Consider the following 72,089-nt stretch of genomic DNA (forward strand, 5'->3'; position numbering starts at 1 on the left):
TAGAAACTCTCAAAGATGGCTCAACGCAGGACTTTCTCCCGACGAACCAACACCTCCACCTCCCGATAGTGCAAAATGAAATAAATTAGTCTGCTCCTGCACCTCCAGCGATGGCGAAAATTCCTGCACCAGTACAGCAACTCACGGCAGTGACTGTGGAGCAATTCAATCTATTTTTTCAGCAGATACAATAACTCACGGCTGTCATTCAGACAGCGATCCAACCTCCACCGGCACCACAGCCGGCGAATCAAACCCAAATCCCTCCACCCCAACAACTGACGGCAGATCAGACCCAAGAACCCGAGAGACGATGGTCTCCGAGTCCTCAGTTGGGGCATGATTCAACCCCCGATCGACGATCTCCTCCACGCTCTGAAGCGCATACCAACTGAGATGTGGAAGTCGAGCAAAGACTTCCAGAAATGGATCAGAAGATCCAATAGATCTGCAATAATCCGTCAGCACCATCCGACGGGCTCAATTCTGAACCACCTTTTGTGGCGAGCATCTTCCAGGAACCTATCTCACCAAACTTCAAGATTTCTCAGCTGGAGAGCTAGACGGGATCACAGATCCCACCGATCGTATCAACAGCTTTCGAGCAGTCATGCTCCTTCAAGAAGCCTTTGATGCTATCCTATGCCGAGCCTTCCCCTCCACTTTGAAGGGAGCAGCTCGACATTGATATTCCAATCTGAAATCAGCTTCTATTCACTCTTTTCGACAGCTAAGTCAAACCTTTGCTGCTCATTTCATTACCAGCCAGCGACAACAGAAGCACTCGGACTACCTCTAGACCATCAAGCAGAAGGAGGGTGAGTCTATTCGATCTTATGTAGCTCAGTTCAACAGAGCTATGTTGGAAGTCCGCGATCTAGATCACTCGATCGCAATATCCATCCTGAAGGGTGAATTGTTGATGGACGACTTCAAAAAGTCATTGTTGAAGACCTTTCCCCAAGATTTTTCGAAAATGTTAGCTCGGGGAAAGAAATACACCTGATTGAAAGATTCTTTAGCAGAAGAAACCGTCCGAATAACCCCAACTACAAGGAATCAAGAGCAGAGCGGGGCTTGCTCGCCCAAATGAAATGGTGAAAATCACCGTCGTTCAAGATCTCCATCGAGAAGAAGGAATATTTCACCGAGGAATCATTCACCTTCGAGGTGGCTCGACGATCTCACTTCTTTGAATACTTCTAGGAGAGAGATTTTGATGGAGGTGCAAACCAAGCTGCCTCCGCCTCCTAAGATGCGAACAAAATTGAGGCACTATGATCCAGACAAGTATTGCCTCTATCATCGTGATCACAGTCACGATACTGAAGATTGTTACCAACTCAAAGAAGAAATTGAGCATTTGATCTGAGAAAGGAGGCTGGATCGGTTTATCCGACGATAAGACCCTCCACGCCAATACCCTCCAAAGACCGAGCAGCAGCAGCAGAGATGTCCTACACTTCAACAGCGATAGTGCCAGCCCCCTCAGTCTCAACCTCAATTGGCACCAGTGCAACCGTAAGCGGAGGGGCAAATAGTAGTAGAAGATCGATCCCTGCAGGATGAAATTCATATGATAACCGAGGGGTCATCTGGATCGATGGAGCCGCATGCGGTGAAGAGGCCTCGGCTTGAGGAGCTAATGATCTTCACCAAACAAGATGCTGAAGGTGTACAAACCCCGCACAATGATGTGGTGGTTATTACTGCTAATATCACTGACTATAATGTACACCGCATTTTCATTGATAATGAAAGTTCTGTTGATATTTTATACTTTACTGCTTTCACTACAATGGGCTTTGATCTAGAACAGTTACATAAATTCAGTACTCCGATCCAAAGTTTCTCTGGGAGCTCAGTAATTTCAGAGGGGACTATCAGACTATCCCTTATAGTGGGAATCAAACCTAGACAGATGACCATCCACGTTGATTTTCTTATGCTAAATCTACCATCAGCCTATAATGTAATACTTGGTCGATCAAGTCTGGGGGTGCTGAAGGCGGTGGTGTCAAGCTATCACTTGATGATGAAGTTTTCGACGGAAGTTGGAATAGGATAAGTCTGAGGCAATCAAGCCATGGCTCGACAGTGTTTCGCTACTAAGCTACGAACGGAGGAACCGCCGACGATGCCCCAATCTAAACTTCCAATAAGTTTGGACGCCCATGATGATCTGGTTGGAGAGCATGCTCAGCCATCTGAGGATCCAGTGGAGGTCCCTCTGAGGAAGAAAAATCTCCATCAAACTGTAAAAATTGGATCATCCATAGTCAGATAACCAAAGCTCGGCTAACTGCTCTTTTGCAGAAAAATATGGATCTGTTTGCTTGGACGACAACAGATATGCCTAGCATAGATCCGAAGGTGATAACCCATCACTTAGGAGTGGATCCGACCTTTCATCCTATAAAATAGAAGAAGAGAAGCTTTATCCCAGAGTGCCAGAAAGCAATTGCTGAGGAGGTGGACAAGCTGATCAAGATCGGCTTCATCCGAGAAGCAATGTATCCTGACTGGCTCGCTAACATGGTGCTAGTCAAGAAGGTGAACGAAAAATGGTGTATGTGCATCGACTTCGCTGATCTGAATAAAGTCTGTCCTAAAGACAGCTATCTTCTCCCTCAAATAGATCAATTGGTGGATGCCACTTTTGGGCATGAGCTCCTCACCTTCATGGATGCCTTCTCTGGTTATAATCAAATCCAAATAGTACCTGAGGATGAGGAGAAAATGGCTTTTATTACTGATTCTGGGCTCTACTGTTACAGGATGATGTCCTTTGGGCTAAAAAATGCTAGGGCAATGTACCAGTGACTAGTGAATAAGATATTCAAAGATCAAATTGATCACAACACGAAAGTTTATATGGATGATATATTGGTAAAAAGTCGAGTGAGTCACCCCAAATCACATAGCCGATCTCAAAAAAACCTTCAGCACCTTTGCTGATTCCAGATGCAGCTGAATCCCACAAAATATGTCTTCGGAGTTAGCTCTGGAAAGTTTCTTGGATTTGTGATCTTTCGATAAGAAAATGAGGTGAATCTAGAGAAGATTAAGGTGACTCTAGAGATGTCCCCATCAAGAAATGTAAAGTCTAACGCCTCATCAAAAGGATCGCCTCACTCAATCGTTTCGTCCCAGATCGACTGAGAGATGTTTGCCTTTCTTCCAAACCCTCAAGTAGTCGAGAGACTTCCAATGGATGATTAACTATAAAAAAATATTTGAGAAGTTAAAACAGTACCTTAGCTCGGCACCCTTGCTTACAAAGCCCCAACCTGGAGAAGAATTATTACTGTATCTTACCGTATCTAGGGCAGCAATTAGTTCAGTTCTAATCCAAAAAAAAGGATGAATCCAAAAATCTGTATATTACTCAAATAAGGTCCTTCAAGATGCAGAGATCAGGTACAAAAAGTTAAAAAAACTAATATTCGCTCTGATCGTCATGGCAAAGAAGCTCCAATCCTATTTTCAGACTCATACAATAGTGTTGCTCACAGATCAGCCGATCAAAGCAGTTCTCTACCATCCGGATACATCAGGACGGGTTGCAAAATGAGCCTTACAGCTCTCCAAGTTCGATATTAAGTTCCGCTTAAGGCCTTCAATTAAAGCTCAGATCTTGATGGACTTCATCCTTGAGTGTACCATCCCTGATGAGGAGGGCTCGGAGGCTATAGAGACTAGCTCAATGGTGCTAGAGGAATAAATAAATATGAACCCTGATCCTGAAGACTAATAGATTCTTCATGTAGATGGATCTTCCAATTCATTAGGATCAAGAACTAAGATCATCTTAATCGGATCAGAAAGTGATGTGGCAGAGTACGCTCTGTGGTTTGAATTGTCAGCCACCAACAACGAAGCAGAGTATGAGGCTTTAATTGTCGGGCTTAGACTTGCAAAGGATGTAAGAGCCAAACATTTGAAGATTTTCAGTGACTCTCAATTGGTAACAGGACAAGTCAAAGATGAATATGAAGCTCGAGAGAAAAACATGAAGAGTTACCTCGAAAAGGTAAGAGAACTGACCATATCTTTTCTAAGCTTTAATATCCAACAGGTACCTCGGACACAAAATGTGCGGGCAGATGCGCTGTCAAAGCTAGCAGCCTCTCTACCGTCCGAATTCTAAAAAGAAACTTGTATCGAGATATTAAAAAACTCAAGCCTGGAAGAATCTCTTGCTGTTCAGCAGATTGAAGAAGAGCCTTACAAGATTGACCCCTTGCTGAAGTACCTCAAGTCGGGCGAATTATCACCTGACAGTCGAGAAGCTCGAAAAATCCACAAGCAGGCTACCCGCTATGTGCTTTATGACGACAAGCTATATAAGCGATCCTTCTCTCTCCCGCTTCTAAGGTGTCTGCAACCATCCGAAGTAGATTATGCGCTAAGAGAGCTCCACGAGGGGATTTGTGGAAATTATTTGGGTGCAAAAATTCTTTCTTACAAAATCCTCCGATAGGGCTTTGTTGACCTTCGATGCAATAGGATACCTTCGATTTTGTCAGAAGGTGTGATCACTGTCAGAGGATTTTCAATGTTCAGAATCAACCAGCGATGCCTCTTGCTTCTATCGCCGCTCCATGGCCTTTCGCTCAGTGAAGAATGGATATTTTGGATCCCTTTTCTCAGACCTTAGGTCAGTGCAAATTCCTCCTGGTGGTGATTGATTACTTCACAAAGTGGGTGAAGGCCGAGTTTCTAGCTTGTAAGATAGAGGCTAAGGTTAAAGATTTCATCTGAAAATCCATTATTTGCCGCTATGGTCTCTCGAGAGCACTAGTAACTGACAACGATTGGCAGTTGAGCAGCTTCCGACTTTGAGAATTCTGTGAAGATCTTGGAATTGAATAATGCTTCACTTTAGTTGGACACCAACAAGCAAATGAGAAGGCTAAAATAACGAACAGGACTCTATTACAAGGCCTGAAGGCTAGACTTAATTTGACTGAGGGATCCAGGACGGACGAGCTGTATCATATGCTGTGAGCATACCGAACAACTTAAAGAATTTCGATCGGAGAAACTCCATTCAACCTTGCATTTGGAACCGAAGTAGTTATACCGATTGAGATTGAACTTCTTTCCCTAAGGATCGAGGAGTACAATGAGGACACAAACTCTGAATGATTGCAAACCAATCTTGATCTGGTTGAGGAGAGTAGGGAACGAGCTGCTGTGCGAATGGCCTCCTACCGACAAAGGGTGGCCAAATACTATAATTTTTTAGTCAAGTCTAAGAAATTTCGAGTTGGTGATCTGGTGCTGTGGCGTGCCGAAGTCTCACAACCTACGGAGCGAAAAAAGCTATCACCAATTGAGAAGGTCCTTATCAAGTGGATGAGATGGTACGTTCCGAAACTTATAAACTGAGACAGCTTGATGGAACTCCACTTTAAAGACCGTGGAACTCAACCAACCTCCGTATGTATTACCAATGATATTATAATTTTACTGAAGTATATGCATGAATGAATGCTCCAATTTATCAGTGTCGGTCTTTCCACATATAAGTGAGAATAATGCCAATGAGGGATTTATATTTAAACTCGGCCTTTGATCGGCCTCGAGATGTTAAAGACTTTTGATCGGCAGATATTTAAACTCGATCTTTAATCGACCTTGAGATATTAAAAATCATTGATCGGCTTATATTTAAAATCGATCTTTGATCGGCCTTAAGATATTAAAAGCCTTTGATCGGCTTATATTTAAACTCGACCTTTGATTGGCCTCGAGATGTTAAAAGCTTTTGATCGGTTTATATTGAAACTCGACTTTTGATCGATCTTGAGATATTAAAAATCTTTGATCGGCTTATATTGAAACTCGATTTTTAATCGATCTTGAGATGTTAAAAGTCTTTGATCGGCTTATATTGAAACAAGTCATATTTAATGCATCTCAGCAGAGAAGAGTAGTGTTTACGCATATTTCAAAAATTTTATCATTAATTCAATAATTTTTTCATCTGAAAAATAGTGCATAGACTTTTGATTTAAAAAGAGCTCTTCACATATTCGGCCATTCAAAATGTCAAGATAAATACTCCTATAGTCCGATTAGAGCTCGAACTAGAGAGTAGGTGGATATCTGTTAGGGATAATTTGGAATGGACCGTGAAGATTCAAGCCCATTATGATCCATCGGATCCATATCAGTGCCTCTCAAACGATCGGTCGGAGGTTATTCTGTCCGATCTCTCGTCGGCATATTTTTGATCTGACTTCTGATCTAAAAGAGCTAGTCGGATTGTACATCTTAAGTAGTGCAGTCGCATGATTGATTATGACTCGTCTGACCTTTAGACGGCGTTTGCTTTGATCCATGGTCGGTCAGTCTTTGATTCGACCCCTAGTTGGATAGTTCTTTATTCGAATCTTGGACGAAAAAAATTTGCTCCGATCTTTGGTCAGAGAATTTGTTGGTCGATCTCCAATCGCATTCGATCCCTACATGATTTGTATATCGAAACAATCTCTGATCAGCATAACAACTTCAAGTCTATTAATCTTTCGAATCAATTCATCTAACCGAGCTTAGGTCGGAAAATTATCAATTTCAACTCCTAGTCGATACACCACACTCTTTGATCTCTTCTCGAAAGCAGATTGATCAAGCTTAGATTCAAAAGGCAGACGCCAGCTGACCATAGCTATCAATACTATCAGGATGTAACCGTCTGATCCTGAAAATCACAATCAAATAACCATATCAATACTATCTGGATATCCTGAAAATCACAATCAAATAACCATATCAGATTCGGCTAGCCTGTCTTCTAAAAATGATTACACAGCTGTTTCTTTTATAAATACTCAAACCCCGAGGACCTAAATAAGTAATCCATCTCAGAGACCTAAAACTTTGCTTCTCTGTTTGTGCATTCTGAGATTGCTTCAGCGCTGCGCTTCCTTGTTTTCGAGCGTGAACCAAAAATAAGCCGCAACATTATTCATAACAAATATTTGGAAATTGGAAAATTAGATTACAAAGATGAGCTGCACATGACAGACCATTTCATAAACTTGAGACGGTCAACCAAACCAGATGCCATTTCACTGCTCTCTCTCTTGCTCCTACAAATTTGAACCTAACTCCCTCTAAACTATCAAAGCCCTTCCAGTACCAATATTTCATAAGGTATTACTTTCACAATCTTTTTTATGTTGTTTTGACCCAATAAATAAAATGTAGCTGAAAAGTGATCGCAAATCAGGCAACCTGTTAAGTACAGAAAAATGTTGCAGAGGAAACCATAATTGTATCCTATTCCAACTTCCCTCAACGGATTGACATGCTAAGCCCAAGCAGAACCACTGAGCTCTGGTGATATTTCAATTCAGATACCAAGTGAAAGAAATATTTAACTGAGTCCACAAAATAAGCTGAGATATGTCTAGTAGTTATGCAGTCCCAATGCAGAACATACACGGTAAGATTATGACCAGGAAGCATCATCCATTATTAGTGACGAAGGAAATGTGGCTTGTACATCATTGCATGATTCAAACTTCAAACTAGATAACCACTGGTCTAGATGATAACACAGGAGAGCAAGCAGCAATCCTTTCCTCGAGCAGCATCAGAGACTAGTTCAGGAAGCAGCAGCAGCTTCTTCCTGCAACTGTTTCACCTTGGTGATGTAGTCACTCATCGCGTCCTCCTTTGATTTCCCTGTAGATGTCATTGACACTAATAAGCAATTATATACACAACTAAGATGTACCAAAACTTGCAACAAAGACTGTCATGTCTGTCAGGTGGTTTCCAGAACCTTCAGCAGCCTTCCAAGCATCCCACTTGGCTCTGTCCTTTATATTGAACATGCCAGGTCGGCCTGTAAAAAGAACAAGATTCATGTAAAATATTGAGCATGAATCAGTTCATGCTAATGATAAAATGTAACAGAGTGACAGATTTTCTTTAAAGCAGAGAGAAAAGATAGGAGGATAAAGGTCACATCACCAAAATAAAAAAACACAAAAATACAAGCGAAATTTTAAAGAAACGTACCTATGGAAATGTGCTCTTACTGATGCTAAAAAATAATGCAAAAGTGATTATTTACATTATCTCAGACCTAAAACACCAACATGGTGATTTTATGAATAATGACAGATCTAATGGAGTTAGGGAATAGATAAAACAGATAACACTAAGTTTTATAAAGTTTTGACATCTTGGTAAATATTTTAAATTTATTAAGTAGAATTGTAGCAAACCGCTCCATCACCCAACCAATAACCCCCACCCCCACACCCACCCTGTGAGGGGGAAAAAGAAAGATCAAAAGAACATTGAAAGAAACATACTGGGTGAAGAGAGCTGGGAGTAGGCATGATGATTATGGTTGTGGGTGTTGGTGAAGCTGACAATGCACACAGCAGTTATTTACTAGACCAATATGAGCAATATTGGCTACTTGGTACTATAATTGAGAGCCAAGAGCTACGAAAATCATTAGTCTCATCATTCTGGAATATCTTTAGGTTGAAAGGGAGAACAAAACAACCCAATGCTCAAAGGATTTCTCTTTTAATTGAGTTCCGGGATTAAACTCTAAAACGAGCAACAGATAAGTGCTTCCAGCAGAAGATGCACGACAAACTTAAGGTCTGTTCAGAGTTAATTCAACAGACTTACTGCCTCTGCTCAAACGGATCAAAACAGCTGGAGAGAGAGAGAGTCTGAATCCTCTTGGTCTAATATTTATCGAAGTCTTGGATGACCCTCAGCTTTAGTTTCTCCGATTGCTTCAAGTTATGACAATGGTTCTTCTGGATTAAACTACTTGATCAGTGATCTTTTTCTTTTCTTTTTTGTTATTACTAAATTCACTTTCTTAGGTGGGACCTATGCCTACAGTTTTCAATTTACTCCACCGACACAGCTGCTTTATTTACAAAATATCTAGTGGTTAAGTCAGCCTTCAATCAATTAAATAAATAAATGAATAAGTACATGAATGAATGATGAAATGAATGAATACAGTAAAACAAACTTCATTGCAAAGGAAAATTTGTAAACCATGATTAAAATTAGTAGTTGGGCTTAACTAAATTTTTAAAATTTAATATTTCAAGCAGCTAAGTTTCAACAGAGAATCAATGGAACTTACTCCGTAAATGTGTCCCAATTATTAGATGGATCTTAAGATATCACCATCACTATATCCTTTAAAGATAGGTTCATTGATGAGACAGGAAAGATATTTGGTTTGTCCTAGACAAACAGAAAATGTGCGATACGGTTCCATTTTTTTCTTGGAATTTTTTTTGATAGGATGGTTGCTCTCTCTCTCTCTCTCTCTCTATATATATATATATATATATATATATATATCTCCCCTCCCCCCATCTCCCTGGAGAAGCACTGATACGTTAAAATCAGAGAATGGAAGACACAAACTAAACAGATGAAATGTATGTGCTGCTCAATAAAATAGTTAGGCTGCATTTGGTTGTGCTGGTAGTCCAGAACTAATGGTTTAACTTACTTCTGACCATTTTCACAGAAATAAACTACTCCATCATGCAGATTTGGAGAAATTTACATGATGCAGTCGTGCATTCCAGTGAAAAAAGCAACTCTACTTCTCAAAATACCCACTTTGCTAATGGAATCAATAGGCCACCCTTTTAGTGTTTGGTGGGTTAAAGCAGAATAAATGAAGGGGCTTTATTCCTTTTTATTGCCTTATTCTAGGTAGCCGATTCATAGCTGCTTGGCTGAACATGTGAACGCGTTCAAGGATGCTCAGGGATGCATCTCTTGTGCAAATTCTTGTACGAGTTGGTTGTTCTTGGTTCTGATTACTTCTTATCTGTAAATAAGTGACACCTAAACGGTCACTTATTAACTTTTATCTGTAAGGTAAACAGGGTAGCCCCGAGCGTACCAAGGGCTGGATTGAATCCTTTTTTCCCTTGCAACCAAATACAGTCCTAGGTGGTAAAGGAACACAGCATCTGGAAGAGAGGATTGCCATGACCACAAAGTTAAGCAAACACATTAATATAACTTTACCAGGAGCAAATATTTGGAGTGTGAACGAGAATCAGTAAGTAAAGCAGATCAACAATGATAAGGGTCATTTAACAATCAGAACACTTTCATGGGCCTGAATTCCAAGTGAGGCGACCAATCTATAAGTAATTTGTTGTCACTAAAAGGATGAGAAGAAAATCTTACAGTAGATAGCTCAAGCAAATGTCTTACAAACAGACCAGAATGGAGGCAACTTATCATGAAGGTTAACAATGCAAAAGGCAATTAGGAAGTTCAGATGGAGGCAGTGGAAAGGTAAAGTTAGTTGCAAGTCTGAATCCTATCACAAAGTACAGTTTCATGGTTTCTCTACCATATACAAACATGTAGCAGAAATTTTCAGAAGGACAAGAAACAGTGTCAAGTATGCTAAACAAGTCAAAATGGATCAACATGAATGATGTTACAAGGGAGAGAATAATTTATGTCGAATTATATGCATATAAATTTTTCTTCTGAATAACTAATGTAATGGAAATGAAGCCATACTGGTATTCACTGGTCCAACAGTCGCTTGCTTGTAAAGTGCATAGAGGGTCAGTTTGTTCTCGTTGGTAGTATTTTCAGGTAGAGTTTTAGCTTTCTCAGCATATTCTTCAAACTCCTCCTGTAATGAAATTTCAAAAGAAGATCTGTTAAGGCATTCAATCAATTAATTGTTTGCACATATACAGAAAGCAGAATTCTTGGTGTGACTAATGGAAGTCTAATCTGATACATAACTAAATCATCAAGCATAATCATATGATGTCAGATCCTGTGCAAGATGCATATTAACTAATATATTATATATCTTGAAATCCATGACCTGGGGAGAGGGGGGGAACTCATAGATTGGTAAGTATCAAGTTTATGCATAAAAATTGTACCTGGTTTTGGAGGAGAATTGTAGGATGTATTGAGGAAACTAGCACATAGAGTTGACGAAAGGAAGCAAACTCATGTACAGCATTTAGCATTCATGTTTGAGGTGTTTATATTATTATAAGAAAAGGATGCTATTCCCAACAAGGAGAAGAATAGGAAAAATTGAGGTTGTAGAAGATGGATCACTCATATTGGAACTGTAGTATTGGAAATACCCATGTGGTTGAGAGAACTGGCGATTGAGGGAGAGAGATCTTGAGAAATCAGAAGAGGAAAGGAGAAAGGTCAGAGAGAATAGGGAGAGAATGGAGAAAAAATAGATGAGAGAGTGCGAGAAATGATAAAGGGGGAAAGGGAAAGTTTCTACCCTCTTGATCATTAGAAGCAATAATCTATAGAACTACTCGATAATCAAGAATTATTTACATTCGTACAAATATATTACCTTTCTCCAAACTCACATGCAAAATAAAATATTCTCATCACACCCAACCTAGTTGGATAGAAGGGGTTGAAGAATGCACTCGCGATATATGCCAAAATTCAATGACAACAAAGGACCTAAAGAATGAGCATGGAACTCTTCTTGCAATAAAGGTTCAAAAGAAGATCCATTAGAGCATTCAATCAACTAAATGTTTCAACATGAAGAAAGCAGAAACTCTTGGCGTGTATAAAGAATCTGATCTGATGCGTAACCAACAACATCAAGCATGACTATATTATATCAGATGCTGTGAAAATATATCTCAACTACCATATATTGGGTATATCAGATGCCATGAATTGGACAGAAAACTCTTATATAACATGGGGCAAGTATTGAACATATTCATAATATTGCCATGTGGTTTTGGAAGAAAATTTTAGGATGAACTCAGAAAATTGATGAGTAGATTTCAAGAAAGGAAGGAAAGAAGGAAGAAGGAAAAGAAAGAAGAAGAAAAGGAAAGGAAGGAAGGAAAGAAGAAAGAAAGGGAAAAAAAAGAAGAAAAAGAAAAGAAAGACAGGAAAGAAGACAAAAAAGGAAAAAAAAAAGAAAAGGAAAGAAAGCAAAAAGAAATACACAAAAGAAGACAAAAAAGGGGGAAAAAAAAGAAAGGAAGAAAAGAAAGCAAAAAAGAAATACGCAGAGAAAGAAAAAAGAGCAAAGAAAGAAAGAAAGGGCAAAAAAGAGAAGAGAGACAGAGATTACCTACGAGGATGCTCGATTGGACAGCCGCTAGGACGGGGCATGGCAGAGAAACTTGGACACCCCATCCCACAAGATTTAAAATATTTCACTGAAATTTCATTTTTCTACAGAGAAAATGTGTTATCCTAGCATGGGGAGATAAAGGAGAATCTATGGTTGAAAGAAAATGATGGCTCTTTGTGGAATTATATTGCTGAAATGGCTGAGAAAAGTCTCAAGTTAAGAGAGGGATCTTGAGAAAGCAGGAAAGATAAAAAAGTTAAGAGTGGGATAGAGAAAAGGCAGGGGGGTTGGTCTGTGGTAGACTCTTCACCATTGGAAGCTCTACCCATAAAGTCCTCAACAGGAAGAGTAACATGTATGATTGTAAATATATTATTTATCTTCAGCCACCCATATATCTCACTTCACAACCTTCCTAGTTGGCTAGGACATGTTTGATGAATACATTCATGCTTTGTACCAAGATCCCATGAGAAGGAGCGAAAGAACGAGCATGACACATCATCAACACAACATCAATGCCAGGTTTAAAGCATGCTTTACACATATCTATCATTGTTCTGTACTATAAAAATTTGGAGGCTATTCATCATCAGTCAAGTTTGAAATTGAGACCTCTCCTATGAAGAGATTGTGAAGATCCATTGTAATCCCACTTTGGGTTCCGCATAAAATTTCAAAAATATCATGCATCTCTCATGCTTCACCATTTTCATTATTTTAGCCCCAAGCTTAAATATAATATATTTTTCTTTATGGTGTCAATCACCAAATTCTTTGATGCAGAAAACACCATTAAGTATGTCAACGAGTTCTTTCATTAACAAATTATAGAATCATGTTGACAAAAAATGTATTTAGTTTACACACATCTTATGAATATCTCAATCATGATGATGGTTTAATATTTCTTATAGAACTGACAATGAAAGGCATAGGCTTGCGCTAGAAAGATTTGGGTTGCTTTGAAGCTTAAATTAGAACAATTTAAATTTCTATGGTTCAGATCATGCACAAGCTAATTGCAGTCTAAATCAGAAACTGACAATGCCAACTCCACTCCATTTTTAGCATCCAAGGAATCATCTCACATAATCATAGTCCCTAAACAGGATCTAGTCCACGGAAACAAAAACTTTGGTTTTTCTTTATTCTTTTCTTTCACATATAATATTCGCATGATCTTTTTGAGACATTCTCTCAAATATGTCCTGTGTAATGTTTATATCTCTTTGTCTCTGAAGTCCAACGGCTAAGCGATTACACCATACATGACCCCACATTCTCGTGATCGCGTGAACTTCAACAGGGATACTGGCGGATGCACAGGGTAAGGGAACAAACAGGAGAGAGGAGTTGGAAGTTGAATTAATCTTCTTCTGAAGAGAAATTACTATATACTCAAGAGAGACTGTCAAAAATTAGGAATATGGCATAGCAAACTTATCACAAAAACGGGCATGCCGCTTTAAAAAAAAAATAATCACTTTTTAAAAAAAGAGAATACTCCAAACCTTAACTAAAAAAATCTGTTAACATCGCTGGCCATATACAAACTATCTGATTTTTTCCACTATTAACCTATAAAAAAAACTCATTTATCTAAATAATAAAAAAAACATGTATCTAAATAACCAAAAAATTGTTATGATACACCACCCTAACAGGCTACATGTAACATATCCGATCCGGATCTAAGAACAAATAAATTAATACAGAGATAGAGAGAGAGGCATCCAAAAACTCAAGAGACTAGTATCAGATAGAAAGAATCATTATAACCAGTGCAATCCCAAGCAATAACAATCTAATCTCTCCATATAAAATCACTGATCTAATTCTCCTTCGATCTATTCCTCAAAAAAATCTCTTTCGATCTATGCTAATACTTTTTTCAAAAAACACAACTCAAAATACTTAAAATGGGACAAGAAGCCAGGAAAAAATGGTGGCCCAAACGAAGCCATCATTCAAGAAAGAAACAGCTGATCTCAGACGAACACCTCCATCCAAAAACTCGAACGTAAGCAATAAATCACCAAAAAAAGCTAAGAATTTTAATAGAAGAAAAAGGAACGGAAGAGTTATTTTTGAATACCTTGAGACCCATTGTCACGCTTTTCTTCTCTTCTCCTCCGCTTCAGATCTTCTGGAACGACGGCCAGAGGTGGAAGATCTTAGCTTCGTTTATATAGACCGGCCTGAATTAAAACAGACCTTGGAGTCATCTTAAATTACGAGAATACCAACATCATTCCCGCAACGCAAAGCTAGAAACCGAGTTGAGTACGAAATCTTGGAGCGACTTATTCTGCTCCTTGAACGCGCATAGAAATCCCTATGCGAGAAGTAGATCTGCCGTCGGAGTTTCCCTATACGTCCATCCTGTCCGTTCGTTTATCCCATCACGTTCAAATAAATAGAAAGGCCAACGCGCAGAGCTGACACATAGGATCTAACGATGACAACAAGGAGTCGCACAGAACCGACACAAGATTTTATCGGCTTCTACCGAAAGTGGCGGCGTCGATTACGAAAGTATGTATAACTTTATGTAGGTACGAACAGGAAAAGTCCGCTCCAGGCGAATATATTCTCGACACGTAGACAAAATAATTGGCAAGTGTGCCTGCGGTACGTGAGGCCCACAGGGTCCCAAGGAAGACGAATGCAGAGCATCCACTTCAGATTGGATCTCAACTGGGGATTTATTACTTGGGTTATGTTAAATCGCGGATTAGATGTGAAAAGATATACAATTCCTTTGATCAGCCGATTCCTCCATTTTTTTCCGAGAGAAACCAAGTTTATCGTTCAAATAAACGTGACTTCACCCGGTCAAATAAACGTTACTTCACCGAAACTATAAACGTTAAATAATGGAAATTATAAACTCCATAATGTCGTGATGGTTACCATAACCGTTTCTCCGAGCTTAAGTTACAAATATATTAATTGGCTTACAAAAACCGTTAGCAGTCATTGTCGCTCATGTGTCTCAAGGATTAATTTGACAGATAACCGTTAGCAGTCATTGTCATGCTTAAAAGTTTTGTACATGTCCTTTATTAAATGACAAATATTGTTGCTTGCTATAATGGCAAATAATGATGCCTAGAATAAATGTATCACAATTTGCTTCTTATAGCTTTATCCTAACAATTCTGGCAATAACTTCTACGTAGATGCATTCCGGGGTAATCTTTTTACCATCTTGATTCCCTTTTTGCTGCAGAATAAAATCATAACGTTAAACAAATCCCATATGATATCGGAATATAAAACCACAAAATAAAATAAGTAAAAGAAAAGGCTCCATGAAAGTTCACGACCTTACTCCCATCCGTCAGCACCAATCATGCCGTCAAATTTTGACCTTTCAGAAAAGCTTTTATAAAGAACAAGTAGATCCATTTCTTCCTCAGAACACGCATAATGCAAAAAAATATATATATCATTAGTAGAAAATTCTCTGCATGATGACGACCTAATCCATTCTTCTCGGCCAACAACCTTATTATTATATGGCTTAATCTAACGACAATAGAAATCAACCTTGAAGATTAAATCATGCGTGAGCCAAGACCAACATTCTATACAAAAACGAATATGAAAACCATCCGGCATCAGTCTCGGCCGGTCTTATCCTAAACCCACCACAACCTGGTCGATTCTTTTTTTGCATTACTTATTTGCAACCCTCCAACTGTTGTTACCACGCGCAATGCACGCGTCAGATAACAATTAACTCCCGTCACTTTTTTTTTTTTTTTGGTAAGGAACTCCCCTCACATTGAATGATTGGACTTGCCAAATTCTCTCACTAAAAAGGGCAATCCACACTCTCACCCAAGCTGCACAGTGACTAACAAGTACCAGATAAGGAACATTTACCAAGGCTGCTCTTTGATTAATACCACAACAAACCCTATTGCCAGGGTTGGTGAGATTTCAAGAGCAACATAGATCAGAAATTAATGCTAACAAAACATAACATGGTAATAAAATAGAAGGCAGCCCGAGCAAGTACGCCTAAATAACTCGGAATTTCACTGTTTCAGAATTTAGGGAAAAAAGGGGAGAGCCAAGATCAGATTCAAAACTACCGGCACAAAAAATTGATATGAATGAGAACACCAGCCAAGGCATGAACCCAACCCAATCATTTCTTCTCTTCCTTCTCTGCTTCTGCGGCCTTCTTCAACCTGGCACCAACCTGGCGCTCGTTCATCCGCTCGACACGAAGCTTTGCATACGCCCTGAATGATTTCATCTCATCCGTGACCTTCACAAGCTCAACCGTGGGCTTCTCGCGGACGACGGGCATGTATGGGCCTTGGACCTGAGTGGCAGTCGCCAGCTCCTCCGGAGCAGAATCACCAGCCTGAGAAAGCAATGATCATACGCATTATGGAGCTTGCTTAAAAACGACAGTTTATCGTAGCTCATAGATTAGATTGATCAGGAGTCCGCTTGCCTTAAATTTGCGTGCACGCCTTGGGAAGATGACTAGCTTGGCTTTGTATGTCTTCAGCCTCTGGACGTTAGCTTGAAGACCCTCAAGGGAACGGTTCTTACGACGGTGATCCACCGCTATGCCAATTGTTGGGGCAAGCTTCTTTGGAATGCCTGCTGCCTGCAATTATGGAAGCAAACTATGAAACTGATAACAATCATTTTTTATGACACCGTAAGGTAAGAACAGAATTTTCCTTTTGTAATGGTGTAAAAATGTTTGGAGGTAATACTATCAGCTAGTCATAATGCACAACACAAACCTGCCTCTTTGTTTGTTTCGTCGAAACTTACCAGTATACCCCAAGTAAAAGGAAAAAAAATAAAGGTCAGATATAGAGAAAAATAGCTTTCATAACTCCACAAAATGCCACCACCAATGTTAAACGACGCGCTTCCTAAATATGCTATAGGCTTTCTAGATGCAAAAATCCACTTTTAAGTCCAAGAAATTGCAGTTGTGATTTCTTCATGAATACATCAAACAGTTTCTGTTAATCAGATCAAGAGTCAAATTCTGCTTCTAAAATTTCCCCGATCATGCAGGTGATAATTTATCCATTTCAGCCCAAGTCTTAGAAATCCTTAAATCAATACCACAACTGGCCATTTAACATCAAAATAACATATCAGAAAGTGAATACAAATTTCTTCTTAGTTTATGCATTTTTCTTGGTTATGGATCATGAATGCGACTATTCATATCTTTTGCATTCATTTACCTTAAAATTTGTATCATTTGTTATCAAATTGTAGTAATGCATCAAAAAAAAAAAAAAACTGACAAATATTGCAATTGTTATTAAAAATGGTCAACAATCCCATAACAGGACCCTTAAACCACGATTCTCTGCCTTGTTATCAACCCATCACACACACTGTCCATAAAACCAAAAGATACAGGAACATAGAAACCCTAGTCATAAACCTCCTGAGTTTGTACATATGCTGCTGAAAAATAGGTAAATTTGTTATAGAGAAACAAAAGACACAAATGCATAAATTGTTGTAGTCATACCACTAGATCTTATATTGATGTCTATTAAAAGAGTTAGGAAGACCATTGTACCATACCATCTTCCATTTTACAAAAGGTGCCGCACATTTTTATCATCTCTCATGTGCGAGCATCTGCACAATCACTTGAATAAGAGCAATAACATCATATATTACTGCTTTGATTATATAGATCTCCTTTACATGCACCATATGCCCCCCAAACATTCCTCAAACACCTTCAACTTGCAACTCTTGTCACTTTGGACAAAGTCCAAACATTTTTAATATGAGAGAACAAGTAATAATCAAATCCTAAAGCTCTAACCTTAAATGTGACACCACCATCAAAAAACTTTAACATACCTGCTTCAAAAGTACCTTTGAGGGCTACAAGAGGAACATGTAAACAATCAAAGAACAAAAATTTTTTTATCATACAACATTTATCACTGAAGAGTACAACAATGCCTTCAATCAGTTAATGAAGTTCACAACGTATAGTATTTTCCAGTTTTTGGCACTCCTGTAGTGATGGAATATTTTCGGTCACTTCTAAATGACACGTTCATGACAATGAACTTCTTTGCTATCATGTTTTAGTCCCTCCCATGTCCATGTCAAGCGCATACATTGTACTAAACATGTGCATAGGATAGAAAAGGTGGGATGATTGTTGACCTAGGTATAGCTCATAATCAAGAACCAGAACACCAAAGTTTTAGCGACCATTTTCAGAAATTGGAAGCCCACCATGTTCCAATTAACAATACCCAATAGTCAATAATGATTACAAGGTCCGCAAAAGTATGTTGTAGATCAAAAGCATTACCTTGAGTTCCTCAAGAGTAAAACCCCGGCCAGCTCTAGATTTCATATTGTATTTAAGCGTTTGACATTGAACAATAGGACGCAGAGGTCCAGCAGTTGGCCGAGGGAAAATTTTCACAGCCTTCTTCTGCCGAGCTGTGGAAAACATAGTATAGCTTGATTAGTGAGAGGAAAAAAATGACAGAGGACAATTTCAACTTGTTAAGAACACAGTGAAAGGATATAACTTTTTCCCTCAAAAAGGTGCATTTTGTGGGAACAAGTCCACACACACACACACATAAACACACACACACACACAGATAGAGAGAGAGGGAGAGAGAGATCTGCCTACCAATGCGTCTTCTGGTTTTGCGAGCTGGTTGGTTAAACCACGTCCTGACATAGTTCTGCCAGTGCTTCTTGAAGTGCCCATTCGGCACAACATTGTTATGCTTAACCATGGCTCAACAACTGAAAAATCAAAAATAAAAAAAAACAGCAATCAGAACACAACTTCTGCAAGCATGTTCCTCAGAACTATGTTCAGCACAAATTCAACAAACATAACATAGGAGAATGAATATTCAGAAGCATCAGCAAAAATGTACCAAAGCATGTAAAACTAATAACATAAACAGTAGAAATATTCTATTGGATTACATGGAAAGGATGGAGAGTTGTTTTGTTTAAGTTGAATATAATTTTAAGTTGAATATGACTATGAAAGCATATCCAACAAACATCAGTAACTAGGTTTCATCAAAGCAATCAGAGAAGCACCATTGAATATCTTTGCACCACAAAACACAATGTCCTTAGCACATCAAACAAAGTACCCAAAAATGTTTTGACACTATGCCTGACAAGACTGATCCCAAAAACCAACGACCACCTACAGTTTTCATAAGTTTCTATAAATATCATTGCATATATATCAGGTATCAGACAAGCTCACACTACTCTACATCTAAACATTCACGGTGCAATATATTGTTCATCCCAAAGCACCTCACTAACACAAACCCAAAAAGATCCGTCCATATTAGAGTTGCATCAACTTGATCTTCCCCAGGACATCTTTCTCAAAAAAGCAAACATCATATTGCCTAGAACAATAAAATTGCATGTTATTAAGTAGAACAAATGTTAAGCACCCTGCACTCCACTAAAATTCTTTCATCAAAGGATGCATGACAAATTATGCGCTGCTAAAAGTACAACAGAAGAAACACACAGCCTCCGTCATTCTTTTTCCTAATAAGGTAGGAACTTTCTGATAAATAAAATACTATCAAAACAAAAAGATTAGTTGTCTTTAAAGTCCTTAATCACGCCGATCCTTTTTCTCGACTTCTATATCTGCGATTGTTGGATGGTTTGATTCTGCTAGTACATTTAAACTATAAGGAGAAAAAGCATTCACCACTACAACCAGGTCTGGAGATTCAAAAACTTTGATCAGCTGGAAGCAGAAAACATCGAATGTTTCGAAGCAATAGGCATCACCAAAGCAAAACAAAACAGATAGAAGATAAATCTCGGAAACAACATCAATAGCCCCAACTTGACACAAAACGCAGGTATAAAACGAACTGCCTTTAATATTAAACCGGCACAAGATAGTTGGAAGAGGGTTAAAGGTAATGCGCACGCTCTCAAATTGAATCAAAAAGTAAATTAATGATTCAATTTCCAAATATTGTCTCTGAAAAAGCGCCAACCAAAGGGCACTTACATAAAGTATTCAAAACTTACAACATTTAAAAGGATTGCACTCCCACTAATTTTAAACAAAATGATACGAATAGAAATCAGGGACTCTGATCTCTTCAAATAATCCATGAACGGTCCAACTCTCAGGCATCGCGTGGGGTTATTGGGATCTGAAAATTCCCAGGCTATTATCGATTCGGAAAAGAGGATTTCATCACGATTCGAAGTATTATAATTAAAAAAAGAAAAAAACAAAGATCCTGGAGAGAGATATATAGTGCTGAAGCCCTATAGATCGGAAGGAAAATGAGAGAGAGATCCGAGGGAAGAGAGTGTAGATCTCACCCACCGGAATCCGCCTTGAGCTCCGCCGCGGTAAGTAGCAGAAATGGAGACACCCTCGGGCTCAAAGCCACCTCGAAGGGAAGATAAAAAGGGGCGGAGCAGCCGCGCAAAACCCTAATTACGGACGGTCAGGATTAGTCCTAGTTCCAGCGTGCGGAGATGCGGCTTCCATGTGCCGGCGAGCCGCACGTGCAATAATGGGTTTCTTAATGGCCGTCCGATCCGTGGTCTCTATTCTTAGCCCAGATGATCATTACGGCTCGGTGGGGCCGGAGAGGCCGCGTTCGCTCCGGCTCGGGTGAAGCTCAAATCGAGTAAGGATGAATGATACCGCAAGGAGAGATAATGAAGTTGTAAAAACAAATTTATACAATAAAAATAAAATAAAAAATCATAAACAATTTGTATTTAATAATTAATAAGAAGAAGAACAAATGAATATTGGAAGAAAAAATAGAAAAACTATTTAGCTTAGATCATTGATCTAATAAAATCCTCATTAATTATGATAAATAATACAATGCTAACCCTTCCAATCACTTTGATCACCGGCTTGCATATAATGTTCTGAGAATTTTTTTGAATATCAAATTTGAATAAAATTCAGCAAAAAATAATTGAGTAGAGTTTTCATATTTCCTAAAATAATTAACAAGAATTTCTAAAATACTTTCACATGGAATGGTCGGCACCATTCTAGTGAAAAATAACCTTGGCAACTGCACCTAGATTTATGTTTGTAAAGCAAATGAATAATCCAACCTACCTTCAATGTACTTCTTAGTTGCTTTAATTATGTTGCACCCCACTAGAAGATGGTTTGCGGGAATGATCATGCAAGGTGATCTAATTGATTTGCATTGATGCTATCTTTGATGAATATGCCTTGCTAAGTTGTACATAACATATGGCTGGGTGATTGCATCTCATTTGCAATGGTTTACCAAGCAAAAGAAATCATTTATTTAAATACTTGCTTTCCCTTTTGACAATGTCAATTCCAAATTCCATACAACATGCAAGCTTTATGCACGTTCTTGAAAGTTCTCTTTATACTGGACATCCGTGATAGAACCCTTGCAACTTCAAAAAGTTTATCGACAATCTTCAACATACATATGTATATGTTGGGATTGATCTATAGATGACTTCTATATGATACCTCTCCCCTTTTCTGAAAACTGATTTGATTTTTGACCAAAAAAAGAAAGCTGATTTAATTTCAACAAATTGAACCATTTCAGGTCAACTTTATTCATTCATTCATTTATTTGTTCTTGCAAATCTTGGTATCAATTTCGGTTCATTTATCTTTTTCTTATTTAAATAAAAGGACTTAATAGGAATACACCACTACCACCAATTTATTAAAAAGATTGGTAATTGTAGAAGAAAAAAATAGAGATTTTACAAAATGAGAGGTCGAAAAGAGGAAATCTTAGACACCAGATTTTCTTATTAGAATAAGAAAACAAAGAAGGAAAAACTAAATAGTCAACTCAATCAGATGATCTAATGCTTATAGTAATGAAAATAGAGCAATATGAGAGCCTGAATCACTAAAAAGCTTAAATTAGCTGCCGGAAGTGCCATTAACAACAAAAAAGAGGGATTTTAATTTGTCCCATATCTTTCCAAAAACATAGAGCTCATTTTAATCATAAAGGATAGACCAGTCATTCAAAAGATGTAAAATTTTGTCAACAGAGGTTGATGTGTTTGTGTGTTGGAAGGTGGGGGGTGTTGTTGGTTTGCAAGAAAGAGGGGTTTTGCATACATCATTTATAAGTTCAATGAGAGCTTCTGCATGCTATCCTGCTTCTCCATTTCTTTCTATAGTTTTTCTCGCTAATAACTAATGATGGTAGAAGCTCAGTTTATCAGACTAAGGATGGTGATAGATTAACTACCTCTCATATTTGGCTTTTGCAGGTATACCAATTGAATCGTTCTTCAAATTGGTTAAGCAGTTCTTATGGTCGTTTTACTATGGTACAAAGGTTTATCCATCTGTTTCTTCTCCAGTGGTCAGAGTATTTATTGGACTACTTGTACATCTTTAATGGTTTGCAAATCTTGTAGTAATCATATTGCAATAAATCTAACTTTTCATTAATTAAACTATTTTTCTATGCTTAAATGATAACTACACATAATTCTTCTTTATCTATCATATAATCATAACATGGCCAACAAGCCTCATCAGAACTATTTTGAGTTGATGTAGATTCTTCATCACCATCTATTCCTGAAATTGTTTTTTATATATCTTTAATTATGGTCAGCTTAAAGCATGTACTCCAACTGACTCTTTAGCCCTACGATGCATATTTGAAATTGCTTTAGTCCCATTTTTCATCCTTCTCTTGAATTTTCTTACAAACGTTACACTAATTTCCAGTTAAATAATTGCATTTTAATTACTAACACACATATGGTATTCAATGTGGTTTTAGTTCCAAGTTACATAAAGCTATATATTGTATTAACAATAAAAAATTTATTCACCCATCAAAACCTCATCTTTCTCAAGATAACCAAACACAACAACGTTACTCATAATAGCCTAAAGGCATGCACAAACACAGAATATACTTCAATTTTATAATACTACCATTCTACCATTTGCGTTTGGTGCCTGTTTTTGAGCATGTCTTTAGGCTTCTCATACAGCTGACAATTTGATTCAGCTATCTAACAAATCGTCCTCATCTTGTGCCAATAGTAGCATTCTACTCTTCTTGTCCAGCGATCTAATGAACCCTTTAGTCAGAGCTAAGTCTTGCTATGCTGGCCATGTAAGATAAATTTCACGTCCTCTCCATCTTTACCCTCCCTTTAATCCAATATATCACGCGATCCAAATCGATGGGAGGCCAGTTTCTCTGTCTTCTTGCTTGTTCTCAAACAAGTCCATGAAAAAGTGATGGTCCAAGACCATCCAGAATTTGCTACCACTCCTTGCCTTCCCGTACACGATAGCCTTGCAATATCAAAACGGCTCACCATCCTGCGAGAATAACATACACCACACGAAGCTCTTTGGGAGAATATGATTTTAAAAGCTTACAATACGGAACGACTGCTTCGGCAAAGAATGAAAAGCCCAGAAATTCTGAAAGAACGATATTTCCATTTCCGTTTCCTGGTCTTCGAAAATTTGGCCAAGCTTTGGTTCTCGCATGCTACTTCAGATAGTGAATGTACAGGTTGGCGAGCCCGAGCAACAACATACACATCCTTGAATATCAAAACAATAGGTTCTAAAAGAGATAAGGGGATTAAAAAAAGGACTGCTTCAGCTTGCATGTAATTGCTTTAGTTGAATAATCAGATATATTATGATGTATGCTAAAGGTACCAAATTAGGTGCACTTGATACTGATAATGATAATCACATAAACAAAACCAAATTAAAGAAAGTACGGTCACTATCAAAATCCTCGACTTCTCACTAATGCCAACCATCAAATCACATGTCTGCAAAACGGGAAAACAAAACTGCAAAATAAAGGATGCATCAATCATCAAAATTGTATCACCAATAAACCTAATAGAGCAATACTGCAAAAAATCGGCCTAATCAGCTCCATGACTTTCCCCAAGTTCATCAGCCTATGAAGAAGTGATGAATCAAAACCCTAGTCTACTAAAAAAAAAAAAAGAAATTCCTAGACCATCAGAGGAGGCTATTAAATTTCCTGGACCATCAGAGGAGGCTGAGTTAACTCCTCTTCCTCCTTGGGGGTGTGAATTGTAACAAGATCTGGCAATGGAGTAGCGGGACCCTGCTTCCCCTTGGGATCCCAATCCAGCATGATCTTCACCTTGATGCCAAGAACTCCCTGCACAAGTTCAGTAACAGGAGAAAAATCAAATGGATCACCATGCACTTTAAGTGTGGCAGCTGACTTCACGATTATGCAACCAAGAAATTGCAGCAAGGACATGGAAAGGCAACGCCTACGTTCATATGCACCCAATACATTTACCTGTCTGAAGCTACAATAATAGATACAAGCATAAGCATCAAGTAGCAATCAACTCAATCTTCTCAATTTACAGCATAAAATCAGCAAGGCAGAAAAAACTAACTGCTAGAACTACCGTCAAAGAGCTTCATAAAAGCAAGGCGGCAGAAGTTAACAGTGTTTGGACATTATGTAAATCTATGCACAGGTTTATTTTTCCAAGGTTAGCGGTTATAGTCGGTTCATAAAGCTAACATGCCGTAAAACTCTTAACAATCATCCTCCGAGAATTAGACAAAAAATTCAATGTCAACTAAGCAATTTTATCCAATCTTCAGAGTGATTCAGGATCTCAGGATATTCTAGATTTGTAGGAGGCATTTTCCTCAGAAAACCATACAAGTTCCTCGGTGTGCTCCCATAATTAAGAAGAAAAAAGAGGGGCTTCCCCGAATTTCATCAGCAAAACATGAGTTGGATATATGCTTAATAACATGGGCAGCTGACCTGTCTAAGAAGGACATGTCTCACAGCTGAGTCAATGTATTCATTAACTGGTTGACCAGAGGAGATCATGTAACCATCCTTGAACTTCATTGACTTGGCACGTTGTGCCCTGAGCTTTCCACTCACTATGACCTGGAAACAAGTCATTTGCTCAGCAGTGAGACAAAATCGATACTATACTCACAAAACAAATTAGCTTGATAGCTTTTCTGATAAGAAAATCTCATCAAAAAGTACAAACTAGCAACATTTTCATGCTACCCAAAGACTCACCTCGCAACCTTTAGCACCGCTTTCCATGACGAAGCGAAGGACTCCATAGCAGGCCCTGCAACATAAATAAGAATTTGAGACTTAAAGATGTATGATGAGAATTCTTATAATATAAACCTTACACCACTGATGCATTCATTCTTTCATACTGCACATATCCATACAATGCCTTCAAATTATGTTTGTGATAGAGAGAGAACAAAAACATGCTTCTAGAAAGTGAATAAAAATAAGCATGCCAATAAAATTACTGCTAAACATGGAAGGAATTACATCATTGTTTGCTTTCCGGGGAAAAACAACACTTATAAAGTAACAGGGAGGGATATGCGATGGAATTAGTAGATAACTGGCATCAAAGATCAGTCATCTGTGGATCCATCCCCACGGTTGTCTGGCCGCTGCCGCCTGAACGGCTTTTTATCTATGCACTGTTGTTCAAGGCACCACTATTTAAATCTGTGTAGCCTTATAATCCAACAAATGCAGTAAGCAAACACATTCATGAAAGCAAGAGAATGCATGTGACAAATTAATGAATGCTGATTTGTGAGAGATCAAATTGCCAACAACCGCAGTCAAAAGAATGAAAAGATGATTGTAATGATATCTCCCTTAAAGTTGATGCCAATAGGAATACTGTAAGCAAAGCTGAATTGAAAATGTATCAAAGAATCATCTAAGGACTGCGGCATGATGGATCGTTCATAACAATTGCATGCCTAGAATTTATGGATTCCGAAGACCTTGTAGCGTAAGGCCTTTAGCAAGAGATAAATGAATCCATGCAATTTTCTACTGCAAGATATGATCATCTCCTTTCAGATATTGCTAGTCAACAAGGTTCTACTGCAATATAAGAAATTATAGATACTTTGTTGCACACCATGAAGTGCAGAAGAAATTTGCATGCAGGCCCTTGTCTGTTGTAGCAAATCTAATACCAAAAAATAAAGAAAGAAAGAAACTTCTGTTGCATTTTGTCTTATATTAACTTAAAAAATTAAAACATAATATGTTCTTTGCTATCTATTGTAGTCAATTCAAGTCCACATCCTCTTGCACAAAACTTGCCCCACTTTAGTGATAGGGATAATAGATGTGAGATAGAATCAGTAGACAAATGGTATTCAGATTTCAGACCACTCACCTGTGGATTTATCTCTATGGTTGTCTGGCCACTGCTGTAAAACAGCTTTTCCTGTACGCACCATTATCTTGAAATCTCACTAGAAAGATGAGCGAGACCTCATATATTGACAGGTGCATGCTTACTGATTATGCACATTAGTAAGGGGAAAGAAAACACTAAGGACCTGTTTGGATGTTTGGGCCTAAAATCGCATGGGATTCAGGGGTTGAACCAGTACAAATAGGAAAAATCAGCATGGACTAGGCTTGTATTCACAAACACCTAGGAGCATTTGAAGTGGGCCAGCTCGAATCCCATAGGGAGGAAAAAAGACCTCAGCAGGCCATTTTTTTCCTCCCTATGGGATTCAGGCCGGCCCACTCCAAAGGCCCCTGAACTTTTGTCTAAACAAGGCTAACTTAAACTGATTTTCTTAGTTGCGCTGGCCCCATTCCATGAATTCTATAGGATTTTGGGCTCAGACAGCCAAATAGACCCTAAGGGCCTATTTGGATAATCCAACAGGATTGGGCTGAATTTCTACTGGATTTGCGGGTTGGACCATCCATTTTTGCATGGCTCTATCAACCAAACACCTCCCAAACCAAATCCCATAGGATGAAAAAAAAAAATTCTATGGGTTTTTTATTCTTCCTGCAGCCCAATGGGACCACGAGCCGGGATTTTAGGGTAATATTTAGGTAGGCCCCTAAGAGATGTGAGCTGAATGGGCCAACAGGCACAATTCCTGCAGAATTTTCAATATAATCCCACAGGAATATCCAAAAGGCACTAAGTGTGTATGTATATATATCCACACACATACAAGCGCACAATTACTAAGGAAATTGTTGTGCCTATGCATGAAGCATGCATGCCTCCCATTTACATACCATACAAAACTATGTTGCACTCTTGTGTGATGCATAGTTGTGTATCCCACAACCGGAAGTTGTGTGGCCTCAATCATCTGACAAAATCATCCACCAAATAGAGAAGGATCACATTTACATAAACAAATGCATGCAGGGAGCGAAATCCCTAGCCGAAAAGTCACAAAACTACATGAGAGATCATAGGAGCATAACAACATACTTTGCATAAAGAACCTCTGAAAAAATTGGTCTTCTTAAGAGATAGAATGAAAGAATACAGTCCGTACCTGTTAAAACATATTCTTATATTACACCTGTCATAAAACATTACAACTGCCATTTCCATTTCGAACAACAATGGCTAAACTTTTATCCTTTAATAGTGTAAAATGGCACATCAACTAAAATTTTATATTCATCATGTCACATGATTCTGAGATTTCCTTGGTACAAAGCTCATGTATCTACTCACCTAAATTCTGATGGGCTGGTTGGATGCCTAAGGGTTTTTCTAAATCAGATAATCATCAAACATGATTTGTACAATAGGTTTTATGAAAAAACAGGGGGACCTGTTTTTCATAAATTTCACTTTTCAGTTTTATGACTCATCTACTTTTGACAAACAGATTTTACAGAGAGCAATCAAAAAACCAGTCATTTAAGACCCGTTCATTTCGAGTTTTTCATAAGCGTGTTTTACTACAACTTGTCAACCAAACAGCACCTAGGAGATCTTATGAATGGTATAAAATATAAAGAACAATTAACCACCCTACTTGGTCTTTGAACATATAGTAATATGGAAAAAACATGAATTCAAGATGTTAGAATGCACATAATGAATATAAAAAGTGGCCACTAGAGGAGGCGCCGAGTAAATTACCTTCGAACGGCAAGGCCACCGAGAAGCTTGTACCGTAGGGACTCAGCCTGAGCAATGGCACAGAGCCCTCTGTTGTTAACCTTCTCGGCATAGAGTTCCACGCTATTCTCCGGAAACTTGAACCTTTTCTGGACCACCGAGGTCAGCTCCCTTATCCTCCTTCCCTTCTCACCTTAAGCAAATAAAGATCAAACCAAACGACATCTCAGGCAACCCCATCCAGTCCACCTCAAAAACCTAAATTCCCAGTCCTTTTGCAGTTGATCTAAAAGGAAAGGCAGAAGAGAAGGAGATTCCTACCGAGAACGTTCTGGGTCCTGGTGGCTCGGATGATGATCTCGGTGCGCATCGGCGTGACCCGGACCTCGACGCCAGAGTAGCCGTCCTCCGCGAGCTCCCTCATCAGTAACTCGTTCAGCTCCGCGTAGAACACCCCATCCGCCACGAACTACAATAGCCAGAGGAATCGAAAAAAAAAGGAATCAAGAGGGTGAAAACGAGAGAAATCTAAAACCTAGATTAGCGAAAATTTTGGGGGGAAAGAAGAAAGATGGAAGAAAGAGATCTGGAGCAAAAGAGGGTAATGGTGACGGTCAAGGAGGGCCTGCCTTCCTCTTCTTGCTCATCTGGGTCGCCATGGTTGGAGATCAGGGCGAGTCCTCTCTTTGAGAGGAGCAAGAAAGCTCGGGGCGGGAGAGAACCCTAGATTCGTTCGAGGAGGCGGTGGAGGGCGAGCGGCCGGGAGAAAAGACGCAGAGAGATAGAGAGAGGCGGGATTTATTAAGCTAGCGGAAGGGCGAGTGGAGTTAGGGTTTGAGATGAGAGGCGGGGGTCGTTCGTTTTCTTGGGTCGGATCAGGATGGGTTTACTCAAATCCGGTCCAATTTGGATTCAGATGAGATAAGTCTAGAAATAATCAAAATCCACAAACCTAATTTCCGTGCTCTACTGGGATTCTTTTTCGGTAGAGGTGAAGGGTAATCACCCAATTTGCATCCCTATTGTCTTCTCGTTCTTGCCTCCTCTCCTGCCCCTTATTCGCTTGAAAAATTATTGCCCAGAACCATTCTAACACATATATTTTGGATCATTCAATAAAAAATTATCATATTACTCATTGTTAAAAAAATATTCAATGTTATTCAAACTTGATGGATGAAAAAAAAAGTTCATTTTAACAACTAGCTAGTAATTTTTGCTGGTATGAATAAAAAAAAATTAATTTTTTTGAATGATATGATAATTTTTTATTAGATTGTTCAAAATACACGTGATAGAATGATTCTAAATAATAATTTCTCTGTTTGCCTAATCTGGCATTTATGTGAACCAAAAAAAGAGCAAGTACCTCCTTGAATCTATTGATATTTAAATCCAGCTTTGCTTGGTCGCATTGGAAACCAAAAGAACAAGAGAAGCTTCTCTCTTGGATTTGGTAGGTCTTCAGGTTTTAGCACCATAAATTCTCCTTGCACTATCCTCTGCTTTAATGTCTTGGTGATCCTTTTTTATTAATGTTGACATCAATTTGAAAATTTTTGAGTTACAGATTTTATTTTACTTGACAAAACATGGAACACTTCTCCGTTAGCCTCCCTATTTAATACTGAAATGATGAGTGCCATTATTGCGATACCCCTTGTGCCAGCTGTTGTAGCCAATCCTCTCATCATCTGATCGTCGGAAACGAGCACCTGCAAAAGAAATCCGCACTGACTGGAGGTGACTCCGACGGAGACCTTCTGACGGTCAAGTCAGAGAGGAGACTAGGCAATAGTAGAAAAGAATCAAGGAGCTCAACGGGAGAGAGAGAGGGAGAGTAAACCCAAGAGTTTCGAAGGGACCTCCTCCAGTACTGTTGCCTTCTCCGTTTTATAGTAGAGCGCGGCATAGCGCCGTCATTAATGGCGCAGACAATGGGGAGAGTTGTCAGATTGCCGAAGACTGTCAGAGTCACCGTGGGGGGTGTCAAATCGTCGTGGGGCTATCAAATCACTAGGGTTGACCCCTGTCTAGGGTAGGACGACGTCCCAGGGCAGCTATGCCGCACGCCTCTGTCAGGACGGATGGCCTTCAGCAGTCGTACGGTGTTTGGAGGAGCCGACCGACCATACGCCGGCACTTGGTCGTAGGATGTTGGGTGAGGACCTAGGGACCCTCCGACGGTCAGCCGGGCGCATTGTGGGAGTCGAATATCGGGCTCCGCAGTTCGGCCAGTCATCGATCGGTGCGATCGGTAGAGTCGGGCGCCGGTCAGGCGGGCCCGACAGTGAGTCGGCATGAGAGGGACCGGTCGGTATATCCCAACAGTTGCCCCCCCCCACTCCTGAATCGGATGACGTGCTGGCCAGCATACTTGCGTGGGCGGTGGCGTCGGGCGAAAGGAGTGGATTCCCGTCGCATTATGCTCTGACTCTGACGATCGTACCAATGTTCGGTCCGACGCCAGACGTCTCACGGGCTCAAGCGACTCGTCGGTGTCAGACATTCCGTCGGTGTTAGGCGTTCCGTCGGTGTCAGACATCCTATCGGGAATGAAAATCGCCGTTTCTGCCGTCTCTTCGGGAACACGAACCGCCATGGCTTTTCCGCCGTGTGGCAGGGGGCCATTGGGCCGGATCCACTCAAGCAGATGGCGGTGACGTGGCCCGATCTGAGAGCAGGTGCGTCGAACCGTCGGACCGAAGGAGGGCCCAGATGTCGCCACGCGTCACGATCCAGGAGACCCTCACTAGGTGTGCTCTCATCACGGCCGTCGAGGGGCACTATATATATAGGGTCACCTGCATTCCGGATTTTTACTTTTCAAACTTGCTGTCGAGACTCTGGTTGAGCGGTCTCTTGCCTCAGGTAATCGTTCCCGTTTCCTCCCTCAGTGAGCCTTCATCATTGTCCTTTGTCTTCTTCCTCGCTTCCTCGTAGTCCTCTTCCTTCTTCCTCTTATTCTTTGACTTCTGTTCCAGCGTAATGGCTAGAACATCTCCACGAGGAAGTCGGTCGGGGAACCTGACTGACGATTCTCGATCGACCCCGGAGGTGGAGGTCTCTTCACTTTCGGAGCCGAACGTTGATCGGCTCCGGGAGCAGTACTGCATCCCGGAGCAGTTTCAGCTGTTCGCCCCTGGAGCCAATGGTCGGGTTAACAACCCGCCTGCGGGCCAGGTGGCCTTCTACGTAGAGGACCTCCGGGCCGGTCTTCATTTTTCGATTTCGGAGTTCGTCCGGAACGTACTGGACTACTACGGGTTGTGTCTGGCGCAGCTTGCATCGAACTCGGTTCGGCTGATAGTCACCTTTGCTCTGTTGTGTCGGCTTTTGCCGACCAACCCTCGCCTTTCACTCTTCCGAGCTTTTTTTGTTCTCCGACCCCACCCTAAAGCCCGAGGGTGGTGGTATTTCAACCCTTGGAAGGGTCTCTCTTTTATTACTGGTCTTCCATCGTCGATTCATGGATGGAAGAACCAGTTCTTCTTCGTCTCTTCTTCCGTTCCTTGGGGGTTCCCTACCCGCTGGGGGGACTAACCTAATTTGGATTCAGATGAGATAAGTCTAGAAATAATCAAAATCCACAAACCTAATTTCCGTGCTCTACTGGGATTCTTTTTCGGTAGAGGTGAAGGGTAATCACCCAATTTGCATCCCTATTGTCTTCTCGTTCTTGCCTCCTCTCCTGCCCCTTATTCGCTTGAAAAATTATTGCCCAGAACCATTCTAACACATATATTTTGGATCATTCAATAAAAAATTATCATATTACTCATTGTTAAAAAAATATTCAATGTTATTCAAACTTGATGGATGAAAAAAAAAGTTCATTTTAACAACTAGCTAGTAATTTTTGCTGGTATGAATAAAAAAAAATTAATTTTTTTGAATGATATGATAATTTTTTATTAGATTGTTCAAAATACACGTGATAGAATGATTCTAAATAATAATTTCTCTGTTTGCCTAATCTGGCATTTATGTGAACCAAAAAAAGAGCAAGTACCTCCTTGAATCTATTGATATTTAAATCCAGCTTTGCTTGGTCGCATTGGAAACCAAAAGAACAAGAGAAGCTTCTCTCTTGGATTTGGTAGGTCTTCAGGTTTTAGCACCATAAATTCTCCTTGCACTATCCTCTGCTTTAATGTCTTGGTGATCCTTTTTTATTAATGTTGACATCAATTTGAAAATTTTTGAGTTACAGATTTTATTTTACTTGACAAAACATGGAACACTTCTCCGTTAGCCTCCCTATTTAATACTGAAATGATGAGTGCCATTATTGCGATACCCCTTGTGCCAGCTGTTGTAGCCAATCCTCTCATCATCTGATCGTCGGAAACGAGCACCTGCAAAAGAAATCCGCACTGACTGGAGGTGACTCCGACGGAGACCTTCTGACGGTCAAGTCAGAGAGGAGACTAGGCAATAGTAGAAAAGAATCAAGGAGCTCAACGGGAGAGAGAGAGGGAGAGTAAACCCAAGAGTTTCGAAGGGACCTCCTCCAGTACTGTTGCCTTCTCCGTTTTATAGTAGAGCGCGGCATAGCGCCGTCATTAATGGCGCAGACAATGGGGAGAGTTGTCAGATTGCCGAAGACTGTCAGAGTCACCGTGGGGGGTGTCAAATCGTCGTGGGGCTATCAAATCACTAGGGTTGACCCCTGTCTAGGGTAGGACGACGTCCCAGGGCAGCTATGCCGCACGCCTCTGTCAGGACGGATGGCCTTCAGCAGTCGTACGGTGTTTGGAGGAGCCGACCGACCATACGCCGGCACTTGGTCGTAGGATGTTGGGTGAGGACCTAGGGACCCTCCGACGGTCAGCCGGGCGCATTGTGGGAGTCGAATATCGGGCTCCGCAGTTCGGCCAGTCATCGATCGGTGCGATCGGTAGAGTCGGGCGCCGGTCAGGCGGGCCCGACAGTGAGTCGGCATGAGAGGGACCGGTCGGTATATCCCAACAGTTGCCCCCCCCCACTCCTGAATCGGATGACGTGCTGGCCAGCATACTTGCGTGGGCGGTGGCGTCGGGCGAAAGGAGTGGATTCCCGTCGCATTATGCTCTGACTCTGACGATCGTACCAATGTTCGGTCCGACGCCAGACGTCTCACGGGCTCAAGCGACTCGTCGGTGTCAGACATTCCGTCGGTGTTAGGCGTTCCGTCGGTGTCAGACATCCTATCGGGAATGAAAATCGCCGTTTCTGCCGTCTCTTCGGGAACACGAACCGCCATGGCTTTTCCGCCGTGTGGCAGGGGGCCATTGGGCCGGATCCACTCAAGCAGATGGCGGTGACGTGGCCCGATCTGAGAGCAGGTGCGTCGAACCGTCGGACCGAAGGAGGGCCCAGATGTCGCCACGCGTCACGATCCAGGAGACCCTCACTAGGTGTGCTCTCATCACGGCCGTCGAGGGGCACTATATATATAGGGTCACCTGCATTCCGGATTTTTACTTTTCAAACTTGCTGTCGAGACTCTGGTTGAGCGGTCTCTTGCCTCAGGTAATCGTTCCCGTTTCCTCCCTCAGTGAGCCTTCATCATTGTCCTTTGTCTTCTTCCTCGCTTCCTCGTAGTCCTCTTCCTTCTTCCTCTTATTCTTTGACTTCTGTTCCAGCGTAATGGCTAGAACATCTCCACGAGGAAGTCGGTCGGGGAACCTGACTGACGATTCTCGATCGACCCCGGAGGTGGAGGTCTCTTCACTTTCGGAGCCGAACGTTGATCGGCTCCGGGAGCAGTACTGCATCCCGGAGCAGTTTCAGCTGTTCGCCCCTGGAGCCAATGGTCGGGTTAACAACCCGCCTGCGGGCCAGGTGGCCTTCTACGTAGAGGACCTCCGGGCCGGTCTTCATTTTTCGATTTCGGAGTTCGTCCGGAACGTACTGGACTACTACGGGTTGTGTCTGGCGCAGCTTGCATCGAACTCGGTTCGGCTGATAGTCACCTTTGCTCTGTTGTGTCGGCTTTTGCCGACCAACCCTCGCCTTTCACTCTTCCGAGCTTTTTTTGTTCTCCGACCCCACCCTAAAGCCCGAGGGTGGTGGTATTTCAACCCTTGGAAGGGTCTCTCTTTTATTACTGGTCTTCCATCGTCGATTCATGGATGGAAGAACCAGTTCTTCTTCGTCTCTTCTTCCGTTCCTTGGGGGTTCCCTACCCGCTGGGGGGACTAACCTAATTTGGATTCAGATGAGATAAGTCTAGAAATAATCAAAATCCACAAACCTAATTTCCGTGCTCTACTGGGATTCTTTTTCGGTAGAGGTGAAGGGTAATCACCCAATTTGCATCCCTATTGTCTTCTCGTTCTTGCCTCCTCTCCTGCCCCTTATTCGCTTGAAAAATTATTGCCCAGAACCATTCTAACACATATATTTTGGATCATTCAATAAAAAATTATCATATTACTCATTGTTAAAAAAATATTCAATGTTATTCAAACTTGATGGATGAAAAAAAAAGTTCATTTTAACAACTAGCTAGTAATTTTTGCTGGTATGAATAAAAAAAAATTAATTTTTTTGAATGATATGATAATTTTTTATTAGATTGTTCAAAATACACGTGATAGAATGATTCTAAATAATAATTTCTCTGTTTGCCTAATCTGGCATTTATGTGAACCAAAAAAAGAGCAAGTACCTCCTTGAATCTATTGATATTTAAATCCAGCTTTGCTTGGTCGCATTGGAAACCAAAAGAACAAGAGAAGCTTCTCTCTTGGATTTGGTAGGTCTTCAGGTTTTAGCACCATAAATTCTCCTTGCACTATCCTCTGCTTTAATGTCTTGGTGATCCTTTTTTATTAATGTTGACATCAATTTGAAAATTTTTGAGTTACAGATTTTATTTTACTTGACAAAACATGGAACACTTCTCCGTTAGCCTCCCTATTTAATACTGAAATGATGAGTGCCATTATTGCGATACCCCTTGTGCCAGCTGTTGTAGCCAATCCTCTCATCATCTGATCGTCGGAAACGAGCACCTGCAAAAGAAATCCGCACTGACTGGAGGTGACTCCGACGGAGACCTTCTGACGGTCAAGTCAGAGAGGAGACTAGGCAATAGTAGAAAAGAATCAAGGAGCTCAACGGGAGAGAGAGAGGGAGAGTAAACCCAAGAGTTTCGAAGGGACCTCCTCCAGTACTGTTGCCTTCTCCGTTTTATAGTAGAGCGCGGCATAGCGCCGTCATTAATGGCGCAGACAATGGGGAGAGTTGTCAGATTGCCGAAGACTGTCAGAGTCACCGTGGGGGGTGTCAAATCGTCGTGGGGCTATCAAATCACTAGGGTTGACCCCTGTCTAGGGTAGGACGACGTCCCAGGGCAGCTATGCCGCACGCCTCTGTCAGGACGGATGGCCTTCAGCAGTCGTACGGTGTTTGGAGGAGCCGACCGACCATACGCCGGCACTTGGTCGTAGGATGTTGGGTGAGGACCTAGGGACCCTCCGACGGTCAGCCGGGCGCATTGTGGGAGTCGAATATCGGGCTCCGCAGTTCGGCCAGTCATCGATCGGTGCGATCGGTAGAGTCGGGCGCCGGTCAGGCGGGCCCGACAGTGAGTCGGCATGAGAGGGACCGGTCGGTATATCCCAACAGTTGCCCCCCCCCACTCCTGAATCGGATGACGTGCTGGCCAGCATACTTGCGTGGGCGGTGGCGTCGGGCGAAAGGAGTGGATTCCCGTCGCATTATGCTCTGACTCTGACGATCGTACCAATGTTCGGTCCGACGCCAGACGTCTCACGGGCTCAAGCGACTCGTCGGTGTCAGACATTCCGTCGGTGTTAGGCGTTCCGTCGGTGTCAGACATCCTATCGGGAATGAAAATCGCCGTTTCTGCCGTCTCTTCGGGAACACGAACCGCCATGGCTTTTCCGCCGTGTGGCAGGGGGCCATTGGGCCGGATCCACTCAAGCAGATGGCGGTGACGTGGCCCGATCTGAGAGCAGGTGCGTCGAACCGTCGGACCGAAGGAGGGCCCAGATGTCGCCACGCGTCACGATCCAGGAGACCCTCACTAGGTGTGCTCTCATCACGGCCGTCGAGGGGCACTATATATATAGGGTCACCTGCATTCCGGATTTTTACTTTTCAAACTTGCTGTCGAGACTCTGGTTGAGCGGTCTCTTGCCTCAGGTAATCGTTCCCGTTTCCTCCCTCAGTGAGCCTTCATCATTGTCCTTTGTCTTCTTCCTCGCTTCCTCGTAGTCCTCTTCCTTCTTCCTCTTATTCTTTGACTTCTGTTCCAGCGTAATGGCTAGAACATCTCCACGAGGAAGTCGGTCGGGGAACCTGACTGACGATTCTCGATCGACCCCGGAGGTGGAGGTCTCTTCACTTTCGGAGCCGAACGTTGATCGGCTCCGGGAGCAGTACTGCATCCCGGAGCAGTTTCAGCTGTTCGCCCCTGGAGCCAATGGTCGGGTTAACAACCCGCCTGCGGGCCAGGTGGCCTTCTACGTAGAGGACCTCCGGACCGGTCTTCATTTTTCGATTTCGGAGTTCGTCCGGAACGTACTGGACTACTACGGGTTGTGTCTGGCGCAGCTTGCATCGAACTCGGTTCGGCTGATAGTCACCTTTGCTCTGTTGTGTCGGCTTTTGCCGACCAACCCTCGCCTTTCACTCTTCCGAGCTTTTTTTGTTCTCCGACCCCACCCTAAAGCCCGAGGGTGGTGGTATTTCAACCCTTGGAAGGGTCTCTCTTTTATTACTGGTCTTCCATCGTCGATTCATGGATGGAAGAACCAGTTCTTCTTCGTCTCTTCTTCCGTTCCTTGGGGGTTCCCTACCCGCTGGGGGGACTAACCTAATTTGGATTCAGATGAGATAAGTCTAGAAATAATCAAAATCCACAAACCTAATTTCCGTGCTCTACTGGGATTCTTTTTCGGTAGAGGTGAAGGGTAATCACCCAATTTGCATCCCTATTGTCTTCTCGTTCTTGCCTCCTCTCCTGCCCCTTATTCGCTTGAAAAATTATTGCCCAGAACCATTCTAACACATATATTTTGGATCATTCAATAAAAAATTATCATATTACTCATTGTTAAAAAAATATTCAATGTTATTCAAACTTGATGGATGAAAAAAAAAGTTCATTTTAACAACTAGCTAGTAATTTTTGCTGGTATGAATAAAAAAAAATTAATTTTTTTGAATGATATGATAATTTTTTATTAGATTGTTCAAAATACACGTGATAGAATGATTCTAAATAATAATTTCTCTGTTTGCCTAATCTGGCATTTATGTGAACCAAAAAAAGAGCAAGTACCTCCTTGAATCTATTGATATTTAAATCCAGCTTTGCTTGGTCGCATTGGAAACCAAAAGAACAAGAGAAGCTTCTCTCTTGGATTTGGTAGGTCTTCAGGTTTTAGCACCATAAATTCTCCTTGCACTATCCTCTGCTTTAATGTCTTGGTGATCCTTTTTTATTAATGTTGACATCAATTTGAAAATTTTTGAGTTACAGATTTTATTTTACTTGACAAAACATGGAACACTTCTCCGTTAGCCTCCCTATTTAATACTGAAATGATGAGTGCCATTATTGCGATACCCCTTGTGCCAGCTGTTGTAGCCAATCCTCTCATCATCTGATCGTCGGAAACGAGCACCTGCAAAAGAAATCCGCACTGACTGGAGGTGACTCCGACGGAGACCTTCTGACGGTCAAGTCAGAGAGGAGACTAGGCAATAGTAGAAAAGAATCAAGGAGCTCAACGGGAGAGAGAGAGGGAGAGTAAACCCAAGAGTTTCGAAGGGACCTCCTCCAGTACTGTTGCCTTCTCCGTTTTATAGTAGAGCGCGGCATAGCGCCGTCATTAATGGCGCAGACAATGGGGAGAGTTGTCAGATTGCCGAAGACTGTCAGAGTCACCGTGGGGGGTGTCAAATCGTCGTGGGGCTATCAAATCACTAGGGTTGACCCCTGTCTAGGGTAGGACGACGTCCCAGGGCAGCTATGCCGCACGCCTCTGTCAGGACGGATGGCCTTCAGCAGTCGTACGGTGTTTGGAGGAGCCGACCGACCATACGCCGGCACTTGGTCGTAGGATGTTGGGTGAGGACCTAGGGACCCTCCGACGGTCAGCCGGGCGCATTGTGGGAGTCGAATATCGGGCTCCGCAGTTCGGCCAGTCATCGATCGGTGCGATCGGTAGAGTCGGGCGCCGGTCAGGCGGGCCCGACAGTGAGTCGGCATGAGAGGGACCGGTCGGTATATCCCAACAGTTGCCCCCCCCCACTCCTGAATCGGATGACGTGCTGGCCAGCATACTTGCGTGGGCGGTGGCGTCGGGCGAAAGGAGTGGATTCCCGTCGCATTATGCTCTGACTCTGACGATCGTACCAATGTTCGGTCCGACGCCAGACGTCTCACGGGCTCAAGCGACTCGTCGGTGTCAGACATTCCGTCGGTGTTAGGCGTTCCGTCGGTGTCAGACATCCTATCGGGAATGAAAATCGCCGTTTCTGCCGTCTCTTCGGGAACACGAACCGCCATGGCTTTTCCGCCGTGTGGCAGGGGGCCATTGGGCCGGATCCACTCAAGCAGATGGCGGTGACGTGGCCCGATCTGAGAGCAGGTGCGTCGAACCGTCGGACCGAAGGAGGGCCCAGATGTCGCCACGCGTCACGATCCAGGAGACCCTCACTAGGTGTGCTCTCATCACGGCCGTCGAGGGGCACTATATATATAGGGTCACCTGCATTCCGGATTTTTACTTTTCAAACTTGCTGTCGAGACTCTGGTTGAGCGGTCTCTTGCCTCAGGTAATCGTTCCCGTTTCCTCCCTCAGTGAGCCTTCATCATTGTCCTTTGTCTTCTTCCTCGCTTCCTCGTAGTCCTCTTCCTTCTTCCTCTTATTCTTTGACTTCTGTTCCAGCGTAATGGCTAGAACATCTCCACGAGGAAGTCGGTCGGGGAACCTGACTGACGATTCTCGATCGACCCCGGAGGTGGAGGTCTCTTCACTTTCGGAGCCGAACGTTGATCGGCTCCGGGAGCAGTACTGCATCCCGGAGCAGTTTCAGCTGTTCGCCCCTGGAGCCAATGGTCGGGTTAACAACCCGCCTGCGGGCCAGGTGGCCTTCTACGTAGAGGACCTCCGGGCCGGTCTTCATTTTTCGATTTCGGAGTTCGTCCGGAACGTACTGGACTACTACGGGTTGTGTCTGGCGCAGCTTGCATCGAACTCGGTTCGGCTGATAGTCACCTTTGCTCTGTTGTGTCGGCTTTTGCCGACCAACCCTCGCCTTTCACTCTTCCGAGCTTTTTTTGTTCTCCGACCCCACCCTAAAGCCCGAGGGTGGTGGTATTTCAACCCTTGGAAGGGTCTCTCTTTTATTACTGGTCTTCCATCGTCGATTCATGGATGGAAGAACCAGTTCTTCTTCGTCTCTTCTTCCGTTCCTTGGGGGTTCCCTACCCGCTGGGGGGACCCCCGAACCCAACCAAACGAGAACAGTCGGATGGAGGTCGGGGACCGAGAAGACTTCCACCGTCTGAAGGACATCTCGATGCTGAAGCAGAAGGAGCTCGTCACCGAGCAGGCCCTGTATGACGTCGGTCTCAGCTCGATTCCTCGCCTAGGTCTGTGTTTTTGTTATTTTTTTTTTTTGATGCTGATCCTCTGTCGTCATTGCAGATATGCCACCGAGGATGAGATTGACGGCGGTCGATGTTCGACAATACGCGACACGAAAGAGGCCGGCGCAAGGGGCCGAACCATCGCGGCCTCCCAAGAGGCCTCAGGTAGCTCCGCCGAGCGAGCCGGCGGGGGCGACGGCAGAGCCCGGCTCCGAACGGGTGTCGGATCGGGAGTCGGTCATTGCACTGTCGATGCCGACAGTGCCCATTGAAGTCCCGTCTGAGGAACCATCGGCTGAGGGAGCAGCCTCGCCCGAGGTACGGGCGGCCGAGGAATCGGTCGAGGGTGTGCCGGCTGCTCAGCTGGCAAAAGAGGTTCGGGAAGAGGCACGCGAGCCCGAACAACCTGCGTCGGCGGCTGCCGCGCCTTTGGAAGGGACCCAATCGGGCTCGAGCATGCCCTCCCTTTCCGACGTCAGGACCTGGGTGTCCGCACGAGGGAAGGCCCCGATGGCACCCGACGACGACAGGAGGTCGGCCGGCGGTGGAGCGTCGACCGACTCCCCACTTCCCGAAGGAGCGTCGGCCCTAGCCAACCACGACTTGGCCAGGAGGCTATGCCAGGCGGTCATTCTCCCGACCGATGTTGAGGTCATGAAGAATTAGCGGATATCTGACATGCTGTCCTCCTTCTACCCGATTATGATCCGGGTAAGTCTTCCTCCTTTTCGTTATCATTTTTCATAAGTTCGGTCTTCTGATGGTCGGCTTTGTTTTTTGCAGTTGATTTATAACATATCTGAGCTGGAGGCCAGATATCGGAGATTCGGCGATCTGCACACAGCCTGGAAAGATAAGGCCATGGCTGTCGAGGCCGATAAGGTGATACTGGTCGACCAGCTACAGCAGTCGGTCGACCGGGAGGCCCGGCTTGAGGGGGAGATCTCCTGCCTCACTGAGGAGGTCTCCCGACTCACCGGCACCCTGGCCGCTTCAGGGATCGAGCTGCAGTCGGCTCGTGAAGATGCCAAGCGAAAGTCCCGCACCATTCGTCGGCTGCGATGCGAGCGGGACGACTTCGGCAAAGAACTCAAGGCCGAATGCGAGCAGCTCCGAATAAGTCTAGAAAATCTCGCCAAGGCCGAAGAGAGCCTGTCCACCGCTCAAGCTGATGCGGACATAGCAAGGGTGGAGGCGGAGTCGGCAAAAGAAGCCATGGGTCGAGCCGTGGAGGACTTCTGCGACTCCGAGGAATATTGGGAAGAGCTTCTGGAGAGCGGCTTCCTCTCGTACCGAGTGGGGTACGAGGACACTTGGGAGGCCGTCCGGAGCCTGTATCCGGAGCTCAACCTCGGTAGTATCGTCCCCCCAGAGTCGGAGGCCCAAGCTGTGGAGGAGATGGCCGACCCATCGTCGGGAGATCGCACTGCCATAGTGGAGGCCGATGCGGACCAGGCTGCCGAAGGCAGGCGGCTCCGACTTCGAAAGCGGCCTCGACCCCTGAAGCCCGAGTGGATGCGTCGATCGCCCCCGATCTTCGCCTGGTGGAGGAAGCCGACTCCGGAGATTAGTCGATCTTTTGTTTTTACTTTTGTTTGGTATACTTGTAATCGAGCTTCGGCCTAATTTTGTAAACTTAGCTCGAGCCTCAATGAAATCAAAATCTTTTTAACTTCAACTTTTTCTTTATCTCTATGTATCCTGGGATGTGTTTTGTGTGACTTGCCGGAATGCTTTCGAACGCATAAGTCGTAAGCCCAACATACTAGTTAGGACGTTCGGTAGGATCCCAGGTAACGATCCAGAATAGTCGGTAGCGCACGCCATGGCAAAGGCAGAGCGAACTCCGACTTTAGATCAGCCTCCCGACTGTCGTATGACCCGTCAGTCGAGAGCTTAAGTCGAACGTCCGTCGCCCAGACGTGAGTTGGGTGTGTTCGTCGAGTCGAAGGTCGACCGACCTCCGGACATAGCTCGACAGCCCGATCATTCCATAGGATCCGATAGCCGAATGTCGTCTGATGCATTCAGTCAGATGGCGTTCGACACGTTCAGTCGGATGGCGTTCAATGCATTCAGTCAGAAAAATGATGACAAGTCGAGTTTCCGTTATCCAGACCTTGGTCGGGACCTGGTCGGTAAGTCACGAACGCGACATTGGTCGTGTTGGCGCTTTGCCTTTCTTGACCGGGGCCAAGTCGGCAAGTTAGCCGATCATTTTGCCCGAGAGTTTGACTGTAGAAGGAGTGTGACTCCCGTCGTTGTGGATATATCGGTCCTCGTAAGCGTCCGATGTGTCGTTGGCGATTGGGCCATTGATTCCCAATGAAACATTGGGCCCAAGTCGAGGCGTCGGGGCTCATACTTCTGGCGAGCACCGACCCACAGTCGAAGAGTCGAGATTCCAGACTCCGAGATTTTGAAACTAAATTTGTATTCCAGATGAGGGGATACAAAGTTTACTGGTAGTACCACCTCAGGTTGTCGGCATTCCAAGTTTGGGGGATGGCCATTCCTTCCAGGGTCTCGAGTCGGTAAGCTCTCGGCCCGTAGGTGTCTGTTATCTTGTAGGGTCCTTCCCAGTTCGGGGATAACTTCCCCCGGTCTAGGGGCTTCGAGACTTCCGCCTTCCTTAAGACCAGGTCTCCGGATCGAAAAAGCTTTGGCTTAACCCTAGCATTGTAGTATCGGGCAACCTTTTGTCGATAGGAAGCCATACGGAGCTGTGCCTCACGTCGGAGTTCGGACAAGAGGTCCAAGTCAGCTCTCCGACACTCAGAGTTGCCCGACTCACGATACTACTCGACTCTGGTCGACGGTAGCCCGATCTCCAGCGGGATCATTGCTTCCGTTTCGTAGGCCAAGTTAAAGGGAGATTCTCCAGTTGAGACACGAGACGTCGTTCGGTACACCCACAGGACAGAGGGCAGTTCCTCAATCCAGAGGCCCCTGGCTTCATTCAGTCTGGTCTTTAGTCCATGTAGAATGGTTCGGTTGGTTACTTTCACTTCGCCGTTGGACTGTGGATGTCCGACTGAGGTCAGTCTGTGCGCGATATGAAATCTCGCACAGAAGTCTCTGAAGTCCTGGTTGTCGAATTGTCGTCCATTGTCGGTGATAATGGTGTGCGGCAATCCGAACCTGAAGATGATGGACTTCTGGACGAAGTCTTCCATCTTTCGCTCGGTGATTTGCGCCAGAGATTCGGGTTCCACCCACTTAGTGAAGTAGTCGATTACGACGACTATAAACTTCCTTTGGTCAGATGCCGGAGGGAAAAGATCGAGTATGTCGATCCCCCACTGGGCGAAGGGCCATGGGGTGACAATAGGAGTGATTTGGCTGGCTGGTTGGTGCTGTATGTTGGCATCCCTCTGGCATGGCTCACACCTCCGAACCAGCTCAGCTGCGTCCTTTCTCATAGTGGGCCAGTAGTAACCCTGCCGTAGGACTTTGTAGATCAAGGATTTGCCCCCCAAGTAATTTCTGCAGATCCTTTTATGCACTTCTCTGAGCGCGTAGTCCGCGTCGATCGATCCCAAGCATCTGAGCAAGGGGAGAGAGAATGACCTTTTGTAGAGTCGGTCATCTATTATTACGTATTGAGAGGCCGCCCATCGGAGCCGTTTGGCTTCCGTGGGATCTTCAGGGCTGATTCCGTCAGTCAGATACCAGATGATCGGATCCATCCAGCTTGGTTCGGCTGCTAATTACAGCACCTCCTCGGCCCTGTCAATGCTCGGCTGCTCGAGGCTCTCCATAAATATCTGACCCAAGACGTCGTAGGCTGATGTTGCAAGCCTGGAGAGTGCATCGGCCCGAGCGTTCTCCATCTTGGAAATGTGGGAGATCTCAAAATACTTGAGGTGTGTCACGAGATCTCTCACCTTCTGGAGATATTTTGCCATGATCGGATCTCGCACCTTAAAGTCACCTTTAACTTGCCCCACGATCAGCTGGGAGTCGGAGAAGACTCTGAGGCTGTCGATCCCAAGCTCCTTCACTACACTCAAGCCAGCGAGGAGCGCTTCGTACTCGGCTTGATTATTGGAGGTTTTAAAGTCGAATCGGAGGGCGTACTCGGTGACCACTCCCTCCGAGTTGGTGAGCAGGAACCCGGCCCCGCTCCCTCGAGCATTGGAAGCTCCATCGATGTGCAACACCCAGGTAGACCCTGGGTCAGGTTCGGAGGTTGCAACTTCTCCAGGGCTCCCGCCTTCCGATCCTTGGTCGGTTGTCGGGCACTCCGCAATAAAGTCGACCAGGACCTGGGCTTTCAGAGTAGATCGCGGTCGGTACTGAATGTCAAACTCACTAAGCCTCATTGCCCATTTCGTCAGTCATCCCGATGTGTCAGGATGGCGCAATATCACCCTCAGGGGCTGGTCGGTGAGGACCAAGATGGCGTGCGCTTGAAAATACGGATGGAGTCGTTGTGCAGACACGATCAGGACGAATATCATTTTTTCCATCTTTGAGTATCGAGCTTCAGCACCGTGGAGCACTTTGCTGGTGTAGTATATGGGTTGATGGATTCGGCTCTCATTCTCCTGGACGAGCACCGAGCTAACCGCCTCAGGAGAAGTGGCCAAATAGAGGTACAATGTCTCTCCGACTTCCGGCTTCACAAGCAGTGGCAGGGAGGCCAGGTACCTTTTCAGGTCCTCAAAGGTCCGTCGGCACTCATCCGACCAAGAGAAGTCCTTCACCTGTCTCAGGGTCTTGAAGAACGGGAGGCATCTTTCAGCCGACCGAGAGATGAATCGGCTGAGTGCGATGATTCTTCCGTTCAGCTGCTGGATCTCCTTCTTGATATTCGGATGCCGCATGTCGATGATTGCCTTTATTTTCTCAGGGTTAGCCTTAATTTCTCATTGAGAAATGAGGAACCCGAGGAACTTCCCCGAAGTCACCCCGAAGGTGCACTTATTCGGATTCAGCTTCATCTGGTGTTGTCGCAGAGTGTGAAAAATTTCTTCGAGATCTCAAACATGATCTGTAGTCTGCGCGCTCTTTACCAGCATGTCGTCCACATACACCTCCATGTTACGTCCGATTTGATCTTTGAAGACCTTATTGACGAGTCGCTGGTAAGTGGCTCCGGCGTTCTTCAGTCCGAAGGGCATTACTCTGTAGCAGTAAAGGCCCTTGGCGGTCACAAAGGCTGTGTGCTCCTCGTCTTCGGGCGCCATTCGGATCTGATTGTATCCGACAAAAGCATCCATGAAGCTGAGCAGTCAATGGCCGGACGTCGCGTCTACTAGCTGATCGATTTTCGAGAGTGGGAAGCTGTCCTTCAGGCAGGCGCGGTTTAGGTCGGTATAGTCGCTGCAGATCCTCCAGCTCCCATTAGCTTTTTTCACCATGACAATATTGGCGATCCAATTGGGGTATGTAATTTCTCTGATGAAGCCTGTCTCGAGTAGCTTGTCCACTTCCTCGTCAATGGCCTTCTGTCTTTCGAAAGCAAAAGACCGCTTCTTCTGCCTCACCGGTCTCATTGCTGGGTCGATGTTGAGTCGGTGAGTCATCGTCTCCGGGGAGATGCCAGACATATCTGCTGCCGACCAAGCGAATACATCGGCATTGGCCTTCAGCAGTTCCACTAGCTGCCGTTGCTCGGGGTCAGATAATTGAGACCCGACCCAGACCACTCGTTCGGGATTCTCCGTTATCAGGATGGGAACAAGCTGCTCGGCCGGTTCACCCCGTTCTTCCTCTTTCCGTTGGTCCAACTTGTCGACCGTCAGGGAGCCCTTCAATTCATTGCTTTGAGCAGAGATCTGGAAGCATCGTCAAGCGAGCTGTTGATCCCCGCGCATCTCTCCGACTCCATTTTTGGTCAGAAACAGAACCAGCAGATGATACATCGAGACTATCGCCCGGAGGGCGTTTAGTCCGGGCCTTCCAAGTATGGCGTTATAGGCCGAAGGTACTTGGACGACCGTAAAGGTCAAGTGGACTATGCTTTGTCGTGGTTCGGTTCCAGCCGTCACGGGCAAAGTAACTTCCCCTTCCACCGTGACAACATCTCCAGCAAAACCTATCAGGGGTGTAGAGACTCTCTTGAGCCGGTCAGCCGACAATCGCATTCGGAAGAAGGTCGAGTAAAACAAAATATTCGTCGAACTTTCATTATCAACAAAGATCCTTCTTACATCATAATTTGCTATTGTTGCCGAGACAACAACAGCGTCATCATGGGGAGTTTGGATACCCCGAACATCTTCATCTGTAAAAGTAATTACATCATCTTGGTGCAGCTTTTTCGTCAGCTCCCCTCCAGCAGTCATCCCCGGGCCCAGTCGTTTGGAGATCATGTTGATGATCCCGATCGTGGGCTGGTTATTCGTTGCTTCTTCAGTCGGCTGGGATCGTCGGTCGGTGACGGATCGAGTCGGCGGGTTCCTCTGAAATTTGCCGAGATACCCTCGGCGTATGAGGGCCTCGATCTCATCCTTGAGTTGGATGCACTGCTCGGTGTTGTGGCCATGGCCCCGATGAAATCGGTAGTACTTTCGTCGGTCGAGGCCCTTTGCCTTCAAAGGCGGAGGTCATCGCAGATATTCTTCCCCTTCGATCTCCATCAAAATCTGTGCACGAGGAGTAGAGAGAGGAGTATAGGAGTCATACCTGGGATGCGTCGGCCTCAGACTTCACCGTCGAGGCGACCTCGGACTCCGTCGCTGTGGTGAGACCTGTTTGTCGGTCGGGGGCCTGCTAGGCTCGGTAGGGGCCCGATGCTTTCTTCGCTTCTCCTTCGGACCCTTGGCCTCAGTCAGGCACCGATCGGAAGCTCCTTCGTCCGTGCGCATGTATTTGTACGCGCGCTCTAGCAGTTCGGCGTATGTCCGGGGGAGGATCTTGTCCAAGGAGTATGTAAATCGGGATCCCCTTAGCCCCCTCTTCATGGTTGAGATAGCCATGTCTTCATTGAGGTCCCGAACCTCGAGCGTGATCGTATTGAATCGCGTCACGAAGTGTCGGAGCATCTCATTTTTTCCCTGTTTAAGGAAAAAAAGGCTGTCCAAGGTTCGTGACGGCTTCCGGCTGGTGCTGAAGTGGGCCACGAAAGAGTGCTCAAGCTGTCCAAAGGAGTGAATACTTTTTGAGCGGAGGCCGAAGTACCAGGCCCTAGCGGCCTTGCGAAGTGTAGCGGGGAAGCCGATGCAGAGAAGAGCATCGATCGTCCCTTGGATCATCATGAGAGCCTTGTAGCTCTCTAGGTGGTCGACTGGATCGGTGGAGCCGTCATAGGGCTCCACATGGGGCATTTTGAACCGACTAGGGATTGGCTCATCGAGGATGAGTCGGGAGAGAGGTTGGGCGGTCTGAAAGTCGACATCATTCGAGGACTTCTGTCCGTCTACCTGTAGCTGGGCTGGCCGACGGTCGATTTTCTCGAACCTGCGTTCGTAGTCGTCGGCCCGTCGGTGCTGAGAGACCCCAGGGGTGGAGTCTCCCGACGAATCTGAGAGGGAGACAAACGGTGTTCGCGGCCGCTTCTCCTTCCTTGCTCATTCCAGCTGGGAAGGAGATGGCCGTCGAGACCGATGGGTATCAAGCCATGGCCGCCTCTCCTCCTCTCGGTGGGAGTGCTGTGACAGCTGCTCCCGAGGAGGGGATGGAGACCGACGCGGGCGTCGGCGGCTGCTCCTGGAGGGCATCGGGTGTGCCGCCGGTTGCCCCGTCGGTGAGTGCGGCAACCGGGTTGGTTGTTGTTGAAGGCTCTTGACCGCGTCCGTCAGCACGGTCATTTGTCGCACAATCGCCGCGATCAGCGTCTCTGTGGTCACCACAGGATGCGTAGAGCTAGGTTCCGCCGTGGAGGGTGGAGGAGAGGCCTCTTCCCGATGGGAAGAGTGCCTCACCGATCCGGTGGCCCTCGATCGCTGAGCCCTGGTTCTTATCATTTCGAAAGGATGTTTTGAGTTTTGTGGGGGTCGTGATCCCTGTCGATCGCCCCCTTCCTGACGTGCCAAAACCTGTTGCGGCCAATCCCCTCGTCGCCTGATCGTCGGGAACGAGCACCTGCAAAAGAAGTCCGCACTGACCGGAGGTGACTCCGACGGGGACCCTCCGACAGTCAAATCAGAGAGGAGACTAGGTAACAGTAGAAAAGAATCAAGGAGCTCAGCGGGAGAGAGAGAGAGGGAGAGTAAGCCCAAGGGTTTCGAAGGGACCTCCTCCAGCACTGTTACCTTCTCCATTTTATAGTAGAGCGCGGCATAGCACCGTCATTAATGGCACAGACAATGGGAGAGTTGTCAGATCATCGAAGACTGTCAGAGTCACCGTGGGGGGGTGTCAAATCGTCGTGGGGCTGTCAAATCACTAGGGTTGACCCCTGTCTAGGGTAGGATGACGTCCCAGGGCGGCTATGCCGCAGCCTCTGTCAGGACGGACGGCCTTCAGCAATCGTATGGCGTTTGGAGGAGCCGACCGACCATACGCCGGCACTTGGTTGTAGGATGTTGGGTGAGGACCTAGGGATCCTCCGGCGGTCAGTCGGGCGCATTGTGGGAGTCGGATATCGGGCTCCGCAGTTCGGCCAGTCGTCGGTCGGTGCGGTCGGTAGAGTCGGATGCCGATCAGGTGGGCCCGACGGTGAGTCGGCGTGAGAGGAACTGGTCGGTATATCCCAACACCAACTAAATGGTCTGATCAGTTGGATTGGGCTAACTCTCGATCCATTTCCGTTTCTGCTCGTGACATTATTGTTGTTCTAGTTCCTCCCAGCTCTCTCTCTCTTTCAACTTTCATATTAAGTGGATTTGGGAATTATCTGTACCTAAACGAGCAAAATATTTTTGCTGGAAACTATTTTGGCAACGTTTACCCACCAAGGAATTCTTGTTATATAGAAATATCCTACGTTCTGGGCCTCCTGGGTGTGATCTTTGTGAGTATGGTGTTGAGGATTGCCAGCATGAAATTATCACCTGTTCTTTTGCTCAAGTATGCTGGAGCCGCCACCAATTTAGCTGTCCTATTCCATCTTCTTTGCTGGATTTGCTGGCTTATTTAGCTAATTCAAGGACAGGTAAGAGAGGTAAAGCACTTGCAGCTTTCATGGCATCTCTTTTTTGGTACGCTAGAAATCAGTGGATTTTTCCAGACCAAAATATATTTCACCTGCTCATCTCTTTCGACTGTGTGTCTGTTTTTACAAAGATCAGGTTTTCTCTTCAATTTCACTTTCTCATAGTGAGTCCACTCAGTCAAAGACTTGGGATTATCCTAAGCTGTATCAGCAGCTTCTGTTGGTAAATTTTATCTCATGGAAACCCCCACCCCTTGGAGTGCTTACTATAAATTTTGATGGAGCAGTTACTAAAGAGAGAGCTGCTGGAGGTTTTATAATTAGGGACCATGATGGGGCTATGTTGGCGATTGGTGGTAAGCTTCTTTCTTATGTTGTTGTGCCTTTTGCTTGAACTTATAGGAGTTTGGTTGGGAACTTATAGGATTCAGGGAGATTCATCAGTTGTTATCTCATGGCTTAAGAATATCCAAAATAATAGGATGAGTCTCACGCCCTGGATGCAAGATATTAGATTATGGCTTGACTCCTTCAACTCTATAACAATCTCTCATATCCGTCAGGAAGACATTCAAGTAGCTGATTGGGCAGCCACCAATGCTTTATCAGGAGATTTTTCATTTAATTCCAATCTCTTGCACTTATACCCTACTTTGGTCCGTATTTTAAGAGCTGATGCTTATATTATTGCATTTCCTCGACATGGATTGTCGGAGTCTACTGGTTTTGATAAATACCAGTTTTTTCTCTTGCTCTTCACAATCTATACCTTGGCTGTTAATATGCTTCTTCTTCTTTGGTGTTTCTTCAAATCCTTGTTATATTTGTGAGAACTCTTCTTTCCCATCTAGAGGCTCAGGGAGTCATTGGAATGCTAGAGGCTTGCTTTCTTGTTGGCTATTTATCCCGAATCTCTGCACCTTTTATCTGATCTACTAGATGGAGGAGCTTTGGCATAATATGTGCTACGGGGTTGCTCCTACATTGATCATTATGTTGACCCTGGAATTGATTTTGATAATAACAAAAGCATTTGAGTATAAATTGTTAAATTACTAACATTGTTTTTGAGGATGTGTAGCTTTAAATTCAATATGCTCATTTGTTCCAAGTATTTCTCGAAATTCAAATGAAGAACCATCACTCAAGATATTTGTAAAGACATTCTAGACTAGACATACCTTGGAATAATTTTAATGATGAATAAAATCAAGTAAACAAGGCAAATCTAGTCTAGAAAGAAAATTGAAGAAGAAAGGCTGTCAAAGGATCAATGGCATGCTTGGCATGCAAACTGAGCCAATCCAATTTTAACTGAGCCAACCCAGTGACAAAGAACAATCAAAAGATAGAAAGGTTGAAGTTTCATAGAACAGTTTAGTTAGCTGATCCAATTCAAAGTTAGCCGACTCAGTTCAACTGAGCCGACCCAGTTCTAGACTGAGCCGACCAACTGAGTAGCGGAGCAACAAGATAAAAAGCTTAATTTTTAGTCTTGTGAAACTGAGCTGGCAAAGTTTAAAAGTGAGCTGATCCAGTTCAACTGAGCCGACCAACTGAGCAGCAAAGCAAAAAGACAGAAAGCTTAATTTTCAGCCTATTGTAACTTGCCAATCAAGTGAAGAACTGAGCTGACCCACTAATGGACTGAGCTGACTTAGAGAAAAATTGAGTTAATCCAGTGTCTGTAACAGCTAGTTTTTGGAATGTGCAGCTTTTTGTCCCATGTGACCTTCAACGGCTATTTTCGTATCTCAAAAGGTTAGAGCATTTTTCAGAGGATCTCCGGATGATTTTAAGTGGTGAAAAATATCAACATTATATAAAAAAATCTTTGGAGCATTGAAAAATATCTTTTGAAATCCTAATGAAGATCTTTTAAGAGTTTTTCTATTTTGAGCTGAATAGTGAAAGGGTGGAGTATTCTACTGATCTTTTGTTGTCCTTCCACCATCCTCAAGTTGAGACAAGTTAGGGAATAATCATGGAAGATCTTTACTCATATCTTTCAAGATTCAAGAAGAAGAAGTCTAGTAACCAGTAAGCAACTTCAATTTTCTTCTCTTGGGTTTATTATGCTTATTTTTTTATACTTTAATTTGGTATTAACCGTGTTGTATTTCAAGTTTCTTGGGATGAGAAACTTAGGTTGGTCCAGACCTAAAGTTTGATATTATATTTGATTTGATTGATAAGCTAAGTATAAAATCAATTAGGATTGATTGTTAGCCTGTGTAAAATAATCATTATACGGTGGTGGTTGGTGAGCCTAGGATGAAATTAATCGAATTGGATTGTGACCCCAAAGAAAATAATCGGATTGTAATTCTTATAGTGAATTATAGTTGAATTTCAAAGTAGTTTACTGGAGGAGTGGACTAGGTGCCGAGTTTGATATCGAACTACTATAAAACTTTGAGCTTTTGATTGTATGCTTGTTTACTTATTATTCTTATTTATTGCATATAGTTCATTTATCTTATAAAGCATTTTGTTACTAAATTTCTACACACAAATAGTCTAAAATTTTTAAATACCGAACTCACCCCTTCTCTTAGGTAGCCATCCTTGGACAACAAGTAGTATCAAAGCAAGTGCTCTAATATTAGTTATTGATCTAACAGTTAAAGAGCTAAAGATTAAATGGCAAATCTAATTGGGACTTTATTGATTGAGAAGCAATCAACCAATAGACCTCTGCTCTTCAATAGGACTAACTACACCTATTGAAAAGCAAGAATAAGAATATTCATCCAAACACAAGATTATGACATGTGGAATATCATAGTTAATGATCCACACACATCCAAAATCATTGTTGATGGAGTGTCCACCTCCAAATATAAAAAAGATTGGGATGAACATGATAAGAGACTAGCTCAACTTAATGCCAAAGTAATGAATGTTCTATATTATGCTTTGGATGCAAATAAACTCAATAGGATATCAACATGTTGATCTGTCAAAGAAATTTGGGATAGATTTGAAGTCATCCAGGAGAGTACTAATCAAGTTAAAGAAATAAAAATAAATATATTAGTACATAAATATAAGCTATTTAAAATGAAACCATATGAAACAATCACCGAAATATTCACAAGATTTACTGATATTTTGAATGGTTTAAAGAGTCTCAAAAGAGACTATACTAATAGTGATGTTGTGCGTAAAATTCTTAGATCGATTTTTGCCAAAGAATTGGGAGCCAAAGATGACTGCCATTCAAGAAGCAAAGGACATGAATAATCTTGCATTGGAGGAGCTGATTGGTTCACTCATGACCCATGAGTTGAACATGAACCAAGAAAAAAAAGAAGAGGTGAAGAAAAAGAAGTCTATTGTCCTTAAAGCTGCTGCCCTTCGTGAAGAAAAAAGTAACTCTGAAGAAGATTCAAAAAATGATGAGGAGATGACCATGATAGCAAGAAGGTTCAAGAAGTTCATGAGAAGAAAAAAAATTGAACTAAAAAGAAGGTACAGCAAGGGAGATGATAGCAAAGAGAAAGAGAAAGAAAAAGAAAAGGAATAACCTCTCTGTTATGAATATAAGAAACCCAGATATTTTCGGATGGATTGCCCATTTTTAAAGAAAAGCTCTAAAAAGTCAAAAAAGAAGGCACTTAAAGCAATATAGAGCAATGATGAGGATTCCTCTTCAAGTGAAGAAGAGTGTCAAAGGAAAGAAGAGGCAAATCTTTGCCTTATGGCATTGGAGGATGAGGTAAACAACGATGATTTAATTTCTGAATTTATATTTAAAGAATTATATGATGCTTTCAATAATTTAGTTTATGATTTTAAGAAGTTATCTCGTAAGAGCAAAGAACTAAAGAAAGAGAATCAAATCTTAAGTAAGGATAAAGCTAAAATGGAAGAAGATATAAAGAAATTACAAAGTAAGCTAGATGAATCAAATGAAAAGAATGAATCCTTACAAGATAAAGTGACTAGAATAAGATCTATAGCAGATAGATTCATGCTAAGTTTTGAAAAGTTGCAAATATTGATTAATAATCAAAAGATAATTTTTGACAAAGCCAGTATAGGATATAATCCATTAAGAAAGCAAAAATTTTTAAAGAATGTATATACAAAATCTCAAAATCATGATAGAAATATTACTTGTTATAAATATAATAAAATTAGACATAAATTTGTAGAATGTAAAATATTTAATTCAAATAAATCTAAGATAAAACAAATTTGGATTTCAAAAGAAACTAGTTATGCTAATCTCGAAGGATTCAAGTTAGTTTGGATATCTAAGTTTACTTGAATGCTTGTGTAGGTATGCCTGGCATCCGTGAGAGCTAAAAGAAGATGGTATCTTGATAGTAGATGCTCAAAGCACATGATGGGAGATAAGTCATAATTTATCTTTTTTAAAGCTAAAGATGGAGGTGTAGTAATTTTTGAAGATAATGGTAAAGATAAAATAATTGATCTCGATAATATCTTGATATCACCCTCCACTTGTATTGAAATATTTTACTAGTAGAAGGTTTAATGTATAACTTACTTAGCATTAGTCAATTATATGATAAAGGTTTCAATATTTCATTCAAATCATCTCATTGCATTATAACTAGTTCATTTGATGAAAGTATTAAATTCATAGAAAAGAGACATGGTAATGCTTATATTATTGATATTGATAAACTTAAAAATAATAATATTAAATATCTTGTTGCTATGAATGCTAAAGTAAATGAATCTAGTTGGATTTGACATAATAGACTAGGTCATGCAAGCATGGATTCATTGGCAAGATTAATTAAACTTGATTTAGTAAAAGATTTATCTAAGATAAATTTTGAAAAGGATAAAATATGCAAAGCATGTCAATTTGGTAGATAAATAAAATTTTCTTTCAAATTTAAGAATATTATTTCAATTATTAGACCACTAGAATTACTTCATATGGATTTGTTTGGATCTATTTCAACTACTAGTTTTAGAGGAAAAAGATTTGATTTTGTTATGATTGATGATTTTTCAAGATTCACTTGAATTTTATTGTTATTACATAAAGATGAAGCTTTTGATGTTTTTATTGATTTATTTAATAAAATAATAAAAAAAAAGATTGTAGTATTTTGTATATAAGAAGTGATCATGGCAATGAATTTAAAAATAATAAGTTTAAAAATTTTTGTTCTAAAATAGAATTAATCATAATTTTTTCACACCTAGGACATCTCAATAAAATAGGATGGTAGAAAAAAAATAGAATATTAATTAAAATGGCACGGACTATGCTTTGTGAAAGTAATCTTCCAAAATATTTTTAGGTGGAAACTATTAACACCGCATGTTATGTGCTAAATAGAGCATTAATTAGATCGATTTTAAAAAAAAACTTCATATGAACTCTATAAAAAAAAGAAATCTAATGTTTCAAATTTTAAAATTTTTGGATGTAGATATTTTATTCTAATAAATAGTAAAGATAAATTAAAAAAATTTGATGCTAAATCTGATGAAGATATTTTCTTAGGTTATTCATCCCATAATAGAGTATGTAGAGTATTTAACAAAAAAATATTAATTGTAGAAGAATCGATGCATGTCATTTTTGATAAAATTAACTCTCTTAAAATAAGAGAAGAAGAACTTGATGTGAATGCAGAAAATCTTGAGAAAAATTTGAAGGACATGAATATTGGAGACGTTCCTTCTCAAAAAAAGGAAGATGAAGAGCAAGATGTTGAAGAAGAAGTATCACAATCTTAAGATGAGCAAGGTACATCCAATTTACCAAAAGAATAGAGGTATGACCCCAAACCCCCTAAGGAACTAATAATAGGTGTTCCATCTCATGGCATTAAAACTAGAGCATCACTTAGGAAAGTTATGAATCACTTTGCTTTTGTATCACATTTAGAATCTAAAAACATAATAAAAGTTGAAAAAGATCCTAACTAAATATTAGCAATGCAAGAAGAATTAAACCAATTCGAAAGAAAAAAAGTTTGGGAATTAGTTAAAAGGCCTAAAAATTTTTAAGTAATTAGAACTAAATGGGTCTTTAGAAATAAACTTGATGAGAAGGATAATATAATTAGAAATAAGATTAGACTGGTTGCACAAAGATACAATCAAGAAGAGAAAATTGATTTTGATGAATCCTTTGTATCCGCAGCTAGACTTAAGGCTATTAGATTGCTCTTAACATTTGCTTGCTTTATGAATTTTAAATTTTTTCAAATGGATGTAAAGAGTGTATTCTTGAATGGATTAATTGAGGAGGAAGTTTATGTAGAACAATCTTTGGGTTTTGAAAATCAAGAACTGCCTAATCATGTATACAAACTAAAGAAAGCTTTATGTGGATTAAAACAAGCACCTAGGGTTTGGTATGATAGATTGAGTAAGTTTTTACTAAATAATGATTTTAAAAGAGGCAATGTAGATAAAATATTATTCATAAAAAGAAAATCAAATGATTTATTGATTGTGTAATTATATATTGATGATATTGTATTCGATGCTACTAATGAAGTTTTGTGTTAAGAATTTGCTAGTATTATACAGGATGAGTTCAAGATGAGTATGATGGAAGAACTGAACTTCTTTTTTGGACTCTAAATCAAGCAATCAAATAAAGAGATCTTCATCAACCAAAGCAAATACATCAAGAAAATGTTAAAAAAATTTGGGATGGAGAATGTCAAAGAAAGTGACACCCCTATGAGCACAAATTGCAAGCTTGATCAAGATCCAAAGAAAAAATAGTAGATTTCAAGATATATCGAGGTATGATTGGATCTTTACTTTATTTAACTACAAGTAGGATGGATATAATGTTTAATGTATGCATGTGTGCACGATATCAATCAAATCCTAAGAAATCTCATGTAACTGCAGTTAAAAGAATCTTTAAGTATTTGATAAATACTAATGATATAGGATTATAGTACTCAAAACAATCTTCATTAAACTTAATTGGATATAGTGATTCTGATTTTGCCGGTTGTTGCTTAGATAGGATTAGTGCAAGTGATACTTGTTAAATTCTAGGAGTTAATTTGGTCTCATGATTTAGCAAGAAATAAAATTCAGTAGCCATGTCTACGATGAAAGTCGAATACATTGTTGCTGAGAGTTGTTATGCTCAACTATTGTGGATCAAATAATAACTAGAGGATTATGGTATTACTGTAATAATATTCTTATTCAATGTGACAATATTAATGTCATAAATTTAATAAAAAATCCAGTATTACATTCAAGAATAAAATAAATAGAAGTTAGACATCATTTTATTAGGGATCATGTATAAAATAATGATATAATTCTTAAATTTATATCAACTGAAAATCAAATTGCAAATATATTTACTAAACTTTTAAATGAAGAAAGATTTTGTGCAATTAGAAAATAATTAGATTTATTTGATCCAAATTATTGATTTGATTAAATGTGCCAAAATGAATAATTGATTTGTTGTACATACTGAATTAAATGCTTTTAAAAGTATTGAATTTTCTTGAATTATTCTTGATTTAATTTCATTTGAAAAGGCATGCCTAGGTTGCATCATGTTTAGCATTGAAATATCGAAAAGTTTAGGACTGTGCCAAATTGAGTCGACTAAGCTTATATTTAAGTCAACTAAGTTGTTAGTTGACCCAAAATTTTAGTCGACCCAGCACTGAGCCGACTCAAAATTAAACTTAGTTTACCCAGTTTGTCGAGACCTTATTTTTTAACAAAACTTTCGAAAGTCCTATTTCATTTTGTTTTTGATTTATTTTGAGCTGTCTCACTGTGAAGAACCCTAGAAATCCAAAAAAAACCCTCCGTAGAACCCTAATCCATTGCATTTTTGGGAGATTTTTTTTGGATCTATGATGCCCAAGAAACAAGTTGCTTCACGGTTGAAGTGCCACTGCCCCTTCCCGCTGCCAAGAAGAGTATTCATGGACAAGAACGGCAAACAAAGCATCATCAAGACCATCCCTCTAAGCCATCTCAGTCTTCTCCACCTCCTTCTCCTCCGACAGCTACTGCTACTCCGATATCTTCACCCTCTCTTGTGTAGGGTCAAAAAACTAGATTCTCTTCTAGGGCAGTGACTGAGGGAAGAAATATTGACTTTGATTTTCTGGAGACTGAAGATTTTGAGATTGGGGAGCTTCTGAAATTTCAAGAATGGGAGTATCTTTATTCCTTGAACTTGCCCACTTACCTAAATTTAGTGAGAAAATTTTATGCAAATGCAAGGGTTAGTCCAAGATATTTTTGTGTTTGAAGTAAAAGGTATTAAAATTGACTTGATTGAAGAAAGATTGGGATCATTGCTTAGGGCACCCACTGAGGGAGCTATAGGACTATTTATAAGGCTAGTGGGTTGCAATTGCTATTTGAGAGAGAGGATGCGATGCACTTTGAGGAGATACATGCAAGGGATTTTTCAGTAGAGAATCGTCTTCTTCACCATATGGTTGCGAGGATTCTCCTCCCTAGGATCGGTAGATTTGACTTTGTGACTATAAAGCACATTGCTATTCTATATCATTGATTAAGAAAGAGAAGTTTAATCTACCTGCTATAATTTTGAGGACAATGCAAGAAAATGTTTCAAGAATAAAGACTGCTTTACCTTATGGAATGTTTCTAATTTTGATCTTTAAAGATTTTGGTGTGGAGTTAGAAGGAGAATCGTGCAACTTGTTGCAGCATTTTGACAGTTACGATGCCAAATCACTAAAGAGAATGAAGTACAAGAAGGTGGCTAACGATACTTGGATAAAGATGGATGAGGTAGAAAGAAGAAGAGTGCCAAAGTATGTGCCGCATCCAGCACGATCGGTGCATCAAGTGTCGGCTGCATATTCATCTACTGTTCATCTCGCTGAGGATCAAATTGAGGATATTGTGCAGCTGGTTGTTTATCGAGTATCTGGGGACATCGTGCAGCGAGTTGTTGATCAGATTGTTGGTAGTGTTTCTACTTTAGTAAAAGTTGCTGTGCCTGAGGTGCTGGCTGAGCAGCATTCTTCTGTGCCCATAGATCCATCTTCCTCCGTCTCACCTGAGCCTACATTAGATTAGGATGCATGTAGTGACATGTTCATTTTGAGCCTTTTATATATCCGCATCCTATATTTTGATCATGCTTATGTTGTATTTTGTATGACATTTATATTGAATGAATGAAAATTTGGAGTTTGTTTTATGTGCGCAATGTTCCTATTTGGGTGATTTTTTGATTATGTGCAATGTTTACTTTTATTTTTTTGATAATGACAAAAAGGAGGAGAAGATATATGAATTTGAGTATTTTTTGAAGTTTGAGCATTTCTTAAATTAGAAATTTTTAATTGCCAAGTTATAATAGAACTAATGGCATATAGTGAAACCATTTGAAACAATTTGAAACTATTGGAAACAAAGCAATGTAAAACAATTTGAATTTGATTTGAAGATGAAACAAAGTAAAATTTGAGTTTTGAAACCTTAAAGAACAATTGGCACATAGTAAGGGGAGCAATATAGATTTTTTAAGTCAAATTGTACTTATGTATCATACTCAGAAGGAGTTTATAATAAAGTAAAATTGAATATATATGATGTGATTAAAGTGAAGTGAATTTGAAATTTGAGAAAAAGGTATACTCAAAAGATTTTATCATCATTAAACATAGAGAGATTGTTGTTCCTGAGATTGATTTTGATGATAACAAAAGTATTTGGTATAAATTATTAAATTACTAACATTATTTTTGAGGATGTGTAGCTTTAAATTCAATATGCTCACTTGTTCTAAGTGTTTCTCGGAATTCAAATGAAGAACCACCACTCAAGAGATTTGTAAAGGCACTCTAGACTAGACACACCTTGGAAAAATTTTAATGAGAAATAAAATCAAGTAAATAAGACAAGTCTAGCCTAGCAAGAAAATTGAAGAAGAAAGGCTGTCAAAGGACCAATAGCATGCTTGGCACGCAAACTAAGTTGATCTAGTTTTAACTGAGCCGATCCAGTTATAGAGAATAGTCAAAAGATAGAAAGGCAGAAGTTTCATGGAACAGTTCAATTATCCGATCCAGTTCAAAGTTAGCTGACCCAAATCCAGACTGAGCCAACCAACTGAGCAGTGGAGCAAAAAGGCAGAAAGCTTAATTTTCAGCCTCATGACACTGAGCTGATAAAATTTAAAAGTGAGCTGATCCAGTTCAACTGAGCTAACACAGTTCCATATTGAGCCGACCAACTAAGCAGCGGAATAAAAAGATAGAAAGCTTGATTTTCAGTATGTTGCAATTTAATCGATCCAGTGAAGAACTGAGCCAACCCAGTAATGGACTGAGCCAACTTAGAGAAAAACTAAGCCGACCTAGTGCATGTAACAGCTAGTTTTTGGAATATACAGCTTCCTATTTCATGTGACCTCCAATGGCTATTTTCGTATCTCAAAAGGTTAAAGTACTTTTTAGAGGATCTCTAGATGATTTTAAGTGGTAGAAAATATCAGCATTATATAAGAAAATCTTTGGAGCATTGAAAAATATCTTTTGGAACCGTAGTGAAGAGCTTTCAAGAGTATTTCTGTTTTGAGCTGAATAATGAAATAAAGGAGTGTTTTACTGATCTTTTATTATCCTTCCACCATCATCAAGCTGAGAGAAGTCAGGGAATAATCATTGAAAATCTTCACTCACATCTCTCAAGCATTCAAAGAGAAGAAGTCTAGTGACCAGCAAGCAACTCTGATTTTCTTCTCTTGGATTTATTGTGTTTATTTTTCTGTACTTTAATCTGGTATTAATTATGTTGTATTTCAAGTTTTTTGGGATGAGAAACTTGGATTGGTCCAAGCCTAGAGATGGACATTATATTTAGTTTGATTGGTAAGCCAAGTATAAAATCAATCAGGGTTGATTGTTAGCCCATGTAAAACAATCATTATACAGTTGTGGTTGGTGAGTCTAGGATAAAACCAACCGGTTTAGATTATGACCTCAAAAAAAATAATCGACTGTAATTTTTATAGTGTATTATAGTTAAATTTCTAAATGATTTATTTGGAAAGTGGATGTAGGTGTCGAGTTTGGTGCCGAACGACTATAAAACTTTGAGTTTGTGATTGTGTGTTTATTTACTTATTGTTCTTATTTATTGCATATAATTCACTTGTCTTATAAAGTACTTAGTTACTAAATTTCTACACATAAGTAGCATAAAATTTTTAAATACCTAATTCACCCCCCCTCTTGGGTAGCCATCCTTGGGCAACACATTATTTGTAGCATATTACTATGTTTTGCTGTGCTCTGGGATTGCCTTTATGTCTCTAGGTGGTTTTACGATTTGGCATCTACTATTGTATCTCCAAACATCCATTTACAGGGAGTATCTTATGCCTGTCATTCACCGGTTGCTGGGGGGGTGCTCTTTGCTCTATCCTTCGATATATGAAAGCACTTAACTTTTTTATCTAAATACAAAGTCTCTTTCAGGAATCTTGCACTATATGAGCATGGATATCATCCGAAGTAGGAGACAGCTTTCCAAGAAGGTATTGTATGCATTTATTCCTTTGCCAAGCAACATGACCTTGTCGTGTCCTTTATAGGTTGCTGGGAGATGTTCTTTACTCTATTCCTTGATATATGTCCAGATCGGCAAGCATCTTCAACAACTTCTATATATTATCATGTAATTCCTTACAGCTTGTGGCTATAGTAAGTTGCATCCTTCTTTATGCAATCCCAGGTGGAGCAGCTACTATGTTGTTATTTTACATCTCTTATTCTAAGTTCTTCGGCACAGTAGGATGTCTCTTATTTATTACTTTCAGAAGAAAGCAAGGTTGACAGGAACCTGGCATCCTCTCATTGTATTATGTAAATGCCAACCTAGAGGGAGAGCTAACTCTATAGCAAAATCTTTTATTATTTTTGAGAAACTTTTCCTATTTAGGCTCTATCATAGGAACTTTTGGATACTTTGTTCCATACAATCTGCTATAACAATCTTCTTTGTAATACATGGGCTTTTTGGAAGTCTGTATTTACACTATTTTTGCATAAATGAAGTCATGCATATCCTTCAAAAAAAAAAAAAAAAAACAATTGCTGCCTTCAGCAGTGTATGACACATGATATCAAAGTAGGTCTAACTAATGGTCCATCCATACATTTTTGGAGATACTGCATTAAGGATTTTTTTAGAGATGATGACATATTCATCATCATGTTTATGATTAGATTTGATGGGATGTATATTCTTAGACCGATGAGGATACCAGGATCTAAACAAAGAGAGTATTTGAAAGCATATATAGCGTGTATTTAATTTCATATCGATTGTGCAATTGATAAGGTCTTGAATACTTATACCAAGCTAATGGACCTCGTTAAGTAAAACTTGATATAAATCTGATTTTTTTTAGACTTACCTTTGAAAATCCATGAGAATTGAAACTCTAAGGATCTATAGGGTTGAATTGTGTGTTTTTAACTTTTAAAGACTCTTCAGATCGTATGTACGATCACGATGGAAAGCACACATAAAAAAAAAAACATTGTTCAAGTATCTTAATGCAAGAATAAGATGAAAGAGTGTTCTTTTGGTGTCTCTCTCATCTTTTTGAGAAATTTCTAATGTTTTCTCTCATCAGAGTCTTTTTTTGGTGTGACAATATTTTTGAAAGAAAAATTTTGACAATATGAAGGAGGGAGAAGAAAAAACTATCCGATATTTTTTTCTCTTCTCTAAGTAATCCCTCTAATTTTAGCTCATCATAATGGCCCAACTAAATCCAAAATTCAACATCTCCCATTTCTACATGATGGTCTTAATAAGATACGGAAACAGCTATAAAAAAATAACTCTCAACTTTTATATAAATTTCATACCATTCATATTCAGCAAATGAATCATGTGACCTGCTAGCACATCTATATTTGGGAGCTCAATGCTATGTATCTCTTGGGGAAAAATCAAATAGCTACTATCTAAAAGAAAAATGACATTTAGAATAATTATATCTCACTGAACCACAGATATATTTTGTTATATTAGTTAAAGCAATTCTAATCTTTCTAAGACTATGGTTAACTTTCTTTTCCTCACCATATATCTACAATTATATTTAAGTCATATCAAGGCAATATAATTGGTTGATCAGTGAACACATGTGGTAGATGTAACCAACAATGATCTTCCTCTTACACTTATGCATATAAGTTTCATACCAACTGCTTTCCTAAATTTATCCTATAAGGCTAAATTATTTTATCACCACTAGAAACATGCTAAAGTACTAAATGTTAGCCCATCACTTTGAAAAGATTGTTGAAAGTCACATAGGGCATTAATTAAGGTTAATGCTGAATGTTATGCCTCAAAAAAGAACTCAAACAATAAGGACATAGGGATTATTATTTTTAATCACTCACTTCCCATATGAGTCAAACCAAGCACATATAATATGAGTTACATGCTATGATGGTTTCTCTGAAAGAGCACATATCCATCTCCTAATTATTACCACCATATAGATCATGACCTAATTGCAACTTCATATTATACATTCATATACAACTAGTCTAAATTCTTTATTAATTTATTATTAGCAGTGCCTAATAAAGTACTAACATCTAATTTTTGCCCAGACTGACATGATCGTGGGACTATCATGTTTGATTCATGAGCTACATATACATATATTAAATGTGGATCTCATCTTGACTTAGGTCAAGGGGACACTCATGTTCCAAAAGGTAATTTTGTATATTTTAACTTACTCTTTCAACATCAAACATATGTAGTGTTAATGCACATTTACAATGTTTAATAACATAATATTTCACCTTAACTTGCTCTTCCAATGCTTGAGATAGTCACTTGTGTTAGAAAGCTGATCTATGCCTGGTGATCTACTTTTTATGTATGGTTTTTATGCTAATTTTATAAGAAATTTATTCCATTCAAATATAAAATAAAAAACTAATATTGAACAAATATCAATTCATTGATAATAGAATGTTGTGCATTAAAGTCATAGTGAATTGTAATTACACAATTTTCACTAAACTTTATGTAATCCTAGAGACTCAATATGAGATAAGAAATAAGTTTAGTAAAAGGATCCACAATCATCAAATATGTAGAAATAGATTTTAGGATCACTTTAGTGCTATTATGTCTTTAACAAAATTATTTTTAATATTAATATGCTTCGTCTTACTGTGATACTTAGGATCTTTCATATATGCAATAGTAGGACTATCACAATGAACTATCATGGATTTTGTAATACTGGCTATAATACTCCAGCTTTGTAAAAATCTTCTAAATAAAATTACCTCTTCACTGTGACTGAACAAGCAATAGACTCAACCTCTGTCATAGACAAAGTTGTACATATTTATTTCTTATTGCTCTAAGAGATAGCACCATTAATTATTAAGTAAGAATACATATCTTGAAGTCGATTTACATTCATCCAAATCTCCTACCCAATTAGTATTATAATCACTCAAGTGCAAATCATTTTCTGATAGCATAAGAAGTAATCTATAGTGCCTTTGAGATATCTTAGGATCTTTTTAACTGCCTTCCAATGCTACTTCCTGAGATTAACTTGATAGCAACTCACCAATACAACAACATAGCAAATATCGGATTGTAAGGAATATTAGTTATTTCTTTCTTTTCTTCTGGAGTTTGAGGATATATTTTAAGATTTAGACTTTTGCCTCTTACCATAGAAGTGTCTATGGAGTTGCAGTCTTTTATGTTAAATTGTTCCAAGATCTTTTTAACATAAGATTTTTATGTTAATGAAATAAGTTTTCTTAAATAATTTTTATAAATTTTAACACCATGCACATAAGCTGCTTCCCCCATATCCTTCATTTCAAAATATGAAAATAGCAATTCTTTTATGGCAACAACAAACTCTTTATTATTTTCAACTAACATAATATTATCCACATATAATAATAGAATCAAAAATTTATCTTCAAATTATTTGCCAAGTATGTATTGGTCTTCATCAATCATCGTAAACTCATAAAATTATAGCTCAATGAATATTTTGATCTTTTGACTTTTTTGAGTCCATGCAATATTCCATCCCATTTTAAATTAGCCCAACAAATCCACACCAATAATCCAACTTAAAATAATTTACCACGTAGGCACTATTGCCGAGCTTTTGCCAAATTAAGCCGTTGGTGGAGAACATTGCAATAAATAAAAAAATACAAAATTGACATTATAACAATTAAAGATGTAGAAAATATTTATAAATCAAGCTAAAATATAAGATGTTATTTATTTTTTATCTTAAATATATAAATAAACATCCAATATATTTTTTAAACAAGTTCTATATAGGTTAAATAAAATAATAATATTTAATCATTCAAAATAACTATCACTAGCACATAAAATACCACAACAAGATATTCAGAAAATAAAACTGTTAAAATATTACTAGCATATAAAAGTCGATAAATCTATCATTATAATTGAGATTTTTTTACTAGCACTTTTCAATACTATAAATTAATCTTCGACAATATTTTGTACCACTACTATTTATTTTATTTCTTTTTATCTTATCATTGTGTTGTAGTTTTTAGTGCCGCTATATGATTTAATAGTATTTTAAAAATATTGATAAATATTTAAAAATTTTAGCAAAATAAATCTTTAGCAGCATTCATAAAATTATCATGGATTAACAATATTTCACCAACATTTATGGATGCTATTAATTAACGTTTACCAACATTTCGATTTGCTACTATTAGTTATATGCTTTTTTATTTTTAATGCATGATATTTTTTTATGCAACTAATTAAATTTGTGGCAATGCTAAAATATTGGTAAATACTAAAAAATACTGTTATAAATAGTCTTTTAGCGAGATGATGAAAGTGTTACTGATTTATGCTTATGAACCAGTGATATGATTATTGGCAATATTAACTTGACATTTGATATAAGTACTACTTAAGGTATTAGCGGCATTATTTCTTACTTTTAGCGATACTTTTTTATATTGGTGAAGATCTATTTTTTTTATAGTTTTTCTTCCTTTTCTCTTTATCCTGCTCCCTTGATTGTTCTTTTTTAAACTTCTTACACTCTTTTTATGTTTTTTGACTGATCAGAATAAAAAATATTTTATTTTTTTAAAAAAATTTGGATATTCTTCTTGATTTATCATGGTTATTAAAATTTTGTGAGTTTCTCATTTTACTCCTTTTCTGCTCTTTTGTAACCAAAGCCTCCGATAGTGTAGTTATATCTTATTTTCTTCTTTTGATCTCATCATTAAGTATACTATCCTTTACCATTCTCAATGTTAGCATACTATTAGGAGTTGAATTACTAAGTGATTCAATCAAAGTTTTCCAATTGTTAGGCAAAGAACTGAGCAACAACAAAATTTGCAACTCATCATTTAATATTATTTTCATAGCAACCAACTGATTTATTACATCTTGAAGTCTCTTAGATGCTCAGCAATTGAATTTCTCTACTTATACTTCATATTCATAAGCTTATTGCTAATCATGAATACTTTGTTCTATACAGTCTTCTATTCATAGAGGCTCTTCAATCTTTTTCATAAACTATATGTATTAGTTTTCATGGCAATATCATGAAAATACTATCATCTAACCATTGCTTAATTAATCCAACTATCTTCTTATTTATTTTTTTTTTCACTTTTGTTGAGTTTTGTCATTTGGTTTGGCACAATCTCCTTCAATGGGATGATAGAAATATTTGCAAAATAATAAATCTGTCATATGGGATTTCTAAATTGAATAATTAAAAGATATAAATTTAACCATACTTTCCTTCGTATGTTCTTCCATTTAATCAATATAAAAAAAATTCAACTAGTAACAACATTGGTCTAACACCTTTTTATTAGAAAAAATTATAATCATGAACAATAATACTGTAAACTTCTTTTTTCTCTTTGTACAATTGAATAAGATATCATAAAGCAGCAATAATCTCTATGATCCATTCAAACAAAATTAATAAATAAAAATAATCAAGCAATCCATAAAAAGAGACACCATAATTTTAATATAGAATTCTTTTGATGTGAATCTTTTACTATTTAGAATAACAGGATTACTACAGGTCTTCTCTAGATCAACTAGTGGCTATATAAATATATCATCAAGAATAAATCTTGGCTTCTACGATAAAAACAATCATCACCAATAAATTAAATTTTAATAAGAAAACAATAAAGGGAAAATCTTATCAAACATATGAATGCTTGAAATAATCAATGAAAAAGGCTTTTCAAATATCAAAACTGTTCAACATGTAGCTCTTAATGTTAGGAATAACATATTGTAATCTTATCAAAATTGGAGATAAAATCAGTTATTCGATTATCTGACAAAGTTATACCCTTTTTCTCTTCTCCATTTATTTTTTTTAATTTTTATTTTAAAATATATATTGTCCCATATGAGGGACCACACCATAGAGAGAGATTTTTTTAAAGTAATATTTGTAAAAAAATTATTTTCTAAAATATGATAAATGAATCGATTAGTAATGCGATGATACCACTCCATATAAGCCATAATTCATGATATTGTTAATCGATGGACCATCCATAACATCATCTTGTCGACTCTCTCAGAGCTCAATGAAATGCTGATGAGTGATGCTCCAATAATGATCTGATCGTCCTCTAAGGTCGACATGATGCAGTCTAAAATCTGTGTCATAATTGAATGGAATAGTGTGTCAAACTTCAAACTGGCATATCACTCTATCTACATAGTGCCACTCTATGATATGAAAACATAAAAGTGGCACCTGACTTTACCATATATCCTGTCCATTGAAGTAGTAATCTGGTAGCTCGACAAGGATCTCAGAAGTATACGACTGTGAATAACCTTTTAACAAATACGATAAAATGTAAGTACTCGGAATAAAATCATTGCAAACATAATTATAATATGTATAAATCAATTATAACTATATCTTGCTCAGCTCTGAGATGATCGAGATGGTATCGATACATCATCAGAATATGGATGAAAACTTATATCATCGAAAAAGTATCTCTCCACTTGCGCAACCAAAATGAAAAGTTAGTTACATATGATTCAAAATAGCTTGGATATAAAAATTATGATTTAGCTTTCATTACTTATCTCATGGCTAGCGGACCTCATTGCAATGCACCTCTATCAGCCAAATCCATAATAGGATCTACAATAGGATAACCTAATTTATGAAGAGCTATAAATGAAAACCTATCACATGCCTACATCTAAAGTAAAATCAAGGGTCCTGCGATATCATGTGCATCTATCTTACTTATCCTGTAAAGTTCTTTGTACAACCAAACTAGACCTACACTACCTTAATTATAGTGTCCTGCGGAGTCAAAATCCTAAGGAATGGTAAAAACATGATATGCATCAGGTTATTTGATTTACCTATGAATAAATACTCTTCTATCAACTGCAAAATATATACTCTAGCATAACACTGTATGGCTATATCATCTGCATTAGCGAATAGCCCACGAAACTGCTCTCCCAGCCATACCATATTTAATTGTGAATCCTTGAGTTTACTAAGAGGTGGGACAATATTTAACAAATCTAAGCATATATACTGCCAATCATGGCATGTACTACCTATAACTGGAAGATTGCCAATCGATAAATCTAACTAGATGCTGACATCCTCCAACATGATGGTGCACTCTCTATGCAGCAGGTGAAATGTATGTCTTTGAATACCACGACTCTATGAATGTGGTGATCAAATGCCAATCTAGCTGGATGAAACCAACATGGCTTAGGCGATAAAATCTGACTTGCTGCAAATATGGCACTATATATATATCGAGCGATGTCGATTGATGCATGCCAGCTCCATCCATTGACAAGAAGAAAGCTGGACTTCTGTCAATACCAAAAAAAAAGAAAAATCAACACATCAATATTAAATCAATGCAAATAACTTATTGACATGATTTTAATAATATAAATGCATATCTGACCATCCTAGATGGCCGATGATCGATGAGTAGCATATTCATATAGTATGAAATGATCTATTGGACCTGGCTCTATGAATATAATATGCTGTTGACATTAAAAGTAAAAAAAAAAATATTATTTATTTATAAGTAAATCTGTAGCAACTTTTAAAACTTGCATAGACTTAATGATGTACTATATAGATGGAATAATTGACAATATACTAATACTGAATCAAAGAAACCAAACAATATATCATAAATAAAATGGAACAAAGGTTCATTATATTTTAACAAATACAATATTAAATACAAAGCTTCATATATTCATTCATCAAAGGTTCATTCTCTATTTCTTGGATGTGTCCTTCTTCACCATAAATTTAACACCTAGGTCTGTTACCGACTTTGGTCCAATCTATTTCATTCCTAAGTCTCAAGGATCATGATCTTTCTTTCTGTTACAACCATTCTTTTTGTGGTACTATCAACATATCATTTATTAGTTGCAACCAATACTTTACATATAGGATTGGTTGAAATTGATGACTATAACTATGATGATATGCCTCTAAAGTATAGCACTGATGAACACATTATCAAAAATCAATTGAGATATGAACACAAGCAACCATCACATGTGAACATGACAATTGATAGTATTGTCATTTCTAGTATGTACACATACGCTCCGATAATCACACTATCTACATCCTTTATTATTAAAATTAAATTTATTTATTTATTATAAATAATAATATTATCATAAAAAAAGATTTTGTATTATTGTTCACCTGAGTGTTGTTGCCCTTATTCATATAAGGCTCACGGAACACCATTTTTACTTGAAACATCCCACTTGTCCTATCAAATTTTGTAACATTATGGGATATAGCTTTGGATTGGTTGGCGATCACATAAGTTATAGCAAAAAAAAAAATCTTTCATTTTTATTTAATGCATCCTCTATCTGAGCATGTTGACTATCAAAATATGATACAAGCTGAAAGAATGTCTGTTGCACCAATAAAATTATCGATAAAAAATAAGCATTTTTGAATACTCCATTGAAATATTCATACAAATTAGTAGTCATCATTCTAAATCTTCAATCATCATCACATGTAAAGGACCATTTGTCTATAGAGATTTCATTCAATCACCGAATTCACATTTTCAATCTTTCTCATGTACTTATTGAATTTCGTAACTTGTATTTTTATATCAATTTTTTTTATCAAAATCTCTCCATCTTGAATCTCAGAACCTTGTATTGAAGTTGCTCACGTAATACATGATATGCATTAGGTGGTTGCCCACCAAGATATTCATTTTGTATAGCGGATAGTATACCTATATGCTAATTTGAAATTAGACAAATATTCTAACATGATGTAACAAAATATTTTAGGCAAGTTAAGAACTAATCTCATGTATCAATAGGCTCTTCATCTACTATAGCAAATGTAAGTAAAAAATTTTGATTATTTCCATCCACAATAGTTGCAATCATCAACTTCTTTCAGTACTTACCATACAAGAATATAGCATCAATATTGATTATTGGTCTACAATATTGAAAACCTTCAATTGATGGTGCAAAGGCCCAAAAAATATGATCAAATGCAGCATATACTGGATGACAGATAGGAGTGCTAATCAATTTTATCCAAGAACCAGTGTTAAATTTCTCTACAATATGTAACCACTTCGGCAACAAGTCATATAACTAATCCCAATCTCTATATATTAAGGCCACTACTTTTTACTTCACCTTCCATAGCTTTCTATAATTGAATATGTAGTTGAATCTATTCTTTATGACTACACCAATGTCGATGACAAAAATTATGAATACTTCTTTTACAAGATTCTATATTTCATTAGCAATAAAGTTTGAATCAAACTTAGAATGATCTTAAGAAAGTAAAGCTGAAACATATATATACAGACCAACATATCATGTGATTTCAAAATAATCATACTGCTTAATTACTCAAAACATCTAATTGTATCCTAACTTTCTTTTTTTACATTTAACCATCCAAAGCTTTGGTTTCGACTCAGCTATCTTAAATACATGATGTATGTCAATGAAATATTATTTTACTGGAGTTTGCAATTCCACCTTAGCCCTTTACATAACTCATCATCTTTTTTTTGATACTATACTGTGCCTGCAATTCAGAAAAAATTAATATATTAGTAGCCGCCCAATCAATGCTTCTGAATATTCTAGAAGGAGCTTCAAATATTGAAAAATTTGGATGCTCTATAATAAGAGTGGGCACTCCACATCATGTGATGTATTAGCTTACTGAGCATCATCGTCTATGTCATCTTTATTTGATACATCATCTTCTTTAATAGTTGATTATCTATATGAACCTTATCATTGACAATTGTATAAATTAAAGCTTGTCTGATAATAGTATTTGGCACATCACCAACCATTGTAGGGAACTGATCCTCTGTATATCTTGAAGCGATATCCACTAATACATTATCAACTATGTAGGGACTAGAGGCTCTAGTTTGTTTGCTCCCCTGAGTTGTCATTCCTACGTCCCGAATAGCTACTTCATAATCATCCTGATCAAGAATAGGTTCGGTGTCTTCAATGGGTTGCATATCTAGATATAACTCTATACCGGACAAATAAAAATATAAACTTACAATTGAAAAGATAATCTCGATATCTTCACCTTCGGTAATCGAAACAGGTTCATACTTCAATACTGTTGGCTGCACAATTGTATAATATCTATATATTATCATTATTCTTTTTTTCTTCCATCTGTATGGAAGACTCTATATAACTTATCCTCTAATTTTTCAAATTTTATTCTATATTTAATTCTAATAGCTTTTTATGGTCGCCCAATGTACTCTATTCTATATGGTCCGTTAACCATAGAACCATTAATATAGCATAAGATCATGACTGTTTCTCCTATATTTCACTACATATATAATAAAGTGAGTAAGTGCAACATGCATAGAAGAAAATCACCATGCGTACGTTAAATAAATCAACTACTATAAAATTTAAGAAAATCCAAATAAAAGTCGGGATGCTTAACTATATTGAATAAAAAGCTTCCATTATCTTGTCATTAAATAAATAAGTTGAATAAAAGGAATTTGAACTTATGATTTCTAACAACTAGAATAAATAATCTACATAGAAAAATTTGAACTCATGATCTTCAATAACCTAAACTTTGATGTCATGTCAACTAACAACTAACCCAAAATTAAATCTGTTGATGTATGCTTGCTAGCATGAATCATATTCTCATCAAATTCTAGATGTAACTAGAAGTAAGACATTTGTAGTGTTAACAACTAACTTGAATTTCATGTATAGTACAAGATCGTTGTTAGTTTGCCATTACATCTCGACTTCCAATAGGAAGTTGGCTTCAATTAAAACTAGATATGCAACTTGTTTGGGCTCAACATGAACTTATCCACCTCCTCCACAGATTTTTATGAATATGGGTGATTCAAAAATTAATCCCAACTTCACCTCAAGTAAAATTGAGTTAGGTTTGACCTTCAACCTAAAGTAAATCCGACCCTAACCAAACTCAAACCAATTGGGATTAACACAACCCAACCTATTGTATACATAATAAATAGTTAATATTTATATTTTATATAGATTACTCATCTATTATATGATTTTATATCTTGAACCTTTTTAATTTATATTTTAGTGTACTATTAGAATTAATGAATAATCAACGCATTACTCCAATATATTTTAAAACAATATAAATGTTTAAATTTTCTTAGGATGTTTATTCAATCAAATTTAATCCAATTAACGTAGCACAACTTAAGGCTAGATTATCTTGGATTAAAGTTGCAAGATTTAGATATTTGATGTTAGATTTTATCCTTAACCTAACCTAATCTACCTAATCAGCAGAATCTAAACTCAATAACTCAATCGGGAATCATAATTACCTCCTCATGTTTAACCAAGTTTAGATATTGTACCAATTTTATTCGTGCCATTTAAGTTCCAAAATCAATACAAACTCAAGTTATTTTTTGAGCCTAAATTGAAAAGTTAAAGTAGGGGAAGACTTATCGTGGGGAAGAAGGGGGCTGATCGGAGAGGGGGGAGTGGGGGCCCAATCAGAGGATCGGGGAACATCGGGGTTGGTTGGAGGAGTGGATGGGGAGTAGGGTGGGGCCGAATGGAGGATGGGGAGCATGCCGGAGGAGGGGGGACGACGACCACAGGTGGCGGTTAGAGTGGTGGGGATC

At 39.9% G+C, this 72,089-nt stretch overlaps 3 protein-coding genes and 2 non-coding genes across 6 annotated transcripts; all 5 read right to left on the reverse strand.

Moving 5' to 3' along the window:
* Window positions 1-7,462: 7,462 nt before the first annotated feature.
* On the reverse strand, window positions 7,463-14,380 carry LOC105059266 (acyl-CoA-binding protein). Its single transcript, XM_010942501.4, has 4 exons — window positions 14,235-14,380; window positions 10,561-10,678; window positions 7,799-7,861; window positions 7,463-7,698 (listed from the first exon to the last, which is right to left on the reverse strand). The coding sequence occupies exons 1-4, from the start codon at window positions 14,244-14,246 to the stop codon at window positions 7,619-7,621; spliced, it is 273 nt and encodes a 90-aa protein (XP_010940803.1). The 5' UTR covers window positions 14,247-14,380; the 3' UTR covers window positions 7,463-7,618.
* Window positions 14,381-16,110: 1,730 nt separating this feature from the next.
* LOC105059267 (large ribosomal subunit protein eL13z) lies at window positions 16,111-20,651 on the reverse strand. 2 transcript variants are annotated; one of them, XM_010942502.4, is made up of 5 exons: window positions 20,523-20,651; window positions 18,813-18,931; window positions 18,480-18,613; window positions 16,614-16,772; window positions 16,111-16,520 (listed from the first exon to the last, which is right to left on the reverse strand). In XM_010942502.4, the coding sequence occupies exons 2-5, from the start codon at window positions 18,919-18,921 to the stop codon at window positions 16,299-16,301; spliced, it is 624 nt and encodes a 207-aa protein (XP_010940804.1). In that variant the 5' UTR covers window positions 18,922-18,931; window positions 20,523-20,651; the 3' UTR covers window positions 16,111-16,298. The 2 variants fall into 2 exon arrangements, with proteins under 2 accessions (XP_010940804.1, XP_010940805.1); XM_010942503.3 differs by having other exon boundaries at window positions 20,519-20,651.
* A 3,246-nt stretch (window positions 20,652-23,897) lies between these two features.
* On the reverse strand, window positions 23,898-28,976 carry LOC105059268 (small ribosomal subunit protein uS3x). Its single transcript, XM_010942504.4, has 6 exons — window positions 28,771-28,976; window positions 28,463-28,610; window positions 28,163-28,334; window positions 25,270-25,324; window positions 24,997-25,128; window positions 23,898-24,363 (listed from the first exon to the last, which is right to left on the reverse strand). Exons 1-6 carry the CDS (start codon window positions 28,798-28,800, stop codon window positions 24,211-24,213), a joined length of 690 nt encoding a protein of 229 aa, XP_010940806.1. The 5' UTR covers window positions 28,801-28,976; the 3' UTR covers window positions 23,898-24,210.
* Window positions 25,593-25,758, reverse strand: LOC114912668 (small nucleolar RNA snoR143). Its single transcript, XR_003798374.1, has one exon. It is a non-coding gene; the product is annotated as a small nucleolar RNA snoR143 (small nucleolar RNA).
* Window positions 26,367-26,538, reverse strand: LOC114912669 (small nucleolar RNA snoR143). Its single transcript, XR_003798375.1, has one exon. It is a non-coding gene; the product is annotated as a small nucleolar RNA snoR143 (small nucleolar RNA).
* Window positions 28,977-72,089: the final 43,113 nt, after the last annotated feature.

This window comes from Elaeis guineensis, chromosome 16 (genome assembly GCF_000442705.2).
Source record: "Elaeis guineensis isolate ETL-2024a chromosome 16, EG11, whole genome shotgun sequence".
In the NCBI taxonomy this organism is placed as follows: Eukaryota; Viridiplantae; Streptophyta; class Magnoliopsida; order Arecales; family Arecaceae; genus Elaeis; species Elaeis guineensis.

Excerpts from the sequence above, each read along its gene's own strand:
- LOC105059267 (XM_010942502.4), bottom strand. The coding sequence starts at position 18,921 with ATGGTTAAGCATAACAATGTTGTGCCGAATGGGCACTTCAAGAAGCAC. Across the intron at positions 16,773-18,479 it reads TTACTCTTGAGGAACTCAAG|GCAGCAGGCATTCCAAAGAA; the intron begins GTAATGCTTTTG and ends CCATAATTGCAG. Across the intron at positions 16,521-16,613 it reads GGCGTGCACGCAAATTTAAG|GCTGGTGATTCTGCTCCGGA; the intron begins GCAAGCGGACTC and ends TTGCTTTCTCAG.
- LOC105059266 (XM_010942501.4), bottom strand. Across the intron at positions 7,862-10,560 it reads TGTTGGACCAGTGAATACCA|GCCGACCTGGCATGTTCAAT; the intron begins GTATGGCTTCAT and ends TTCTTTTTACAG. Across the intron at positions 7,699-7,798 it reads TGCTTGGAAGGCTGCTGAAG|GGAAATCAAAGGAGGACGCG; the intron begins GTTCTGGAAACC and ends TGACATCTACAG.
- LOC105059268 (XM_010942504.4), bottom strand. The coding sequence starts at position 28,800 with ATGGCGACCCAGATGAGCAAGAAGAGGAAG. Across the intron at positions 28,335-28,462 it reads CAGGACCCAGAACGTTCTCG|GTGAGAAGGGAAGGAGGATA; the intron begins GTAGGAATCTCC and ends TATTTGCTTAAG. Across the intron at positions 25,325-28,162 it reads GGTGGCCTTGCCGTTCGAAG|GGCCTGCTATGGAGTCCTTC; the intron begins GTAATTTACTCG and ends TTTATGTTGCAG.